General features: G+C 30.3%; 6 protein-coding genes across 9 annotated transcripts; 4 read left to right on the top strand and 2 right to left on the bottom strand.

Moving 5' to 3' along the window:
- Positions 1–1,447: 1,447 nt before the first annotated feature.
- Positions 1,448–7,682, bottom strand: LOC124846925 (carotenoid 9,10(9',10')-cleavage dioxygenase 1-like). Its single transcript, XM_047324300.2, has 13 exons — positions 7,567–7,682; positions 7,352–7,489; positions 7,092–7,194; positions 3,738–3,997; positions 3,281–3,460; positions 3,076–3,154; positions 2,922–3,003; positions 2,769–2,831; positions 2,542–2,680; positions 2,183–2,432; positions 2,007–2,071; positions 1,758–1,919; positions 1,448–1,654 (listed from the first exon to the last, which is right to left on the bottom strand). Exons 1-13 carry the CDS (start codon positions 7,669–7,671, stop codon positions 1,544–1,546), a joined length of 1,737 nt encoding a protein of 578 aa, XP_047180256.1. The 5' UTR covers positions 7,672–7,682; the 3' UTR covers positions 1,448–1,543.
- A 4,974-nt stretch (positions 7,683–12,656) lies between these two features.
- On the bottom strand, positions 12,657–16,291 carry LOC124846924 (carotenoid 9,10(9',10')-cleavage dioxygenase 1-like). The gene is made up of 13 exons (XM_047324298.2): positions 16,152–16,291; positions 15,940–16,077; positions 15,723–15,825; positions 14,943–15,202; positions 14,615–14,794; positions 14,445–14,523; positions 14,244–14,325; positions 14,088–14,150; positions 13,847–13,985; positions 13,454–13,706; positions 13,290–13,342; positions 13,059–13,223; positions 12,657–12,970 (listed from the first exon to the last, which is right to left on the bottom strand). Exons 1-13 carry the CDS (start codon positions 16,260–16,262, stop codon positions 12,818–12,820), a joined length of 1,779 nt encoding a protein of 592 aa, XP_047180254.1. The 5' UTR covers positions 16,263–16,291; the 3' UTR covers positions 12,657–12,817.
- Positions 16,292–18,538: 2,247 nt separating this feature from the next.
- LOC124846921 (putative glycosyltransferase At5g03795) lies at positions 18,539–22,459 on the top strand. 2 transcript variants are annotated; one of them, XM_088107016.1, is made up of 6 exons: positions 18,544–18,697; positions 18,826–19,014; positions 19,681–20,473; positions 20,571–20,701; positions 21,087–21,435; positions 21,565–22,459. In XM_088107016.1, exons 3-6 carry the CDS (start codon positions 19,688–19,690, stop codon positions 22,228–22,230), a joined length of 1,932 nt encoding a protein of 643 aa, XP_087963142.1. In that variant the 5' UTR covers positions 18,544–18,697; positions 18,826–19,014; positions 19,681–19,687; the 3' UTR covers positions 22,231–22,459. The 2 variants fall into 2 exon arrangements, with proteins under 2 accessions (XP_047180250.2, XP_087963142.1); XM_047324294.2 differs by lacking the exon at positions 18,826–19,014 and having other exon boundaries at positions 18,539–18,697.
- Positions 22,460–29,445: 6,986 nt separating this feature from the next.
- Positions 29,446–33,070, top strand: LOC124846917 (putative glycosyltransferase At5g03795). 2 transcript variants are annotated; one of them, XM_047324287.2, is made up of 5 exons: positions 29,446–30,456; positions 30,548–30,678; positions 31,435–31,783; positions 32,141–32,736; positions 32,831–33,070. In XM_047324287.2, the coding sequence occupies exons 1-5, from the start codon at positions 29,740–29,742 to the stop codon at positions 32,889–32,891; spliced, it is 1,854 nt and encodes a 617-aa protein (XP_047180243.2). In that variant the 5' UTR covers positions 29,446–29,739; the 3' UTR covers positions 32,892–33,070. The 2 variants fall into 2 exon arrangements, with proteins under 2 accessions (XP_047180243.2, XP_047180242.2); XM_047324286.2 differs by having other exon boundaries at positions 29,449–30,456; positions 32,141–33,070.
- Positions 33,071–35,969: 2,899 nt separating this feature from the next.
- LOC124846919 (uncharacterized) lies at positions 35,970–39,417 on the top strand. 2 transcript variants are annotated; one of them, XM_047324289.2, is made up of 5 exons: positions 35,970–36,159; positions 36,323–36,510; positions 36,897–37,064; positions 37,175–37,245; positions 38,969–39,417. In XM_047324289.2, exons 2-5 carry the CDS (start codon positions 36,343–36,345, stop codon positions 39,219–39,221), a joined length of 660 nt encoding a protein of 219 aa, XP_047180245.2. In that variant the 5' UTR covers positions 35,970–36,159; positions 36,323–36,342; the 3' UTR covers positions 39,222–39,417. The 2 variants fall into 2 exon arrangements, with proteins under 2 accessions (XP_047180245.2, XP_047180244.2); XM_047324288.2 differs by having other exon boundaries at positions 35,971–36,238.
- Positions 39,418–43,770: 4,353 nt separating this feature from the next.
- LOC124846927 (Integrase-type DNA-binding superfamily protein) lies at positions 43,771–44,999 on the top strand. Its single transcript, XM_047324301.2, has one exon. It carries the CDS (start codon positions 44,190–44,192, stop codon positions 44,772–44,774), a length of 585 nt encoding a protein of 194 aa, XP_047180257.1. The 5' UTR covers positions 43,771–44,189; the 3' UTR covers positions 44,775–44,999.
- The last annotated feature ends 27,090 nt before the right edge of the window (positions 45,000–72,089 follow it).

The following is a 72,089-nucleotide window of genomic DNA, read 5'->3' as shown; positions in this document are numbered from 1 at the left end:
TCTAATCCTTTTTCCAATCGTCCAATTATTGGTAGAAATCCAATATTAATTCTTAGAGGCAGCTTTTAAAATTATTAAAGCTAGAGAAAAAGTAATCAATTTAAAAGAAATAAACTTTAATTATAACGAGAGTTTATATACAAGTGATGTTATGATTCTCCTAACTAAAACTTTAGCTACACATGTTAAAAGAGATAAAGATTACTAGGGATAAGAAGATTGGAAGAGACCATGCAGACACATCGGTTGGAAACATGAGTGGCTCAAAATATTTGTATCTATAATGACTTGTGCTATGATTACATAAATAATTAATTACAATAACTTGTGTGATAATTATATAAATAAATTACCATAACTGTGTGATAATTATATAAATAAAATACTATTTCTAAATTATGAAGATCAAAACAACAAGATAACTAAATATGTATCAATTGCATGAATAATTAAAAATTGAACGAATTAAATCATTGGAGTTTAACTAAACTCCCTAACATTCAATAATTATTTATTTTTATTCAATTAAAATTATGTTATTCTACTGTTACGAAATTATTTAAATCTTAATCATCTAAATTAGTGTAACTAAGGAGTTTATATTAAAAAATTTAATGATGACCAATTCTTTTAATTGTCTTTTGTCGTATCTATAATTTAGAAGAATTTTTTAATTATAACATAACTAATAAAATCATATAATTAATCTAACTTTTATCTAGAACAACACAAATATATCAACCTTCAATCATAAAAAAAACAATAATATATTTATTAATTAAATAAAAAAATAATAGCGATAATTAATAAGGATGGAGACCAACGATCGTGTTTCCCATTACGAAAATTGTTTGCATTTGAGCAAAGAACTCTAATTTTTAATTTCTCCATATAGTGTTGGCACTATAATCAAAACTGTGGGTAGACCACATGACAGATACCATTCAGACTACCCATGGAAACTCATTTTATAAGCCTTGGATACTTTCTAAATTTTATTATTATACAAAATGGGTAAGAATTGACATGTAAGAAACATTATGAATTCTTTTTCTTTTAAGTTTGAATAAAATTTATATAATGTTGCTTATATATATTTTTTCTTAGATTATGTTATTTATCTCTTTTTTAGTAATTGATATATATTTTGCTATTACATTTTTCGGAAAAAATTTAAATATAAGAAGTCTTGAATCTTATAATTATGAACATAACAAAACAGTCCCATTTGTAAAACACCTTTCAAAGATTTTAGAATTCTTAATGGTAGTGTTCTTGGGTTTGAAAAGTGACATAGCTAATTTGTTGAGTAGAATAACTTATATGAAGTCTCTTGTTGGTCAACCAATCAAAACTCATTGTATATATAAAAAAAAGGCAAAACAGGAAAAACTGCTAATTACGTTAGAGGAAAAAAAGAAAACAGTATAATCCTAATAATATTTTATTTTAAATAATGGTAGCCAAGTAGATAATAACACAAATTAATAAAAAATTAGTGACTAGAGTTACTAATTATACCAAAATAAACACAACTCCACAGCTAAAATGAGATTGGCATGAAAGCTCCGTGAAATCCATATGGAACTCTGCAAGGTATTGTAATTTTGGCAACTGCCTCTCCTGAAAACTTCTTTGTGTCAACTATATGAACCTAGAGAAAATAAATAAATAAAATTAAGCAGCTAATTTGAGTTTAGTAGGATCATTGGATGAATTAATTAATTATCTTGCCACTATATATATAATTGACCTACTTGAGATATGCCAATATCTTCATTGTAAACAAAAGTGATTATCCAACCATCATCTTCTTCAACGCCACCTTCCTTAGGGACAAACGCAGATCCAGTGCAAAATACATCTTTTTCAAACCTATGATATTCCACCCTTATAAGCTCATCTTGTCGTGCCTCTCCCTGATCACACATTTGAATTTGAATAATTTTAAGAAAACAAACAGTATAATGAAAGATAATAATACTTCATTTGAAGCCATCTTTTACCACAGGGAATTCTGAACAAGGTTCTTCAAAGTATAGCTTTGCTAAAGCTCCGTATTTGGGAATATCTAAACGGTCAAACATGAAACATATTATCAGTTATGAATAGGTTCATGGTAAGGGTCGTTGCAATGGTTAAATAGTTAAAGAAAAGTGAAGCTTTTTTGAATAATTATTACCTGCAGCAAAACTTGCAGTGGGATCAACCACTTGGGTGTATGCGTATCTGTTCTTAATTCCTGTAAAACTTGCATTGATCATTGGAAAATCCATATATTGTTCTGGTCCGGTTAGATATTTTTCCTTAACCTCTCCAGTTTTCATGTTTAATCTCCATTCATAACACCGAGAGAATAACTTAGATTCCTTCAAACCATCTTCAGGTCCTGGAATTATTGAATCTAGTGCTCTACAACCCCACAACACAACCTGCTATACAAGGTAGAAAAAGTCTCAGCATTGCAGCCAATTGCTAACTTCTTCGAGTATCTGAAGAAGTTCTTGGTAATAAGATTCAAATTTGTGGATAAGTTACGACCTCATGACCATCCTCAAAGGAATTGATGAGATGAAATGTGCAATTAGGTTCCACCTCAAACCACTTGATTGAGTTAGCATCACCATAGAGCGGCATTATCCCAATCCTCGCATATTTCTCCTTGTCGAATTTGATTAATCTACATGCAGTAACATGGAAATAATAAACCAACAAAGATTCTGTGTTGTCTTATCATCGTAGTCAATATATGAGCACTGGATACTCACTGGCCTCTTCTAAGTAGTCTGTTTGAATCAACTATCAGTGGAAAATCCAATATCGCTATATACCTGCTAACCAAAAACATAAATCAATGCATTAATGAATGTAATGAATGTTTGCAATGATTTCATTATTTGTTTGTAATGAATGTTATATACCTGCTTGTGATACCTATGTCATGGCATAAACTGCTTCTCTCTAGTTTTATATCTGCTTTGTGAACCAGCTCGTTTCCTTCAGCTGAAAATGGTTACTGATTGTATGTTATAGATATTATTATTAGGTTTTATTAAGAATTTAAAGATTACATACCCGATACTATTCCAATTTCAAGATAAGGTTTAGTTGCATCTACACCAAAAATAACTAGTTCTCCAGTACCCAGAACTTTCTGCATTGAACCAGGTTAACTTTTATCAAGCAGATAGAAATTTTCAACAGTTATTAAGTAAACTAACTTTATGTATAGTTTACTCATACAAGCTGTGACCATATATTCTTAACACATAGAAGAAACCTTGGGGTGACTTGCAAAGGGACGATTCCATGCGCCATTGAGATCCCAGTATTTTAAAGTATTTAGTGTGAAGATGTCAAACTCTTGTGGGATGTGATTCTCCGAAACCGAGTAAAACTTGTTTGAATGCTCAATCACATTGGTGTTGCTGTAATCTTTATTCAGTTTTCCGAATCTCAGCTGTGAAATCCACAAGGAGAAAATTCAAAACTCTTGTGAAATGACCTTCTTTCTGCTAATTAATTAACCATGAACTCTCACACCAGAACTTCAAGTATGTTATTATAGAAACTTCTAAAAACATATTTGAAAAATAAAGTAAATAATATTACATGCATGCATACCAAGTATAATCTAAGATTTAAACTGTTTTTGGTACATATGAATTACTAAAAAAATGTTTTTGATATCTTTGAAGCAAAGGTCACATTTTTGAAATATGGTAGAAAATGCTAACCCAGTTTAGAAGCATGGAACACATAACGGCCAATGAATCTCCTTTTACTGCAGGGAGAAACAAAGGGTTGGTACTTTGTTTCTCAAGGTTGTATGTTACAGTTTGAACGTATCTGTTGTTGTAGAATATGGTGTAGCAGCCGTCATTTTTCCTTTTGAAATACAAAGCATGAAGCATTCCTTCTCCTTCCACCCAAACACTCTTTGTCCTCCCCAACAGAGACTTGGATGATTTCAACCCTCCAAACAGTGGGTTTGGTCCTGCAAACCATGTGTTCTTATATATATACCAAGATATATACAAAGATGAACATAAATAAATAATCAAGTTTATATATTTACTTTTCATCACATTTTTTGACTTTTATTTTCTTTCTTTTTTCTATTTCTCTTCGTTCTTTTCATTTCACACCCTATGACCAGATGTGCGATTGCAATAAAAAATAACTTTTAAATGAATAATATTAAAAGTACAGTCTTTTTTTAGTGTACTTTTTAAATAAAAAAATGTAAATGTTATATTTTATTTAATGAAGTTTATTATTACTTACAATTTTAATTATCTTCAAAAACACTGTGTTAACTAACATGATTCTTGTTATAGACTCTAATGTCAAATGGAATATATAAGAACACTCAAATAGTCATGGGGTACATAATTAAATTAGGAATGGAAAACAACTGTGTATAATATAGATGAATCATGTTTAAGTCGATGAGAAATTATATACTTGATGAGTACATGAAGATATTAAGTAGCACTATACCATGCAACACTATAACGGTAATGAACTGAAATATGAAGCTGCATACCAGTTAGCAGGCTAAGGGTAAAATACAAATGAATGAAGTGCATATCTTGTGTTTTCCTTTTTCTTTTTTCTTCTTTCTCTTTTTTATTTGGCAGTAGCAGATCAAAGGGAAAGGACAAGAGGAAATGAACAGAACATGAGGAAACAATTATCAGAAACTAGGATCAAGCACTTAGACCATTTGGGTAGAAGAAAACATGATGTCCAATACAATACAGAAGTACAAAATGATTAAACAAATTGAAGCAAATTCAAATGATGCGGGTGTTCTCTTAGAAAATGCTTCTTGAATTATTATTTTGAAAAACTATGCACCATTATATTATAAATACGAAAGATTGATTTAACTACCATAACATAGATTTCAAAAAGAAAAGTATTAAACTTTATTATGAACTCTTCTATTATATATATATGTATATATATATATATATATATATATATATATATATATATATAATATTTGAAAGTTTGGTGGACCGAGTGACATGGATCCACTAAATAAGTACAAAAGCTTTCAAATTAATTAATTTTTTCCTGTGTAAATGCAATTCTGATTGGATAGGTAGACACTTGTGCTCATGATTTACGAGCAATTGCATGCAAACATTATAATATTATTTAGGGAACAATGCTAGAATCAACCGTACAATGATTACAGTTTCATAATCGAAAATGATGATTTGATGATAATAATAATAATAATAATCTATCTCGAAATACTTCACATGCAAAGAAACTTTATTGTGACATATAAACTTTCTCTGATTTCATTACTTTACCGATCTTTGAAAGAGAAAAGTTAGTTTGACACTTAAGTTAAAAACACTCTCTTTAATAATATAATAATATATAAAATATAAATTTAAATTAAAAAAATATAAATATAATTAGGGATATGTGTTTTGTGTCAAATTATTACCACTCTTTTTTAAAAGAGAGAAAAGAAGTAGGGATGACATAAAACCCGCGGGCCAGTCTCTCATGTTGGCTAAAGAAAAACGAAAATCGAAAGTGTATTTAATTTGAGAGCTTGAACCAATCCAATTAGTCAAGTTTGTCTGGTTTTATTAAAAAAAATTAAACCTGAGTGGTAATATTTTATATTAACTCAACCTGATTTTATTAATATATTTTAAGTAAGGTATGACATAGTTCGATCAATATAATTCTATGTAAAACAATTGAACGATAATTCTTTTTAATCCAAAATTAGTTTGAAAATTCAACATCAGCACATTTTCATGTACAAAATTTTCAATGAAAAAAAGAAGTGAATCAGCACTTAATCTGGCAAGACAAGTTGCAAAATTTAACTGATTTTCAATTGAGAAATCAATCGACTCAACTTATTTTTGACAAACCAATAATAAATGAAGGTTAAACAGATCGAGTTAACCCAATTTGTCATTTTTGAAAAGAATGTGATGTGATTTGAATGAAACAATCAAACCTAGGACGATATATATTTTCCCGTTTATAACAATAAAAATATTTTAATACTGTAAAATCTAAAATTTCCTTCCCATTAATCATTCATAATTAATTATATTACATAATATTAGTTGATATAAGTGTTACTTACCGTTGTATCAATTTTGTTAAAAAGAAAAGTCATACATTTTATTTAAAGGACAAAATTGTTATTGATCCTCTTTTTCAATTTTTTTCTCTAATATCATACTTTATTTGGTAACAGTATTAAAGTCTTTATAATAAACTATAGCGAAATCTGTGTATGTTTTAAAATTTTAACATCGTTAATTTTATAAGAAACGGCGTTTAACAAGAAAAAAAAAAGGATAATTACTATTAAATTATTTTTAAATTATTGAAAGCTGGAAGAATGATAAAAATTTGTGTACTCATAGAAGTATCTCTTAAAGAAAAATTTATAAAAATTTAATACAAGTTAATTAAAAAGATATGACGTAATATAGGTCTCATTTAAAGTAAAATAAAAAGACTAATGTGTTACTTTATGAGAACAAGCATGTAAGAAAACATAATATTAAATAATAATTTTTCCTATTAGTATTATTATTTTCAAATTTTTTTAAAAAAAAGATATAAATGTATTCATATGATTTATAAGAAAAAATTTGGTTTTTAAATAATATAAATCCGATCTCAGAAAGATTCTTTATTTATAATCTATATAAGATCTTCAACCTACTTTTTTTATAAGAGAATAGTAAAATTCGAGGAAGTTCTAATAATAGATAATGTAGATTTAAATTTGGGTTATGAAAAAAATATAACTATATATATACTACATTAAAATAGTGTAATTTAAGACTTAGTTGAACTTTAAAAGATTAGCTTAATAAAGAAAAGTTTGTTTTTATATACTATATTATAAATTAATTTTATTTCTGTTTACCTTTAAGATCTAAACGATTTTCTAATTTGCTGTATATTGGACACTCACAAGCAAAAAGTGTCATAAAAACAGTGAAAGAATTGTATGTTCAGTTCCCCGTGATCCTAGCACGTGCATAGAGATAGAGTTAAAGAATTCATATAGTTCCGAAGTTACGAACCATTTCTAATGTAGACACCTTCCGGAAAATTATCTGGTATGTGGCCTTCAATGTCACTGATATCCATGGCTTCCCCTAATTCTTCCACTGGAGCAAAGTTTGTCTGCAAAATATAATAATTAATAAATTGATTTTAAGACAGTTTAAATATTTTTTTTAATTTTCTGAAACTAAGAATAAAATCTTAATGGAACACAGTTTTTAAAACAAACATCTTAGAAAATATATTTGTATTAAGAAGATTAAAACAGTTTGATCACCTGAGATGGAAGCACAAGCTGGTCGACAAACTCAAAGGCTGAATCCACGACAGCATTAAGAAATTTGGTTTTAATGTCTGTGATGGCTTGGGAAGCATGATTTTGAAGCGAAATATGAGGTAGGGCTCTTAAGACGAGCTTCACATAAATCGAAGATGAACGTTTAATATGGAAATGACTTTAGGTTTTGAGAATTAAGAGGCAGAAATAATTACCTTAGTGTTTGAAGTAATGAGATGGTGTGGGAAGGTAAAGGGTGTCTTCTGAATGGAGCAATAAGGAGGGAGAGTGGCGAAGGAAGCTGCCATATGCGTTTCCATTAATTACCAACTGTGTTTGGATACAACACTTCCTCTCTACCACCTCAATATATAAATATACTAAAACCTAAGTCAATATTCTCCATTAACAGACAAATATAATCTTACCATCCATTGAATCCATTGAATCATGGTGGTATGAATCTTAAATTTTAAGATCCCAGGTCTCGAAAGTAAGAAAAACTAAGTTAGGATTTTTAAGATAATGTTTTTAGCGTAGCAATATTTTGAAGTGTAAACGAAGTATTATATAAATATACGTACTTCCGTTGAATTGATTCGAGAGTCGATCGTTCTTCTTTATTCTGCTCTCTATTAATCTTCAATCCTCTTCGAGAATACAATCCACTTTGATGAGTTGTTGACCTGCACAAAACACTCCGACACTCAAGTCAGATATGTTTCATAAAGAGGTCAATATTTTATTCGGATAAGAAAGAATGTCTTTACCTGAGCCTTAACCTTATATTTATAGGGCTTATGGCAATCAAGCTCATTAATTCATATTTGATATGACAATAAGTCCAACAATACTTGCTACTAATTGTCCATTAATACCATATAATTGTCCATTAATACCATATTCTTGTGCAATATGACCTGTCAATCACTCATAAATAATGTATATTTACATTTAATATGGTCATTAAATATATTAATTGGTCATTAATGATATTTACCTGATTAGTTTCTCTAACCGTCGGTGGGTTGCCGGATAGTACAATACAAAACTCTACCATTCAATTAAAACTAGTAATATAATATGATGAACGGATATCGGGGTGTTAACGGAGGTTCATTTATGTTGTATTTTTTGTACCTTTCCAAATGCATATGGAGCTTTCACTGGGATCGGAATATTCCTGTTCAAGTTGCATTTTTCAATTTTGATGAGTGAACACCCAAACCGGTGTCAACTACGAGTCTACAACTTTATCAAAACTCCATTTCCCGTTTCTGTCCATATCTGTTATAAAACTTAAAAGAATTATGAATTCTCAATGGTTAAATTTAGACCATTCTCTTGAATCAAGAGTGAATATAGTTAATGAATATTTTGAATCTTTTATTTTATTTTAAATTAAGTTTAATTAAATTTTAATGATAAATTTGATATTTTTAATTAATTTTTTATTAATTTGTTAAATTTTAAAAAAATTTACTTTTTTAATTAAGTAATAAAATATATCATAATTAAGGTAAAATATTAAATAGCTTTTGTTGTTTTAATTAAGTTTCTAGTTAATATAAATTAATGTAAAGAGATAAATAACTTTTGTTGAATATTTGACAACGCGGTCCTTTATATTACATTAATCATAAAATATTACAATCTCATATTTATTAACATTCATATAAAGTAAGTAATAAGATAATAATTATGTTATCAATTAATTAAAAGTTAAACTACATAATCAATTAAAAATATATGAATTTAAGTAATTAATAAAGTACAAAAAATGTAATAAAAATAATTGAAAATATATAAATTTTAAGAAATTAATAAACTAGAAAAAAACAATAAAAAATAAAATTTAAAATAATTAAATTTATTGAAGGCTTAAAATTTAAATACAACTTTAAATTAATATTACTTGAAAAATAAGTATTTAACCTTCTACGTTTATTTTAGATTAATAGATAAAATTAATAGCATGATGTTGACACGAGTGCACGTTATTTATAATAAAAATATTAAATCTAAATTGAGATAAACAAAGCCTAATATATATATAAGTCTTTAGTGTATGAATTTTTTAAAACTCACATATAATAAAATTTAATTTTTGAATTTATTCCCTTTTCCTCTTTATTTAACCCAATTTCTCTTTCTTCAAAACTTCTCCAAACAAGTCATTACATATGATATAATTAACGGCCTTAGTTACAACATGCAGAAGTTAAATGTGTGTAAAGATAATAACATAGGAAAAAAAAATCTTATCATAGTTAATAACTAACTTTTGTTGGGTATGATAGATATATTTTTACCTTTCGAAATGAACGACAAAAAGAAATACTTATCAAGATGTCACCGAGGGACAGAGACTTGTCTCGTTATAAAATGATGAATTTTTTATATACTAATATACTTAATTTCGGGCTTTAGTTATCTTCAGAAATCATGAAAAAAAAAACAATATTGATTATATATATATATATAAATTAATGTCATTAACTGATTTTCTCGTAACGATTAAGAATCTTCTCAAAAATGTTTTATTTAGAAGTTTCTTCTATTCAACATTTTTAAAGATATCGTCAACTGTTGATCATACTAGAGTTCATATTTAATTGAAAAGATTTGAATCTAATAAGTCATAACCTATATAAAATAATTTATACCAATTTTAATAAATTTTTTTAAATAATTAAGTTTATGGGTATTTTTTTATATTTTTTGTTTTCTACTCAATCCAAACTTATTATTGGGCAGAGTAAAATGATTCATTGATGAGGAAAAATGCATGTGGTTCTTTCTCTCTTTCTCATGTGACAATGATGCATGTGCCTTTGGCTTATATATTTATCATATGTGTTTGTTCTCTCTATCTAGTTAATAGTGTGATGCTTCCCATGTGGGAAGGGAACTCTTGGAGTTTGTTGGCTTCTTTAGATATGAGCTGTGTTTTGTTTTATGTTATTTTACATCCAAAAAGACATGTCTTTTATTGCATTAGTTCGAAAGTATAATTCATTGTTTCTGATATGGAATCAAATTACAAAGTTAAAAACCAAGTTATTGAATGTAAATTATTGGGTTGTATATAGATTAGGTTAAAGTTTATTTGGTTCTTGTATAATAGTAATTAACAAAACTTCTTTGGCTTGTAATGGTGATATATCCTAATAACATTAAGTTATATTAAAATTATATGCTATTCTCCAAGCATCATGTTGAAGAAGACAACTGCTAAAATTTTAAAACTCATTCAACTTATCTAAATTTAGAATTATTATACTACTTTATAGGACAATGTAAACTAATTATTCTACAACAAGCAGTGGTTGTTCCAAAACAAAATTGCTTTTTTGTCATGGTGCTCTTGATTTTAGTTAGTTGATGATATTATTAAAGTATATCATGACAAAAATATCTTTACCCTTTCGTAGATAAAACAGATAATTGGTATTTGCAGACAATGAATAATGAGTATTTTAATATTTATTTATAAATGAATTAGGTGTGGATATCATATTGTTCCAGCCTAGGAGTATTCAAATTAGAATAAAAATTAATTTAAATTTAATTAAAATTAAAATTAATTTATATTTTATTAAGTTAGATTTAATTAAAATTAAATTTTAATTTATATTATATTTTATATACTTTTATAATTTAATTTTAAAAATTTATAAAATATATTTTTTAAAATATTTGCATATATTTATTACTATTGATAAATAATAGATGAATTTTTTTTAAATCGAATATTGGATATTTAATGCTATTCATAGGTAACAGATGATTTTTTTTTGTTGAGCAGTAAATAGATACTATGTATAAACTATTCTATCCTTTATTATTTGAAAATATGTTTTCGTCAGAAAGAAAAAAAAAATGTTTGTCTTTTTCATATTATCTTTTGGCTTGTATTTCTTCTTTCAGTCCTACTTTTTCGACAACTTGAAGTTGGAGTGCCCGCTACATCTATAAAGAGGAAAAACAAAGAAGCCATTGTTTGGCTCTGAAGTTGTTTTCCATCAACGTCAACGTAGTTGAGTTAACATACAACACAATGTCACCTTCTATATTTTACTACTCTTTCGTACAATCATATATTCCACTTGTTTCTTGATGCTAAAATAGCAATTAAATAAATAAATGTTAATAACACTTGGTTATCAAAGTGATATTATATTTTTTAAAATTAATTAAATGCGCTAAGTCCCTCTTATAATTAATATGGCATAATGCATTCATTTTTTGATTTTTTATGTAGTTGATTACTAGAATGAAATAGCTGTGATAAAAAAATTATTGAAACATTTTGTTTAAACATTTATATAAATTTATATGGCATGGGTTGAAATATAATAATTACCCTCGATTTAAAAATAATTGAACGGTTAATTTAATATTCAGATATCTGTAATTCCAGAAAAAAAAAGTTACACATAATGTTCTTTTATGTTTATAAGTTATTCTATTTTATGTTTTATTAAACAGTTAATATATATATTTTAAAATTCACCAACTTGACTTCACATGTGTAATTACATATATTTTAAAGTATGTAGCCGCTATAAGAATATAGATTCATTTGGGAAGAATAGTAATTACATATAAACCATTACTCTCTAATAGTATTTAAACTTTTGATGTATATTCTGTCCTTAATTTTGGGTTGGGGCAGTATTATATAATATTGCAGATGGAAAGCATATTTCCAAAAAGGCATTACATAAATTAGGTAGAATATATTTAGCCTATATAAATCAATAAGATCATGATACTGCAGCAAGATACAACTACTTTAAAAATCCCAGTAACATATATAAACTTTGGTAAATTTTAGTTTATTTTAGCGAATAATCTGACATTATGATTTTGAGAGTACATTAACCGGCACTCATTAATTACTTTTTGGATAATTTAAGTTATTTTGAAATTGGATGCTGTAAGTATAGCAAAGTGATTATTTGGAAGGTTCAAGAATCTGAGTCATTCAGATCCAAAAGAATCACTGATGCTTTAAAAAAACATATCACAAATGAATCTGTGCAAAAGCATATCAGTGTTTAAAGGATAACTATACTGTAGCAATATATGTCGTTAAGGCATATCAACCTTAAATATCACTAAACTTAATGCTTTCAAATATCGGTTGGTGAAAGGCTTATAAAGTGGATGTAGCCTAGAAAGATTGTGATGGAAAAGAAAGATTAAAAGCTTCATAAAATTCGTTTTTTTTTTCAGGTTAAGAAACATCAACAGAAGGTAGTCATTCACCAAGAACATGATAAGGTTGTCACGGTCTACAAATGCTTCTTCGAAAAAGCAAAATTCATATTTTGACACCCTCTGTAGTATAAACAATCATTCGATAATTTGATTTTAACAATTAATATGCACACATCATTTCTGCACAATACGTATAGACACATCTACTAGCACTTGTATGTACCCAGCCATACAAGTTTTTTAAGGCGTTTGTTGGTGATAAACACTGTTGTGCTCCTGTGCCTGAAAAGCAATTTGCATGAAAGCTCCATGAAACCCATATGGTACTCTGCGAGGCATTGTAATTTTAGTAACCACTTCACCAGAAAACTTCTTTGCGTCGATTATATGAACCTGAAAGAAAAGTGGATAACAGGAGATTAGTGTATGTGTAATACTGAGCAAGATATCCATCATAGGCAAGTGAGTAATATCAACCCACTTCAGATATGTTAGTATCTTCATTGTGAACAAAAGCTATGATCCAACCGTCATCTTCTTCAAGACCCCCTTCTATGGGGACAAAGGCAGCCCCACTGCAAAATGTCTTCTTCTCAAACATATGGTACTCCACTCTTACAGCCTCTTCTGCTTTCTCTTTGTCTCCCTGATTCACAAAGTCCAAGCTATGAAATTGCTATCAGTAAAACTTACTGTGCAAGCATTCTCTTACCTTGCATGATTCTTCAAAGTAGAGCTTTGCTAAACCTCCATATTTTGGCGCTCCTAAATAACCCAATGACATAGTCATGTTGTAGAACGTTTATGTAAAAAATATGGAAGGTATTTAAAATTCTCGAGGGGAAAAAAAGAAAAGAAAATCTTCAGCAATGTTACCTTGATTAGAGCTAGCAATTGGATCGACTACTTGGGTGTATGCATATCTATTCCTCATTCCTATGAAGTTTCCATTGATCACAGGAAAATCCATATAAACTACTTTGCCTCCACAGATATCTTTCTCCTTAACTTCTCCCGAGTGCATATTCAATCGCCACTCGTGACAGCGTGATAACCCCTCGTATTCCTTCAAACTTAGGTTAGGTCCAGGAATTAGCGAATCCAGAGATGAGCAACCCCTCACTACAACCTGTTCATAGCCATTCATTTATATTTTCAAAATTTTTTCATGCCCCTTTTGATCATTTGTTTTAGTCCATGTTTTGTTACACATTATGTTATTAGAAATCTTATATAGTACTATAACGTTATTGCCACTACGCAACTTGCCTCGTGTCCCTCCTCATAAGAGTTGATAATGTGGAAAGTGCAATTAGGTTCCACCTCAAACCATTTGATTGAGTTGGCATCACCATAGCGTGGCAGTATCCCAATCCTTGCGTATTCCTCCTTATTATACTTTATTAATCTACACGCAGATAAGAGATATGAGTTAAGGATTTTGTTTTTGTATAACTTTGTCGTAGATAAATTGAAGGTATGATCTCTCATACAAAGGATATGCACTCACTGGCCTCCTCTTAGAAGTCTGTTTAGATCAATAGTTAGAGGAAAATCCATGATCACAATGTACCTGATGAAAAACACAAACCCACAGAAATACATATTTTATGATGCAGATTTTACATAAAAATTAGGTCCGAGTCAGCAAAATAGTTAGCAATACCTCTTTGTAACACCAATTTCATGACAAAGAGTGCACCTATTTAGTTGGAGGTCAACTTTTTGAACCAATTTCTCTCCATCAGCTGAGAAAGGAGAAGAAAAGAAACATGTACTTAAATCTCAGATACTATACTACTTACTCACTACTGCAAGCAAGTAATTAATACACTTTGTTTCTTTACTTTTACAGTTCAAAGCATACCAGAAATAATTCCAGCAACGGCAAAAGGTTTGGCTGGTGACACCCCTAACGTTACTAGCTCACCCGTACCTGGAGCCTTCTGTGATAGAACATCAAAGAATTTGAGAGAGAGAATACAATTTAAAGTGCTAAAACTATACTGATTTGGTGATATGCATACAAAGAAAAACCTTTGGATGACTGGTAAAAGGACGATCCCAGGCTTCATTGACATTCCAATTTCTTACAGTTTTTAGTGTGAAGATATCAATCTCTTGTGGAATGTGATTTTCGGCAACCGAGTAAAACTTCCCAGAATGCTCAAACACATTGGTGTTGCTGATATACTTGTTTACTTTGCCAAATCGCAACTGTTAAATCCATACATGGAATGCCAATTCATAAATGGGTCCAAAATTTCATCAAATTATTGCTTGACTCTTCACAAATGAGTTTGATAATTAGCCATATAAATGCATGAATCTTTAGAAGATACTATTATTGGTTGATTCATCATACCCAGTTTAGCAGATAAGCAGACAAAATGGCGAGTGAATCGCCTTCAATGGCCGGTAGAAACGATGGTTTGCTGAGTTGCTTTTCTATCTTGTATGTATCGGTTTCAACGTGCTTGTTGTTGTAAAGAACCTTCCAGCTCCCTTGACTTGACCTTTTAAAGTAAATTGCGTGGAGCATCCCCTCTCCTTCCACCCAAATGTGACTCGACCTCCCAAAGATAGAATTTGTTGATTTTAATCCTCCAAAAACTGGATTTGGTCCTGCACTATGCACCCATTAACATAAGTTAAAATAATTAGGTTGAATGTATGATTTAGTTTTTACCTCTGTAGCAAATCTCATATAGAATAAAGTTAAGAATGTAATGGGAACAGATCGATAATATTTATACGTGTAGATATCTTTTAAGGGGGTTTTACGTATAAAAGTTAAACTGTAATTCAGCAACAGAAGAAGTAAATTATAAGTTTAATGAATAAATTGCAAGCAGACTTATCCTAGATTAACAATTAATTAATCTAATCAAACAGCGACTTCCTACCTTACAGTGCAATATAATATGCCTTGACATTTTGAATATGTTGTACTGCAGCCTGCAACTGTAGCTTATGTCGTTTTCACTGTTTTCTCCGCAATATTATATTAAAAGTAGAATGCTAAGGACCGAAAGGAATGTAAAATTCGCATTTTTGTTAATGGAGTTTATAGAAGTTATTTACCTTATTAATAAAACTCGAAATGATGTTGAGTTAATAATAAAAAGTTGAAAGGAATCCCCACCATTTCTAATGTAAACACCCTCTGGAAAATCATCAGGAATTGATCCTTGGATGCTGGTAACAAGTATGGCTTCACCCAACTCCTCCACCGGAGCAAAGTTACTCTGCACAGTTAATGGAACAACGTTGATTAGAGGCTTAAAAGAACCTATATATGTATTACATGAATGCAGCAAGTCTGATTCTAGCAGAAACACTTCCTTATCGTGTATAGGTACCTGAGATGGAAGCAGTGGCTGATCAACAAATTCAAAGAATGAATCTACAAAAGCTTCAAGCAATTTAGCTGCAGCGTCTGTCATAGTCTTTTGAACATCAATTGGTAAAGGGAGTCCAGGCAGAATTTTCTTGAGTGGCTGCTCAATAAAATCACACATTCACTACTGTTAAAGTGGGAAAAGCAAACTAAAAGAAATATATCTGTCATTACCTTGAAGGCAGGGAAGGGTGGAAGGTTGAAGTGATGAGCTTTTTGTGAGACATGGGAGGGTCTTCTCTGAATGAAGCAATTCGATATGAATGGTTTATAAGAAGTGGCCATGTATGTAGGTGTGGGTTAAAGTGGCTTGGTGCTTCTATGTTCAGAATTTGGGTTAACCAAAATGGCTTCAGATCAGCGGCATATATATCGTGTACATCTAAATATGGTGTATTGAAATTGGAATGTAGTGGGAATTTATATTTCTCTACCTAACGTGGGTTATTTTAGTAATAATAATGGTAGTTATTATATTTGATGACTATATATATATATATGTGTGTGTGTGTGTAACGAGTTGTATTTTAAGTGATGTGATCAAATGAATAAGTTGGACTACTAAAGCATATGTAAATTAGCAATGAGCCTAGTGATAGAGCTATGAGTTATCTAGTCCAATTCATTATGGGATGATTACTTATTGAGTTAATCAAACTTAAGTGAGTTTAAAAATTCAAACACTAATCGTTGATGGGTTAAATGAGTTTATTTACTTAATTATAATTTTTTTAATTCCCAAAATATTATAATTTTTTCTAATTAAATTTTAAATAATTCAATCCAAATATAATTCACAATGATTGTTAAACTCCAAATATAATATAAAATCACAAAAATACAATACAATTTAAATACAACAGAAGAGAGTATTTAGGATTTTCATTTTTTTAATATAATTTAATATTTATAATTTATGGATTGGTCGGTGAGTCAATGATACTTTTTTTTCTTCATGTAAAATGTAAGAGTACTTTTCCTACACCCCATCACTTTCTTCTTGCACCAACTCTTTTATATTTACTAAAATATTCCTCTCACAATTTGCCCTAGGTAAAGGAGACTTGACCAAATATATTTTTTTTTACTTTTCTCCGTACATTCAAATTTGCATTTAAATTTGAAACCCTGCAATCCATTCCTTTATTCCTTTCCCTCTCCTTGTGTGCTCTCTTTACCTCTCGTGTCCTCTGCTGTGACGTTGTTTTGTCTCTCTCCTAGTTTGTGGTTGTGATATCTGCATATTACTTTTAACATTTAACTCTCTCCATCCATTAGAATAAGATTTGCTCCTCAATTTAAAGAGACATTCACACTTTTTTGTGTCGGATACACTGGACTCAACATCATTTATAATTTTTGTACTTTTCACTCCTTTAATAATCACAACAAATCTAAAATTAAATGCAATTTTTCAAACCCATTTAATTAACTCATCACGTGAGAAAAATATTTTATCAATTGCAAAATTATTTATATAATCATCCTCAATCACTTCATTTATAAAAAAAAAAAAAACTTCCGACACAAAGCTTAATTTTATTTGAGTCCATCAACTCACATCTTAAAATATTACACCTAAAAATAATAATTATCTACATGATAAACATGTTGGTTACTCCATAACTCTCTAAATACTAATAATAATAATAATAAAATGCTACAATATTATAAAAATTAAATAAAAACAAAAAAACAAAATCAAAATAGAAAAAAAAATTTAATCGAACTTGTTTTCGAAATTCATTAGTTCGTTAACTTGTTTTCGTCAAGGAATCGTTGACTTTTAAAATCCATTAAGCAATACGGTTTTCGAAATCCGCCAACTTTTAAAAATTGATGACATCTTAAACAGTTTTCGAAAATTATTGGAAAATTTTATTAAAAGTTTTACCTAAACCTCACACCTCATGCACAATGTCATATCTCACGCACAAACAACACTGCAACAGGGACCACCACGAGAATCTCATCACGAAGGAGGAGCAAGACTATCGCCAAATTAATAACCGGGATAACAACCAATGCGAAAAAAGGATCACAAACGCGAAGAAGAAGAATAAGAAGGCAAAGTGAAGGATGAAGAAGAAGAATAATGAATGTTTGATATGAGGTCATTTAATTTTGTTGATGAAGATTGGTGAAATTTTATTGTGTAACATTTAATTAGCACTATCTTTTTTTTTTATTTAATTCCAAAGACATAAAAGCCTTTTTGGAGTTGCAGGAAGAAAGTGGTGAGACAGAGGAAGAAGCACTTTAAAATAAAACATAATATTATATTAATAAATAATCGTCAAAATAAAATGTTATCAATTAAGTTGGTAGAAAATGGGATTTAAAAAAACAAAAACAAATAGAACTTGAACGATATTTTGGCTGTCATAAAAGAAGGAATTGTGATAGTGTTCAAGTTTGAATGACTGCGACACCTCGGATAACGGTACCACACAGTAGTAATTGCTAATTGTCGTTTGTTTTGAAAGTGAAGTTAATGTTTTTACTTTTTACAGTTACGGATGAAGAAAGATAGAGAAGAAACAGAGGAACTATAAAATATGGCTGCTGCCGAAACGTCGAAGTTGGTGGCGTTAGGCATCTTAAAGGGATCACGGTCCATCAAGTTCAAGTCCGTCCCTGTTTTGCTTCGTGGCTTCTACTTCCGACATCAATGACCAGAGTTCAGAAAAGAATCTTCCAGCGTCCTCTTTAGATGCCGGGTACAGTCTTTAACATTATTTTACTTGCGTTCTTTTAGGTTCAACGTGGAATATGGAAGATTTATAACATGTACTTTTAATTTCTTACATCCCAATTACAAATAAAATATTTGATAATATGGAAGCAGGGACCTTGTGTGTGTGTGGTTGATTTGAAATTTCCTGAAAAAGGGGAGAGGAATTAAAATAATCTTGGGATCGAATTTTACAACTGGGCCTTCTTCAAATCTACAAGTTAACTCAAACGTGAAGTAATTCCCAGGAATCTTTTCATCTCACGTCGTCTGTGTGACTGTACTAGAGCAACCTGAGGAGGAGTTGAGTGCTGTTTGTTCTGTTGTTAAAGTTATCTTGCTGTATTCTCAGTTCTCATTTTCTTTCATTTCTGTCTCAGTTATTTGATTTTCTTTATCATTTTATGCTTTCTGCAAAACGAATGAGAAGCAATTCATCTGATTTGGAACTCGACGTTTGCCATTTAGGTTCATTTTATCTCCAAAAATCTTTGTACCATTTTTGCTATTGCCAATTTTTTTTGAGACATCCTGCATTTAAATTGGGTGCATTTAAGAAGTTAAATAGTGTATTTCATTGCGCATGTACACTAACAACCATTTAGGTTCGTTTTATCTCCAAAAATCTTTTCGTAAACTGGGTTTGAAGTTTGTAACAGTGAACCCTTCAAAATGTGATGGGAATTCCCTGTATCTGTTTTACACACTTGAAGGTTTATCAACAATGGTGGTTTACACTACAATAACTTAATTTTCTTAAAGGGGAGAAAGGAAGCGACCTAGAGTACAGAAACTATTTAGTTTTTTGTATAAATCTGTAAGCAGAGTAGACCTTTTCTAATTAACCCACTCTTAGCTTTTCACAAGATGATACAACCATCCAAAGAAACAAACTATTTCATGCAACCTTTTATTAATTTTGAAAATCCCTCATGAATAACCCAAAATTGTACCATTTTCCTTCTGCAGAGTTGCTATGGCGATTGGACAGCGACAGTTGTTCAGTAATTTTAGCAGAATGGGTCAAGAGTTATTTTCAATATTTCAGCTGGAAAGAAAGAGATTGTTAGGGTTTATCAGCGTTACAATTGCAATAATATTAGCATTCCAGTATTTAGAACTTCCATATGGTGCTGTTCAACCCACTGTATTCTCTGGCAACAAGATTCCAACGTCTGATAGCACTGGATTCCAAGCTGCAGACCTACCATCCAACTCTGAAACGTTTAAAAATATGACTTATTTGAATCAAGAAAATTCTACCGGTGAAAATGCCCTTGAGATTGTTGATATAACCAAGAGTTCTGAGGTAAAAGACACTGATTCAAGCACTGGTTTAATCTCGGAACCAGCGAGTGAATCAAACAGATCTTTAGAATTTGGTGTAACTGATGAAAGTTCCACTGAAGAAAGTATTGAGATATCAAATAATGGTTATGCAACAGGTCAGACAGGGAATCTAGGACTGAGTATTCACAACAATACTGTTTCTCATTCCCCTTCTCATTTGGCTCCTCCAAGTCCAACAAAAGTGAGCCAAAATATTACGCCTCCAATGTTGTCAAATGATTATGATGAAGCTGAATTCACGGAGGATGAGAGGTTCAAGCCACCACAAGATGATGTTAAAATAGTAGAAAATAATTCTTCTGTCAGCACTATGCCCAAGGAGACTAAACGTTCTCAAATACCTGTAGAAGCAACAACAATCTCTAAAATGAATGAGTTATTGCTTCAGAACCGTGCCTCGTATCGTTCTATGGTAAATGATTTAATGCCTTGTTTTTCTCATTTTATGACTTATTCAGTTATTAATCATATTCTTGAGTTCTGTTCTAACATTGCCGACTGGTTTCTAGAGGCCAAGGTGGTCTGCGGCTGTTGATCAAGAGCTACTGCAGACCAGATCAGAGATTGAAAATGCACCAATTGTAAACGACGACATAAATCTTTATGCTCCCCTTTTTCGAAATGTTTCCAGGTTCAAGAGGTATCATTTGATCATTGTGGTTCTATATTTTGTTTCGGAACATGTTTCAGAAGCATCTCCGGGAAGAAAATTTCTTATGGATAACTTTGTGATGATAGTATGATGGACGGTGAGGGAGAGTTGTTATTTATCATTCTGTGAAGTCATAAAAGATAAATTCATCATACAAGATTTAGAATAATTCGTTGAAATTGCTCGATTTCTAGATGTTGAAACTTCTGCTGGGTATTCTGAGAAACGTAACTGTTCCAAAAACATGTCAGATATGTGCAATTGTATGTTTGTGCAGAAAGAAACAATGATATATGAAGCAAGATTCTTATAGAGATACACTTAGTTTTGCTTAACACTGGTATTAATTATATCTTCATTGTATAATTGCCAGGAGCTATGAATTAATGGAGAGAACACTCAAAGTATATGTGTATAGAGAAGGAGCTAAGCCCATAATGCATTCACCGTATCTTCTGGGAATTTATGCTTCCGAGGGATGGTTCATGAAGCAGATGGAAGCTAGTAAACAATTTGTGACTACAGACCCAAAGAAGGCCCACTTATTTTACTTACCATTCAGTTCTCGGATGCTAGAAGAAACATTATACGTACAGAATTCACATAGTTCTAGGAACCTGGTTCAATATCTGAAAAATTATGTAGACATGATTGCGGGGAAACATAATTTCTGGAACAGAACAGGAGGTGCTGATCATTTCCTAGTTGCTTGCCATGACTGGGTATATGTGCTTTTCCAACTTCAATGAATGTGTCTTTTCTTCTTTATCGGTTTCTTATTTGACAATCATTGATACTACTACCACTTTCATGGCATTCATTGTTAAATATTGTATCACCATGCATTGCAGGCCCCTACAGAAACAAAGAGAAACATGGCTAGGTGCTTGAGGGCTCTATGCAATGCCGATGTGAAAGGAGGTTTTGTCTTGGGGAAGGACGTGTCTCTTCCTGAAACTTATGTCCGAAGTGCTCAGAGGCCCACTAGAAACCTTGGTGGAAACCGTGTTTCAAAGAGGAAAACTCTGGCGTTTTTTGCAGGGGGGATGCATGGTTATCTTAGACCAATATTGCTTCAGCACTGGGAAAATAAGGACCCTGACATGAAAATCTTTGGGATACTGCCAAAGTCTAAGGGCAACAGGAACTACATCCAGTACATGAAGAACAGCAAGTACTGCATTTGTGCAAAGGGCTATGAAGTCAATAGTCCAAGAGTTGTGGAGGCCATTTTCTTTGAATGTGTGCCAGTAATTATATCAGATAACTTTGTGCCTCCATTTTTTGAGATGTTGAATTGGGAATCCTTTGCTGTTTTTGTGTTGGAGAAGGATATTCCAAATCTGAAGAGTATACTCCTTTCCATCCCACAAAAGAGGTATCTTCAAATGCAGATGATGGTGAAAAAGGTGCAGCAGCATTTCCTATGGCACAGAAGCCCTGTCAAGTATGATATATTCCACATGATTCTCCATTCCATTTGGTACAACAGAGTCTTCACAGCAAAAGCTAGATAGATCATCTTGAACACTTGGTCAAGGTAGATTGAAACTAGTTTTTCTTTAGGCAGCAGAACATTCTTTGGAGGACACATACAGAATAAGATCTACGTTGGCAATTAATCATGTTTTTAATTTTTTTTATGTAATTAAACTTGTATATATTTGTACCACGTTTTCTTGAATTATTCATACGTATGTTTGGTAGTCTATGATAGCTTAAATTCAGATTTTATTTTTAGCTTAATTATCTTCTTAGTGTTATTATTTATTTATTTTGTCCAACTCATTTAATCTATTAATAAAATATCCAATCAAGTTTTTAAATTTTAAGAATGTAAGGGTGTTTTAACTCTCAATTAAGTTCCTCCTTTTTATAAAAATAAATCAATGTGATCTTTCATATACTGTGTTTGATTCACATGGTGGGACAAACAAGTACTGGTTTTTGTTGTATTTATCTTCTGTTAGTTATGCTGTTTTGTGTCCAGTTTGATAATGTAAGTATGCAAGCACGTGTGCTCATAATAATAAGGCCAAATATACTATCACAAAACACCCTTTTTGTTCAATAATACCTATTTACATTGTAAAAAAGGCTTAGTGAATGCTTTTCATACATTTTTATAATTGTCCTCGTAATTAATTAATTAATTATATTATATATATATATATATATATATATATATATATATATATATATATATATATATAATTTTTATGCTATATTATAAAGTGATTTATGTTTCCTTCTCTGAGATATGCAGGAACCTTATAGTCCTTCTCTACTATATTTGTTAAAATGTATCATTTATTTCGTTAATTTAATATTAGACTTTTAAAAGAGTGATAAATAAACTTAACACCTCTAAAATAAATTACAGTTCCATTTCTTGATAATTGTATTATTATAGTTAATAATATTTTTATTATATATAATTTCATTAAAAAGGTTATATGTTTAATTCATATATTAGCATTTCATTTGTTAAAAGAAATAAATATATTATATTTGATGAGCATTATAAGATAAATATATATTTTTTAATATTTATAAAAATATTATAATAATATCAATTAATTTAAATATTAAGGCACAAACCCACTAAACTCAGTCGAGTGGAATAACATTTTTAAAATACTAGTTACATATTTTGTTTTATTTAAAAATGATTGTTTTAATATTTTATTATTTTAGTTCAAAGTTAAGATAATTTCACGTCAGAAAGTTCGAGTCAGATTTGTTTTAATATATATTAGTCATATGGTTGTTGTATAAACAACACTTATGTCTGTTTGACTATGTTATACTAAGTATTAAAAAACTGATTTTATATTTTATTTGTTAGTAAATATTAGTTTTTAACAATAAAATTATTTTTTTGAGTTTATATGGAATATGTTTATTTTATCTGTTATCATAAATATGTTTTAGATTGATTTTGAGAAGCCTAATACTCTATATTCTACTTTACCCAAATCTCGATAAAAGAGTTTTATCTTTAGTGTTTGGTTGTGATATGATAATATACTATATAGTTTTAAATCATCGTTATCAATAAATAAAATATTTTACAGGATTATTACGATATACAATTTTTCAATGTTATTTATGCATAAAGGTTGTGTTTCTCTTAGTTCGAAAATTAAGTGTTTTTTTTTTTCTCATTTTTCTGTCAGTATTCAATCTTCAAGTCTTGAATAGTTTGTGTCTTCTTTAAAATTCGTAACCAAGTGTCTTCCTTAATTATGATGATGATAGACAATCCTCTAACCTTGAATAGATTCAAGCGTAAAGGTTGAGCTAGATGTTCTAAAAACTTTCTTGAATTGTCATGTCATTTCAAAGGATATATATATTTATATATATATAAAAGAAAAAAATCTAAATATTGAACTACTTAATGATAAAAATTGTTTTAATGAAACAAGATTTTTTGAATAAAACAAAAATTAAGGATAAAGATAATAATAAAGTAGGTAAGTTTTCTTTTTATTTTTATATTATCTAATAAATGAATGAGTTATTTGATTGAACATTTGAAATTAAGAATAAAACATTTTTATGTGAAAAACAAAAACAAAAAGTAAAAATATTAAGAAAGAGTATAAATAATTTTAAAAACTATTTGATTTACGAAAATTTACAGATTACTTAAACATCACCACACACAAAAAATGTGTAATCAAGATAAAAAAATATGTAATCAAGTGATAAAAGAAAAACTATCTTGAATATATGAGTGAATTATTTGAATATAAACCAAACCAAACAATTAAAAGAGATGAAAAACAATTTGTTAAATGAGAATTTGAGTTTTAAAATTTTAAATTGTGGAATTAATTATGAAAAACCTGCCGAAAATATTGACATAATGAATTGCATGTTTTGTATAAGTATTAGTACTTCTAAATAGAGGTGTAATACTTGTTAATTTAATGTTATGTTTTGATTAGAGATATAAATTTTTGTGAACTCATTATAAATTCTACTAAACACAAATTACTTCGAAATTTAAGTGGTGAAAATTGAAGAAAATTTTTATGAAAAAACCATTTTTTAGTAAGTCCATAAGTGAGCTTACCTTATCATGATGGATCAAGACCTGTGAATTGATTTATCTTTTATGATCAGATAGAAGATACACGAGTTTTAGTATCCGAATTAATGTAGAGATCTGAAATTGAGTTTATGTGTGTAGTTAAAACTATTTTAATACATATAGTTTGTATGAGATGAATTTATATATATTTTGAATGTTTATAAATTATATAATTGTATGGTATGATTTTGATTTAAGAATATTTATAATTATCATTGGTTTATCCATTATCTCTTATGATTGTTATACTTCTCTTTTATTCTAGTTATTATTATAGTGTGAGGAGATGATGGAGTGAGATTAAATTAATTAAAATGTTTTTTTATAAATAAAAATATGTATTACAAACTATCAAAATGTATCCCCCTTAAATTTTATTTAACCAAAATAATTATAATAATTATAATGTAAAAAACATCCTTATGAGGAGAAGCATATAATAATAATAAACATAAAGAGAAGGTAAAGGAAAAATATATAATCTGTATTAAAAGTTTGGAAAATGAAAGTTACCTGTTATACCAGAGTTAAAATTTGGACGTAAGTGTCGGACTTATTCGCATCTTGGTACCTTAATTTACTCCGATCTTCCATTTCTCTGTTCCCTCCTTCCTTATAGATCTTTTTCCTGTTTTTTTAACTTACTACAGAGATAGTAACAGACACAGATCCCATCACCAACCTATGACCTTTGTTACTCCGTAGTCCAATCATCCTGTTACACCTTTCTCCTCTCTTTCTCTAACCTAATGAATCACCCAGTCTCTTCTAAGAAAAAGACTTTCTCTTTCACCTTCCCATTGAAAACCCTCGCAAAAGTTATTGACTTTCCTCGGTCAATCTCTATGGGTCTGCTTCATTTCTTCTTCTGATCTCTCTACAATGATGAATTAGCCAGTCTTGCTTCCTTTTCTGAGTTTTCTTTTCATGGATCGGGGGTTTAGATTTCTGTGTAAGGCTGAAACTACGAGATTAGTTTCATTTGTAGGAATGGCAGTGGCTATAGTTTTAATGTTTCAGTATTCTGAACTTCCAAGTGGTAAATTCTTATCTTCTGTTACTACCAAGATTGCTAGTTTTAGAATGGATACATCTTTGGTTGATTCTAAAGTGGAGGGTGACAACATGCACCTAAATGGTTCAAATTCAAACTCTAAAGATGCAGTGGAAGAGAATGCAGTTAGTCGTGCGGACTCCCTCTTTCACAATGGCAGAGATTCAATTACTGCCCCTGCACCAGAGAAAGCTAAAGGACTTACGGATAGTGTTGTTAATTTCTCAACCAGAAATGATGTTTCTCCAATTGGTAGTGCTCCGGAAAAGCAACTTAGTTTGACATCACAAGGGGCTGCATCACCACAACCTATGGTGCCATTGCCCAACAGAACATCCTTAGACTCGGAAACGGATTCAAGAAGTCCTGTGGTATCTGTCACTTCAACTGCAACTTCGGTGAAATCGAATGCATATACTGTGATCTTTCATATACTGTGTTTGATTCACATGGTGGGACAAACAAGTACTGGTTTTTGTTGTATTTATCTTCTGTTAGTTATGCTGTTTTGTGTCCTGTTTGATAATGTAAGTATGCAAGCACGTGTGCTCAAAATAATAAGGCCAAATATACTATCACAAAACACCCTTTTTGTTCAACAATACCTATTTACATTGTAAAAAAGGCTTAGTGAATGCTTTTCATACATTTTTATAATTGTCCTCGTAATTAATTAATTATATATATATATATATATATATATATATATATATATATATATATATATATATATATATATATATATAATTTTTATGTTATATTATAAAGTGAATTTTGTTTCCTTCTCTAAGATATGCAGGAATCATATAGTCCTTCTCTACTATATTTGTTAAAATGTATCATTTATTTCGTTAATTTAATATTAGACTTTTAAAAGAGTGATAAATAAACTTAACACCTCTAAAATAAATTACAGTTCCATTTCTTGATAATTGTATTATTATAGTTAATAATATTTTTATTATATATAATTTCATTAAAAAGGTTATATGTTTAATTCATATATTAGCATTTCATTTGTTAAAAGAAATAAATATATTATATTTGATGAGCATTATAAGATAAATATATATTTTTTTAATATTTATAAAAATATTATAATAATATCAATTAATTTAAATATTAAGGCACAAACCCACTAAACTCAATCGAGTGGAATAACATTTTTAAAACACTAGTTACATATTTTGTTTTATTTAAAAATGATTGTTTTAATATTTTATTATTTTAGTTCAAAGTTAAGATAATTTCACCTCAGAAAGTTCGAGTCAGATTTGTTTTAATATATATTAGTCATATGGTTGTTGTATAAACAACACTTATGTCTGTTTGACTATGTTATACTAAGTATTAAAAAACTGATTTTATATTTTATTTGTTAGTAAATATTAGTTTTTAACAATAAAATTATTTTTTTGAGTTTATATGGAATATGTTTATTTTATCTGTTATCATAAATATGTTTTAGATCGATTTTGAGAAGCCTAATACTCTATATTCTACTTCACCCAAATCTCGATAAAAGAGTTTTATCTTTAGTGTTTGGTTGTGATATGATAATATACTATATAGTTTTAAATCATCGTTATCAATAAATAAAATATTTTACAGGATTATTACGATATACAATTTTTCAATGTTATTTATGCATAAAGGTTGTGTTTCTCTTAGTTCGAAAATTAAGTGTTTTTTTTTTTTTTCATTTTTCTGTCAGTATTCAATCTTCAAGTCTTGAATAGTTTTTGTGTCTTCTTTAAAATTCGTAACCAAGTGTCTTCCTTAATTATGATGATGATAGACAATCCTCTAACCTTGAATAGATTCAAGCGTAAAGGTTGAGCTAGATGTTCTAAAAACTTTCTTGAATTGTCATGTCATTTCAAAGGATATATATATAAAAGAAAAAAAATCTAAATATTGAACTAGTTAATGATAAAAATTGTTTTAATGAAACAAGATTTTTTGAATAAAACAAAAATTAAGGATAAAGATAATAATAAAGTAGGTAAGTTTTCTTTTTGTTTTTATATTATCTAATAAATGAATGACTTATTTGATTGAACATTTGAAATTAAGAATAAAACATTTTTATGTGAAAAACAAAAACAAAAAATAAAAATATTAAGAAAGAGTATAAATAATCTTAAAAACTATTTGATTTACGAAAATTGATCGATTACTTAAATATAACCACACAAAAAATGTGTAATCAAGATTGTGATAAAAGAAAAACTATCTTGAATATATGAGTGAATTATTTGAATATAAACCAAACCAAACAATTAAAAGAGATGAAAAACAATTTGCTAAATGAGACTTTGAGTTTTAAATTTTTAAATTGTGGAATGAATTATGAAAAACCTGTCGAAAATATTGACATAATGAATTGTATGTTTTATATAAGTAGTAGTACTTCTGAAGAGAGGTGTAATACTTGTTAATTTAATGTTATGTTTTGATTAGGGATATAAATTTTTGTGAAGTCATCATAAATTCTACTAAACTCACAAATTACATCGAAGTTTAAGTGGTGAAAATTGAAGAAATTTTTTATGAAAAAATCAGTGTTTTTAGTAAGTTCATAAGTGAGCTTACCTTATCATGATGGATCAAGACTTGTGAATTGGTTTATCTTTTATGATCAGATAGAAGATACACAAGTTTTAGTATCCGAATTAATGTAGAGATCTGAAATTGAGTCTATAATGTGCGTAGTTAAAACTATTTTAATACATATAGTTTGTATGAGATGAATTTATATATATTTTGAATGTTTATAAATTATATAATGGTTTAATGTCTTAATAGGTCCCTATTTTTGTTCAGAATTTGAAATAGGTCCCTTTATTTTTTGGCGTCTCAATTGGGTCCTTATTTTTGTTAATTTGATGGAAATAAATCCTTTCCGTCAATTTCATCAAACGGCGTTAATGAATGTGTGACGTATTCATTAACGCTGTTTGATGAAATTGACGGAAAAGATTTATTTCCATCAAATTAACAAAAATAAGGACCCAATTGAGACGCCAAAAAATAAAGGGACCTATTTCAAATTCTGAACAAAAATAGGGACCTATTAAGACATTAAACCATTATATAATTGTATGGTATGATTTTGATTTAAGAATATTTATAATTATCATTGGCTTATCCTTTATTTCTTATGATTGTTATACTTCTCATTTATTCTAATTATTATTATAGTGTGAGGAGATGGTGGAGTGAAATTAAATTAATTAAAATGTTTTTTTTATAAATAAAAAATATGTATTACAAACTATCAAAATGTATCCCCTTAAATTTTATTTAACCAAAATAATTATAATAATTATAATGTAAAAAACATCCTTATGAGGAGAAGCATATAATAATAATAAACAAGGTAAAACTATCATAAAAAGAAGGTAAAGGAAAAATATATAATCTGTATTAAAAGTTTGGAAAATGAAAGTTACCTGTTATACCAGAGTTAAAATTTGTACGTAAGTGTCGGACTTATTCGCATCTTGGTACCTTAATTTACTCCGATCTTCCATTTCTCTGTTCCCTCCTTCCTTATAGATCTTTTTCCCTGTTTTTTTAACTTACTACAGAGATAGTAACAGACACAGATCCCATCACCAACCTATGACCTTTGTTACTCCGTAGTCCAATCATCCTGTTACACCTTTCTCCTCTCTTTCTCTAACCTAATGAATCACCCAGTCTCTTCTCAGAAAAAGACTTTCTCTTTCACCTTCCCATTGAAAACCCTCGCAAAAGTTATTGACTTTCCTCGGTCAATCTCTATGAGTCTGCTTCATTTCTTCTTCTGATCTCTCTACAATGATGAATTAGCCAGTCTTGCTTCCTTTTCTGAGTTTTCTTTTCATGGATCGGGGGTTTAGATTTCTGTGTAAGGCTGAAACTACGAGATTAGTTTCATTTGTAGGAATGGCAGTGGCTATAGTTTTAATGTTTCAGTATTCTGAACTTCCAAGTGGTAAATTCTTATCTTCTGTTACTACCAAGATTGCTAGTTTTAGAATGGATACATCTTTGGTTGATTCTAAAGTGGAGGGTAACAACATGCACCTAAATGGTTCAAATTCAAACTCTAAAGATGCAGTGGAAGAGAATGCAGTTAGTCGTGCGGACTCCCTCTTTCACAATGGCAGAGATTCAATTACTGCCCCTGCACCAGAGAAAGCTAAAGGACTTACGGATAGTGTTGTTAATTTCTCAACCAGAAATGATGTTTCTCCAATTGGTAGTGCTCCGGAAAAGCAACTTAGTTTGACATCACAAGGGGCTGCATCACCACAACCTATGGTGCCATTGCCCAACAGAACATCCTTAGACTCGGAAACGGATTCAAGAAGTCCTGTGGTATCTGTCACTTCAACTGCAACTTCGGTGAAATCGAATGCAACTGGTTCGGTTTCCAAGGATGGAAAGTCAGGTTCTTTGCAAGGTAGTAGTAACATGACAGTCAATAATGGTAAGCCTGTGAGTGCAAAGAATTCCAAAAGGAGACCATCTAAAGTTGTTTCAATATCTGAGATGAACTTGTTATTGCAGATTAATCATGCTTATTCCCAGCAAAAGGTATGTTTAGGATGGTTGGCCGTGTATGCAAGTGTAGATTGAATTATATAGTTAGATGAGTTTTTCTAATTTATTCAGTTGTTGTTTGTAGAAACCAGAAAGGAATTCAGGGGTTGATCTAGAAATATTCCGTGCAAAATCAGAGATTTTAAATGCACCCATCGATGTGAATGATTCAAGACTTTACCCACCATTGTACAGGGATGTCTCCATGTTCAGAAGGTATGATAAATAAATATCATTTTCAGTGCACGGATTCTACTATTGAGCCAAACCACTGCAATGTGATTGAATGGCCCAAATTCTAGTTGAATTATGTTATTGTCCTGATCTGACTTATCAAATAATTATTTCTGAAGAATGTACTGAATCTAATCAGCGATAAAAATAAGCAGCTTAGTATATCTTAGTGAAAGACTGCCATTTAAAATCTATGAAGCGCATACAGGGCTCTCCAATGGCGTATCTTCGTGTCCTACAACACTTTTTAAACACTCCAATGAAGTGTTGAATTTAAAAAAAAAAATCTTTTTTGCTATGAATCTCCTCCAAACTATTGTTAATGAGGGTAGACACAGTGTTTGTGTCCGTGCTTCATAGTTGAATCTGGTTTAAGCGCACCTTCTCCTGTAGATTTTTCACCTGCATATACCTGAGTTTGATAATTGAACATTTAAAGATTTCACTTGCTAATTTGGTTTCAATGAAACGAGTCATTCGTTACCAAAGCTAGCTTTTTCCGTGTCATATACAACAAAATTAAATTAGCAGAATATATGACATACACAGAGAAATGTAACTAGGCTACATCAAGTTATAATGTGGAAAGAGCATGAAGATCAAAACTTAAGAGAGAAAGATTCGGTTTACATATTGTTTTATTAATTTCTATGCGTTCCTCTGCCTCGTGTAAGTTGAGTACCACGCTGTGCATGTCTTCATACAAGAACTTCAACCAACAATATCTGCATTCTGCAGGAGTTATGAACTAATGGAAAAGAAGCTCAAAGTTTTCATCTACCCGGATGGAGACAGACCAATCTTTCACGAGCCCTTACTAGATGGAATATACGCATCCGAAGGCTGGTTCATGAAATTAATGGAAGCAAACAAACAGTTTGTCACCGGGGACCCTGAGAAAGCTCACTTGTTTTACATTCCTTTCAGTTCTAGATTGTTGCAGCAAACTCTGTATGTACGTAACTCACACAGACGTTCCAACTTAATTGAGTACATGAAAAATTTTGTGAACATGATTGCTGGAAAATATCCTTTCTGGAATAGAACTTCTGGAGCAGATCACTTTGTCGTTGCTTGCCACGATTGGGTACGATTCTGTGTTTATGCAAATTATGATCAATGCATTTTCTGCTTTTTGCTTCCCCTCTCATCTGAACAACAATTTTCTTCATACAATTTACAGTAATGAATTTGTTGTGTGCCTGTGTTCCCTTCTCCCTCTTAAATTGCAATCTGTAACATAGTCTCACTCATGTTGAGGAAAATTCTCCCCCAACTATAAGGTTGTGACAAATAGCATATGTTACAGTTCATATTATTAGTTGTGAACTAGTATTTCCCACATTGGCATGCCTACACCATTATGATTAAATGATTTAACTTGTGTTGAAGCAGTATGAGGAGTAATTGAGTGGAAGAGTATTTAACAAGCACCATTTGTCAGGCTCCTGCAGAAACAAGAGGGCGCATGCTTAGTTGCATCAGAGCCCTCTGCAATGCTGACATTGAAGTAGGATTCAAGATAGGCAAGGATGTTTCTCTTCCAGAAACATACATAAGGTCAAGTGAGAATCCTGCAAAAAACATTGGGGGCAACCCTCCTTCTCAAAAGCCTATATTGGCTTTTTTTGCAGGAGGTTTGCACGGTTATGTTCGGCCTATACTGTTGGAGCACTGGGAGAACAAAGAACCAGACATGATTATATCTCGAACCTTGCCACATGTGAGGGGCAACAAAAACTACATAGAGTTCATGAAGAGTAGCAAATTCTGCATTTGTGCAAGAGGTCACGAGGTTAATAGCCCGCGTGTGGTAGAGGCTATATTCCACGAGTGCATTCCAGTTATCATATCTGACAATTTTATTCCTCCTTTCTTTGAGATTTTGGACTGGGAATCTTTTGCTGTGTTTGTCACCGAGGAAGACATCCCGAATTTGAGGAACATTCTGCTATCGATTTCTGAAGAGAGATACTTAGAGATGCATAAGAGGGTGAAAAGGGTGCAAGAGCATTTTATCTGGCATGCTGAACCTGTAAAGTATGATTTATTTCATATGCTTCTTCATTCAATTTGGTACAATAGACTCTTTCAAATAAACCAGACATGATGATCATGCATCAATTTATTGTAGGATTGATAACTTATGTTTGGTAAAAGGCATGAGTTATACAAATGAAGCAAGAAGAAAATGATTTGAGAAAAAGTCCATTTTTTTTCTAGAGGGTCATATACAGAACAACACATGATAGAGTTTGTCCAGAACAATGTTAGTGTTTGAAGAGAAATGATGAAGATCTTTGTATTGTATACTTGGCCAAAGCATAAAACTGTTTATTATTGACATCAGAAGAGAAAACTCACTTACTATTGATGAACTGCTTGTAAATGGTCCCTCGTTACTTTGAATTTGATGTCATTGTTAAGCAAATTTTTACCAAAATATGTTGTATACAAAAGTAGTGTCATGAGTTTTAATTTAATGAATGCAATTTTTTCACTTATTAGAAAGTACTTTCTGCATCATAATATATCAATTAATATGTTTATTGATTATATATATATATATATATATATATATATATATATATGTGTAACTAAATAAAATGATTTGGTAATCATCCTGTAATTTTTAGAATTGATTAAAGAAATGCTGAATCATTGACTAGATATTAAACAATGTAAAAATCTATTAGATAAAAAATTAATTAAAGAAAAACACTTATTTGGTTTGACACAAAAATTAGGAAAAGGCGTTAAAAGAATTAATATATTAGAAAGAGTAAATACAGGAAAAAAAAACTCTATTTTCAATAATTTAGCACTAAAATTCATCATATGTTGATAAATTTTCAGAATGAAAGTTTGCTAAATTTATTAAAGCTTTGACTGGCATGACCTTCATCTTGATTGAAAAACTTGGTGAAAATATTAAAATAAAAATATATCAGATCTTCATTTTTACTTATAGAAAAAAAATCTCATTTATATTTAATGTAACAGATTAGCTCTCTTGATCAAAATGCTGATTATAAATTTCTTTCCTTTAGTTTTCTTGGACATTGTTTTCCTTTTCATATAATAATATAAATAGTTGAAATAACACAATAAAATAACGGAATTTAATATTAACAAATAATAATATACGTTTTTAAATTAAATAATTTTAATGAACTAACCTTTGTATTATTTATTCTTTTGATTAATTTCAATTAAATATCCTTATTTTCACTTTATTTTTTAATAGTTTTTCGGTTAAATAACTTTTATTTTCAATCTACCAAACAACCTTATTTTCAAACTTTTATTTTTATTTTATTTAGATAAAATAAAATACAATAAATTATTAAAGATGAGAGATAAAAGATATGAAAAGAAATAAAATAAAGAGAAAAAATATAGATACAAGAGATAAATAGGGAAAAGAAAAGATAAGGAGATAAAGAAAAACTTTGAAGAGTAAGTATACAACAAAGATTCTGATAGATAGTGATATATAATAAATTATGGTTGTTTATCTTAGTAAAATTTAATTATATCATAAATTAGATTATCATAATAAATCAGCCAACATTATAAATCAAGATTTTAAATAAATCTAATTATAACTATCTTATTTATACGGTTAATTAGTTAATTGTTCTTTTTAATATCATAGGTTTAAAATATTTTTTAATATGAATCAAATATCAATTGATTAAACAAAATGTGATCAAATTGATATATTACAAAAATTAGACGAATAAAAAGAAAGTATTTAAGGATTTAGTTATATTGAACTGTAATATAGATGAAAATCATGTACTCACTATATTGTTTAACATAAAGTAATTTTTCATAAATGAAAACTCTGATTTTCTTTTTATTTTCTCCATGCTTAAATGATTGTAATAAATCAACCATTCAATAATCATTGTTAAAAGTACAATTATCAAGTATCTACCAACACAACTGAATATATATATATATATAGAGAGAGAGAGAGAGAGAGGGTAATGGATAATCTTATGCAAGATTCTCGATTGAAATAATATCTAATATTTGTTATCTCTTTTAGCATTTATTCATTATCAGATTTTCAAAAAAATATTCTATCAATATCTTGGCCTTTTAAAAGATAGATTTTCTCAACTATTTAAAGGGATACTTTACATTCACATTCACACTCTTTACCTACACATCTTCATAACTTCCGGTTAAAGTTCTCACTGCAACTTTTCCACCAACAACACAGAAACTAGTTACTTACATTTATTTTCTGGTAAGTAAAATTTTATTGATAACTAAATAAGGAATGAACTTTTTAAATATGTAAATGTTTACGAGCAAATTCTGTGAAATTGAATTATTTTTAAAGTTTATTTTTTAATAGGCTTAATAGCTTCTTTTTTTCTATTTTAGATATGCTTATTTTTTCAAAAAGATTTTTAGTTTGAAAAAAATATCAACTTAATCTTTAATTAATAAATATTATGTTAACGTCGTTTATTCTTTTAAATAGAATCAAACGAAGTTAACATAATGATAGAAGAGGACATTGACACAATATTTACCAACTGTTAAATAGAATCAAACGAAGTTGACATAATGATAGAAGAGGACATTGATACAATATTTACCAATTCAAAATCAAGTTGACACATTTTTCAAACCAGAAATCTTTTTGAGAAAAATAAACAAATTTGAGGACAAAAAATATTACTAAGCCTTTTAATATAATACATAATCATACATTATGAATTATTTTAAAAAATTTCTTGTTTAGTTACTTCGTAATCCTTTATAAAAATATTTATTATATATTAAACATATTATTTCATCTATACAGTGTCTATTAATGTTTAGTATCAGTTTAAAGTTTTAATGTTTAGTATCAGTTTAAAGTTTTAATGTTTAGATTAGTTTATGCTTAAAGTTTATTTATTGACGTATACCAACCCAACGTAAACAAATATTTTTGTTTAACAATTTAAAATTTACATGATTATCTCAATAATTCTTCCAATAAATTACATTTTTAGTTTCTAAAATTTTAGGGAAACTCAAAATCTTAGGAAAATTATACCAGTCTCTCAAATTTAACATTTATATATATATATATGTTTTTTTCAATTTTAGAAGACCAAAACACCTTAAATTGTCAAGATTAAAATCAAAGTTACCTTAAATTTGAAGAATTAAAAATATTATTATCTGTTTATGAAAGAAAGGGACATGGATGGAGGCGTATGTGTATTTAAGCTGTTACACGTGTTCTGACATCCATACGTTAAAATGAGTGAAAAAAACAATGTTTGAAAAAGTTAATAAAGAGTGGTCCCCACCTTGAAGTTCTCTCTGTTCGCTGAAAATCTTCACGGTCTTTCAAGATCCAACGCTGTTCTGAATCCACCTCTGTTTACTCTGTTTCTACTTCTTATCAAATCTCATTCGCACTCTTATGATCTGTTTTTACTTTTGAAGGTAACCCTCTTTTTTCTCTTTGTGTTGTGAATCTTCACAAAGCAGAGCTAATATATCACCGAGAAAGCCAAAGGCAAAGGTAATGATGGAATGAATAAGAACAAATCTGAGATGAACAGGCAATGAATTTTGTGAATTGGATCTAATCTATGGACTATTGTAGGTAATTGGCAAAGGTGTGTTATGGCTACAGAGATCAAAAGCACTATGATGAGGGTCAAATCAACTACCCCAGATGTTTCTTCCAAGCCAAAGATTGATTCTTTAGCTCTCAAGAAGAAGGTCATCAGCTCAATCAAACACCCTCCTGTTTCTAAGACGAAATCTGTCACCACTGTCACAAAATCTGAGGTATCATCATTCTCAACAAAAATTAAAAACTATAAACACCCCCAAAATTTTCAATTGTTGAATTGAATTTGCTTGGTTTGAAGTTAGGACTTTGAATTTATGGGTTCTGAATTCGGCGGCTGATCTTCGTTGACTGTTTGAAATTGCATTGACTGTTAATTTTAGATGTTGCTCTGCTTATTGCTTAGGGTTTAGAATTCATGGATGTTCCAATAAATACACAACATGATCTAGGAGAACTTGGATTTGATCTGTGTTGCATATGAATTTACTTATTTTTTTCCTTAAAAACGTGGTACCATAAAGCATTTATTGTTCTCATAGTTAATTTCAATTAAGAAGAGTTGTATTCTAACAAGTATTTTTTGTCCTGCATAAACTTGAAGGTTAAATCAAAACCGATAACACCATCATCGAAAACAATAACAACATCATCGAAAACAGTAACAACATCATCAGCATCATCGAAAAAAATAACAAAGACAAGTACTTCCAAAGTAAGAGAAAAGAAAGTCTACAGTCTGCCTGGCCAGAAACATGATCCTCCAGAACAGGTATTGAATCTACCTTTTTTTGGTTCGTAGAATTCACAAACCAAAGTCTACATATGAAATCGGCTCACACTCATTCTTGTGTTTTTTTTTTTCATGATTTATGTTGACAGAAAGAACCCCTGAGAATCTTTTATGAATCATTGTCAAAACAGATACCAACAAGTGAAATGGCGGAATTTTGGTGAGTTTTCTTTCAAACATAGAATTATTAGCCACCCATTTTCACTCGTGTTATTAGATGTGAGCTTTTTTTTGTCAAGATATGTGCCTAGGCCAACTTATACCCAGGATAACCATTGCAAATGTTCTGTTTTAGTAAATCAAATTAATGTTTCATCCATTGCATCAAATTTCCTTAATTGTTTGCAAAAATCCTGTACTGTCTACTGATAAGTGACTTTGGTTAAGAACATGCTACATTCTCCATTTGTATCACTAACATTATCTTTATCTAAACAACATTCTAAAGATTTGGAACTGAACATTTTAATTGTTTTCCCAACAACACCATGATGAAGTATGCTAGCCCATTTTCCTCTACTTTGTTTCTCTTCATTTCATAAAGAGTGGCATTTGTTGTAGAAAAACAACCAGAAGTATCAGTTCATCTGACAAACTCGTTTCCTCAAACGTGTATCTTGATTGGTATACAACTTCATTAGATACTTATTCGACGAGCTTTCTTTCAGAGAAGATAGCTTATTCATAAGTTTAAATGCTGAAATAAACTCCCTTCTTTAAGTTCGAGTACGATCTTCCAAATTCTTAATTATAGCTTAAGCTTCTGGGCTTTTCAGTTCATTCTTCTAATAAAATGTAAAATTTTGGCACACGTAACTTCTACATTATCCAGTGTCCTGGACCACCCTTCAAGCATATAGGACTCTTGCATAATGGAATTTGTTTGAGATGCATTATAGAATTATTCATAAATCTTTACCTCATAACTTAAGCTTTTAGGATTGATGGTTCATGACAGCAGTAAAACTCTTTGTTGGCCGATTCCAATTTGCCATATTGACAATGAAATACCCCTAAGAATTAGGAGTGTTACTTACTTATATGATTGAACTCGTCAGATATTGTAAAAAAGTTACATTTTTCTTCTTCCTGTGACTTGTCCGTTATTATATATTCTGTTTATTCTTTTTTAGGAAAAAATACTTTATTTTGTTTGTTTGACCTAGTCTTATGAGTTTTTGCTTATTTCTGTAACTGGCATTCTCTTGTCATGTCTGTAAAGTCTGCAGACTGGTTCATCATCATTCTGTTTCTGTCATAATACATTCTCTAAGGTAGAAAACCTCTTTGTTATACTACAGAACAGTTTGTGTCCAAGAAAAACACTGCTAGCACACTTTCATTATGGCACCTCCCTATGCTTTCCTGAAGCAAATTTTTATATGTTAATTTTAAATGAACTAGCAACTTGATTCTCAGATGGATATGTGGTGACTAGAAAGGTAGTCAGCATACAGAATAATTGACAAATAAAAAATTACTAGGAGCTTGAAAGATCAGCAACCTTTGTTAGGAAGCTATCCTTACTTGGAGAAGCATTGTTTTAGCAAATAATATCCTTAAGAATATATGAACAAAAATCAAATGTATAATTTGTTACTATATTCATTCTTCTGAGAGCCAAATTTGGATTGAAATAATGACCTCATAAATTCAATGTTTCTTTCATTATATTATCATATTATTGTGTATAGTAATGGTTCAATCAGTATGAATACTTCAGCATTACAGAGAATTTTTAAGCAGTAGAATCATTATACAAATCTTGAACGATGGTGTTTTGTGTTGTATAAGGAATCTTATAGCTTGATTTTTTGAATTCTGGTGGATTAAATCTTGCTCAAGAATGACAAATATTAAGGTATATATCCCTCAATTTGCAGGTTAATGGAACACGGGTTGCTGTCTCCTGAAAAAGCCAAGAAAGCATTTGAGAGAAAACAGAGGAAGCAAAAGGAGCTCCGAACAGGAACTCCTGTGAAGATATCGAAGCCACCAACCAAGACTGCAACGTCACAAAAACAACAACAACAGATATCAAAGAACGGAGACATAAAAGCCAAGAAAAGAATTGTGAATGAGAGTGATGACGACGACGACGATTTCATTTTAAGTCATAAAAGAAGAAAATGGTAAGAGGAAGGGAAGACTCATAATGTTTATTCAAAAAAATAAAAATAAAGGAAGAACTTTTGTACCTTGTAAGACAACCTAAAAATTCTCAGATAAAAACATTCTTCATGTTTTTAACATACTCATACAATAATGTACATGCAATTTACATGTCTCTCAGAATCTGCGTTATGACAATGGAAATTGCTTCTCTATGTTACCTCTGTGCCTTGAGATTTCACCAACATCTACTTCCCGTTTTGACTACTTTCTCTTCTTTCTTCTTGTTTTGGTTTCATCCAATCGATATTATAATTCTTCACACGAATTAGTTACAACATGTTAACCAGAGAACATGCGTTTACATAAATAAACATCCTTTATACATAAACATAGACATCAATTGAAACTAACTATCTATTCCTAAAAAAGCAGAATTAGAATTAATGAATTATCTTTTCGTGTGAGGAAACAAGTGCAATGTTTTAACTTTCCATAAAACACATCAAATTTAGTTAATATAACTCTTCTTGAATACATATGAAGTATTTACAAACAATTTCTTTTCCATACCTAAGCTACCCTTCGTCCACAATATTTCAGTAAAATAATTATCATTTGATAAACCCCATTATCATACTCACAGTTTTACATATGCAAGTGAATATCCACAGGTTTAAGACACACTCTTCTTATTTTTCTTCATTTACCCTTCACAGATCCTTTCCCATTAGCTTAAGTTTGCCGTCAATATAACTTCAAAATCAAATTTAAAATGAATACAAAATTTTAAACAATAACTAAACAAAATATATAGAATGCAGACAATGGATATGATTTAAAGTGAAATTTTAGATTAAATCGTGATAGTGTTTAAAAATAATTTCATTCCACAGACGAGGATTCAAATTTATAAAAGAAGTAAATCTGAATTATTTTTTCAATATTACCTAATATACAATTTGAGAAGGAATCAAATTTGTAATGAGAATAATTTGGAGAGTTTTTCTTATCTTAACAATTTTTTCTCTTTTAATGCAATACTGATACATGAATTACCTTTGAAATCGTCGATTGAAAGAAAATAAAATACTATAGTGAAAAAAAAAAAAATATATATATATATATATATATATATATATATATATATATATATATATATATATAATTACTAGTTAGTATGTGTTTGATAATTAATTTATAATATTTTCAAAAATTTAAAGAATTTTAAAGGAATTTCTCTATATATATTCTTTTAAAGAGAGAAAAATTAAAGTTGACTCTTTCACTTGCTAAAATAAACTTCTATATAAGTTAATAATAAAAATTTAGAGAAATTATATATAAAAACAAACTTTTACATATTAATTCATATATAAATTAATTTTAACTTATTGATAAATTAGTCTTAAATTTTTTTCTCGTACTTTACAAATATATCCTCAATTATTTTATTGTACTTTACATAATGCTTAAAAATCACAGACAAAAATTAGGCATTTCCCCCCTAACCTTGTCTCACCATAAAGATGGAGGTCTCATGTCATATGGTTAAGCAAAAGTTAAATCATTGTACTTAGTTAAGATGACATCTAATCCCTAAAAGTTGTTAGGTTAGGTCTTCAATCCATCCTTAACCTCATGGATTTATACCTTAGCCTGAAACCTTACTGTTTGAGTTCACTTGGTCAGAGATTTGAATAAACATCAATAAAGAACATTTTGGCGTTTAGTGACTTCATTCTCTGTACTCATATTTAACTCGAAATTTTTTAATTGAATTTATGGAACAGATCTCATAATTTGGATTCTTTCAAACAGTGATGGACTCACTATAAGTTAAACTGGAAGTTGAGGGAGAAAAACAATGTGTATGTATTACTACATTCAGAAAATAAAAAACACCTATATAATTTAAGTTAGCTCAGCATGTCTAAACCTTCTACACTGTAGTCACTTCTTACTTCATATAACAATCACGTAGATAATTGTTATTTTAGTTGTTATTAATTATCAATTATGATATACAAATTAAGATTATAGAATGATAAATACGTTAAGTTTAAACCCAAAACGACAAGCCATGTATCATTGAGTAGACATCTTTCCATGTCTCGAACAGTATATTTTGTTTGCACTTGTTTTGGTTCTGTTACCTTGTTTTACATATAGTTTCAGTTAAATTTATAATTCCTGCAGTTTAGATAGGATTCCGATTTTGGTCAGCAGTCTTTATACATACTAATCTGTTAATTAACCTTGGTTCGACCATGTTCACAGTAAAGGCAAGTCATGATCAAGTTCCTGGTGTTAAGCAGCACCCTAAGACTCACTCTCAGAAACTCTCCATCTTGGCCACGTGGTGGTCGTGGCTTGAGTGATGGAGATTGAGTAAGAAATTATAGACTAATCAGAATCCTGAATCTTCTCAAAAACTTTGCAAATTATCACTCTTAAGTCAGATCACAGATTGAATACCTAGGTTTTGAATAAAATGTGTCCTCTGTTAATCAACCACATTAGTATAGTGAACTCAAAAGTCAAAACAATAATGTGTATACTATTCGTTTCAAAAACATAAAAATTATGAGTTCACTGTTGCTGTTCACCTCTCAACACAACCACAGGAATCCTGGAACAGAAGCCAAATGCATTCACCAACTCAAAGATCTTATCTGGGGTGACCTTTGTCGACCTTAGGCCATGCCTTAACGTGGCCCAGATGTCTGATTTAAGGTTCTGTGATAGTTTTTCTTATTTGATGAGAAAGAAAAAAAAAAGTCATGTGTGGCAGCGGTTCGGTTCCGAGAGCTCTTGTTTGTACTTGTGCACTGTCCAGAGGAAAAAGTTTTATGCGTTACCACCAAAAGAACTATGTAATAAATAAATAAATAAATAAATAATCATGTCATGGGTCCAAGTCCAAACAAGTTAACAGGTACACCACAAAAGGTAACAGCTCATTTTGGAGGTACAATATCATCGTCTGGTACTGGATAATTGGAAAAATATGGAAACCCACGTATAAAACAATAACACCATGGACGGATTATCTTCGTGGTTAGCAAAGCATAAAATGTAGAGAGGCCCTAGCAGTGGCAGAAGCTATAAAGGTAAGTTATTTATCAGCTTGGGCGTAGATAGATAGATAGAGTGACTTTGAGGGTTATTTCACTTTACCAATAATACAATTGTGGTGCTGTAAATTGCAAGGATTTGTTACGTGTCTAATCCGAGTGATAGGAAAATGGGCCTTTAACATGTTTGACAAAGCGATGTCACTTTGAAGTGTGGGGTTGGTCCATTTATTAGAGTTAAATCACTGTTGACGAACTGCACGTGGCAAGATGGAAACACCTATAACGCACCACCAGTGCACAGGGACGCACACGGAACAAAACAGTCCATAGGACAATATCAGTACAATGAAATTTAGTTTTCTTTCTTATTATCTTTTCAAACCATAGCCTAGGTATCACTGCTTAGTATTTTCACTACTTATGAGAAAAAAAAGTACCACAAGATTACCGTCTCTGGTGTCTGAAATGTGAGTGATGATGAGATGGAGACAATTACAGACCATGAATTGGACAACGTCACCCAAGGAATACTGGCAGGGCCCATCAATTTAAGAGGGACTAATCGCAGAGTAATAATAAACCGAAAAGAAGTAGGAATAATAAGGGGAAGAAATAATTGCATCTTCTTCTACGAGGAGAGGCAAATAAATATATTGTAAATGAAGGGGAAGAAATATTGAAAGAAGGGTCCAAAAACCTAAATCATTGCCGGCCCTGACTATATAGTTTTAAAAGCACTCACATGCAATGGTTGGAACCCCATATCTGTGGTGATATTCATGGGAGTTATACAGATACCCAATTACATCTACAAATACACCAATCCCTCTAATCAGCTAATGATTAAACTGTTAATCGTCAACCAAACTTGAATTAATGAATCGTAAACGGAACAACTGATTCATCGGCTTCAAGTTGAGAGTTGGAGGTACATCAAGAATGGAGAAAGTTGTCCGTACAATGAAAATTGTTGTTTTGACATCTCCCTTGGCCGGGACACCATATGCTTTCTGCACTGTTTTTGGCTTTAGAAATGATATGGAGAGAGAAATATAAATATTGAATGCTTGACAAAATATAAAAATACGGTATGAACTGACATTGAACAAGTTGTTCAAATAATAAAAAAAACTGGTCGTATCGGATACCTACGTCTACATGCAAAGACAAAGCAACAAAATTTAACCCATCCCAAAAGAAGAGTGAAAATCAGCAGGGATACTCATCATAGAAATACCCCAACTAGATTGAGAAAATAAAAAGTACACAAGTGGTGGTGGAGCCTGGCAGCTCTCGTGTCAACCTTATTAAATTTGACTAACCAAACCTGTTGCACCCAGCAGTGCTTTTTACAGTGGAAAATACAAAATAGCAAATTATTGGCGATAGCGAGTTTAGGGAAAAGATGATAAAGAACAACAGAAGAGCCTTGATATGCATTGCATTGATGAAACTTTCTAAGAAAAAGATAAGGGTAGATGAACAGCGAGAGTGAAAAAAAAAAGAAAAAACAGAAGGTGGTTAAAAAAGGTAAGCATGAGTAAATACAAAGACAATAGATATATAAAAGGAAGGAGCAAAGTTAACAGGAGGTTGCGTGGCAATGGCGAGTGAAGAAGGTATTAGCATTAACTATGCGATTGCAGGGTGAGTGTCGCGTTTTTCTCTCATGTGGGTCCATTCTTTTCTCCTCTATGAACCTTTATAAGTGTTATATGAGTCACTGAGAAGAAGTGACAAAGAAAACAAAAGAGGAAAAAGTCGTAGCTAATGAATTTCACTTGCATGCCAAATGAGAATAGTCTCCTCTTCCACCTCCTTCTCCTCCAAAAATAAGCAACTGAACTCCATCATCGCCGTAGAAAGAACCACATCCACATAGTGATAATTTAGTTCTCTTTAACAATAAAGAATGAGAGTTTCAGCCGAGAAGACGATGTCGTTGGAGACCGAGGCGGGGCGAGAGAGCAAGAAGATAAAGCGCATTCGCGACTCGAGCAAGCACCCAGTGTACCGTGGCGTGCGGATGCGGAACTGGGGGAAGTGGGTGTCGGAAATCCGCGAGCCGCGGAAGAAGTCGCGGATATGGCTAGGCACATTCCCGACGCCGGAGATGGCGGCGAGAGCGCACGACGTGGCCGCCCTCAGCATCAAGGGCTCCGCCGCCATTCTGAACTTCCCCCACCTGGCGAACTCCCTCCCACGCCCGGCCTCCCTGGCTGCGCGCGACGTCCAGGCAGCGGCGGCGAAGGCGGCCCACATGGAGCCATCCTCCCTCTCGTCCTTGGTGTCGGCAATGGACCTATCCTCTGCCTCAGACGAGTTGACTCAGATAGTTGAACTCCCGTCCCTGGAAAGCACCGATGATGGGTGCGTGGAGTTGGAAAAGGAGTTCGTTTTCGTGGACTCGGTGGACACGTGGATGTATCAGCCACCACCCTTTGATTTTGACGCGGAACGAGACATTGCCTTGGAGGGTCTGGTGTGGAATTACTAGGTTCTTCTTCTCTGTCTCCTGGTGTTGTAAAAATATTCAAAATCATCTCCTTTCTATGTTTTGGTTGGTTGGTGTGTGTTGTCTTAGCGGTGAGAGCAGCACTTGTGGTTTTTCTTTCAGGGGCTGTTATTCTTCATCGTCTGTGTGTCTTTCCTTAACTCCTCTCATTTTAATTGTAAATGGCTAGAACAAATAAAGTAAGAGGACAACATTAATTTGTGTTTCTATCCGGCGTCTGGTTTGGTTTACTCTTGTTAAGATTGCGCAATCCATTGAATTGTTAGTGATATACGATACGCGATGCGAGTGTTTCGGTGGAATGAGGCGTACGGAAATAGATAGAAAGGGGAAATGGGAATATTGACCACGAAGACGACGACGATGATTATGTTATTTGGCCACACGTTTTACTTTGTGTATCTTTCTTTGCTTGTTTCGATGATCTTGGTTTGGGTGGTGGTTGGCAGAGATTTTTGCCTTTAATACTAAAGGATGTGAGTGTGCAGCTTGGTTTGGTTTTGCTATGCCAAATTAGAGAGGGTGGTGGGTGTGACCCATAAAGATTTGTGATTACCCTTGGGTAGATGGAAGAGTGTGATTGGCGCAAGAGATGGATGTGACAGTGACAAATTCATTTTCGTGTTCATTAAAAAGGACACCCACTCTTTGTAATCTACACACTAACTATTTCCTTCTGAACTAGAAGGGGTTTTTTGCTAACTCATTTATATAATTTTTGAGCATTCAATGGGATAGAAGATAGTAACAAAATCAAATGAAATAGGTTAAGAGAAGATTCCCCGGGAATTGCGTAACTGAAACAGAAAATGGTACAAAAATAAGATAGTTTTGTTGAAAGGGTGTTGTCGAATGCAATGTGTAGTGAGTATCAAGAAGATTCAGAAATCTATTATGTTTAGACTTAACATGCCTTTGAGACCACAGACAGCACGTCCAAAATGTCTATGGTTTGAAAGGAAAGATTTTGCTGTTAAAAGGTTTCGACGACTGTAATGATTAACCATTTCTCTTAACCAAATAGAAAGTCAGAACACCAACGTCACTTCTTTTTTCACCACCAAATTATATATAGTTCGCTGCTTTCAGAAAAATCTTTATACATATGGTTTTTTATTTTTTAAATAAATTATGCATGACTTTTCTTTCACCATCATAACTAGAACTGCTACATTCTTCAGTCCGTCCCTCTAAATATGTACTCATAATTATGCACATTAAATTAAAGTTCGTTTGCATGTTCGAGGATTGCAACTTTTTAGAATTCAAATATGAGAAAAAGAAAAAAAAAAACAATTGTGTTTTAAAGTTTTGTATGCAAGGATATGTGATTCGATTTTGATGGTTTTTTTAAATGGGAGATTAATTTAAGAAACACAATAAATGAGATAATAATTAAATTTATAATTTTAAATTCAAAATCTTAATACAATGAGTTTGTGAGTTATATTTATTGTATGTTATTTAATTTTTCTAATTTTCATGGAACCTGTTATAGTTATGACATATCGCCTTAGAATGCAGACAACTTGTAACTCATTGAAAGAAATCTTCTTAAACATACTTTTGGTATACATAAATTATAAACCATAAATCTTGATTATCAATTAAATGGTTATCACTCATATCTATCAAACTCACTTAAATTCAAGTTTTCACGACATAATTATCACAATGGTGGCCGAGTTTTATAAAAATATTATAATCATATACTTCAATCCCTATGATACTATGAATCAAATCATATAATAAAAGTAACTACATAATATTTAAAACATATTCATTACATTACTAAAATCAATTAGCACCATATATAACATATTCATCTAATTAATTGAGCAAGTACATATAATTAGCACCATATATATATTACTAATAATATTCATTATGTGCTTTGCAAATAATTAAAATTTTATTAAATAATTTTGAAATAAAGTATTTTGTTTTTATTTGTAGATAAGTGAAAATCTCAAAAGATCAAAGAAGATTTTCAAGATTATATAATTTAATTGCAATTCGTTAAAGTATATTTTCTATATTGCTGATAACATCAATAAAACTTGAAATCAACCAAATAATGGATTGACATCACTCTCAATCCAACCACATAAAGGATTGAAATCACTCTCAACCCAAAATTTTAAGGCAATAGATTAATGTATATGGTGCTTCACTTTCTCATTTTTATCCAATTTAGGACTTAGACTCGCACTTGAATTCTCAATATCAAGAACTAAAAATGTATCTTTTTGGGGATAAGAAACTAACCCTAAAGGAGAGACACCAAAGACACATTATGAAGACTACATACACTCGTCATCTTCATTACATTCATCATCTTTTCCATTTATAGTGCTCAGAGTAGCTAGGATTAACTAAATCTCTTATTTATTCAAATTTGATATAATATGTCATCATTCTTTGTGGATTATGTTTGTCATATATTTTTTTTCCAATACTCTTGTGTTATGTTTTCGTTCTTAATTGTATGATTATTGATGACTTATTTGATGGTATCTAATTATTGGAAAATAATTTAGAACCTTAATTATGATAGAACAATTAATAAATTTTGCCTATAGACATATAGTGTTGTATCAATTAATTAGTTTAAACATCTTAATTCATTTAATTCATTGCAAACTTTTAATGAAAACATTTAAGGAATTAGAGTTTTTATTACTAATGTTTAGACTTGATTTTTAGGAAATCGTGTTTGTTAGCATGCAGTATAAATGTTAAAATAAGAATTGGAAGGATATTTGTTTAGTATTTTGAGGTTGAATGAAACATGAAATTTTATTTTCACATTGGAGACATGAAATTCAACCACAGTGAAATATTTACCCCACCGTTAATTTCATAAATTTTAGTTTTTTAGAATATATAATTATTTTATTAAAATTTATTATTTCAAAGTGTTTAATCTAAAAAAAAACGTGAGTCTACTAAAAAAATATACTTATTATTTGCACCATTTGATATACTTGATAATATCTTAATAATAATAAAGTATTGTTGATTACTTAAAGAGTTTAATTTTATAGTTTTTTAAGTGAAATACTATTATATTTTTTGTTAGCACAAAAAGTATAATTAAATATAAAATTTGAGAATTGGTAAAATTAATTGAGTGATTGAGCATGACTAAATCAATTAATTTAGTAAACAAGTAATTTTTTTAAATATAATTTAATAAAAACATGATTTATTACTAAAACAATATACTTGAAGAACAAACAGATAAGGTGGATGGTTCCTATCGGATAGAAAAAAATAAAGGTTTAATATCTCTTTTGGTCCTCGAGAGGGGACAAATGTTCAATTGAGTCCTACCTTTTTTTAGAAGTTCAATGTGGTCCCAAATTTTGTAAAAAGTGTGCAATCAAGTCCTTTTTGAAAACGGCGTTGATTTTTTAACGAGCAACTGACAGGGTGGACTGAAGTTAGCTATGTGGCTGTGAGAGGGTAATACGTGGTTTTCCTAATTCGAAAAATCCTAAATTTGAAAATTAGGAACCTAATTAAAATTAGAATTAAGAGGGAAAACTCCCAATCTGAAAGGATTATGAAACCTAAATTGGAAATCCTAATTTCTTTCTACCCTCTTCTTCTTATGTCTAATTCGTCACGCTCATGTGAGGGAAAGATATAGTTTTCCCTTCTCTTCTTCTCCTTCGGCGCTGCTCTGCAACCATATGGCAGCTTCCTTTCTCTCACGTTGGGACAACTCGCGACAGCTTTGGGGTGGTCCGCGGCGGCGGAGCTTGTGAGCGACACAGCGGCAGAGGCGGGACCCTTGGGGTTTCGATGGTGGTTCGCGCGGTGGGTCTCGAGCGACAGGTTTGCGGAGATCAACGAAACTTCGCCGAGGTTGGCTGCTGGATCTCTGGGTTTTGGTTTTTGTTTTTGGTTCTGGTTTTCTGCAGGTGGAGGGCTGGCCTCGCGGTATGGTTCGACTTCTTCGACCTGGTTCGTCGGCGGCGAAGGACGGAGCTTCTGGTTTATTCCTTCAGCGGCGGTCTTTGGTCTTGGAATGAGGGGAACTCAAGCAAAAAAAAATTCAAGTATACTATGTTTGCTAACAATAGATTCATCTCTGTATGTTTGCATATGGAATTCGGCTAGCAGATTCTATTCCTTCTAAATAACATGATTCCTGAATGTCGTGATCATTTTGGGTGACAAGAACAAGATGAATGCCACGTATCACCCTCACACAACCACGTATCACCCTCACATAGCCACGTATCACCCTCACCCAGCCACGTAGCTAACTTCAGTCCACCCTGTCAACTGCTCCGTTAAAAAATAAACGCCATTTCCAAAAAGGACTTGATTGCACACTTTTTACAAAATTTGGGACCACGTTGAACTTCTAAAAAAAGGTAAGACCCAATTGAACATTTGCCCCCTTTCGAGGGACCAAAAGAGGTATTAAACAAAAAATAAAATATTAAAATATTTTAAAATTATATACCCAACCTTTTATATATATATATATATATATATATCTTGTTAAGTTATAATAAAATTCGGGGTTCTATGGATCAAACGTTGACACAACAGGATCATTCTCTCAAATTTCACAAAACTTAAAAACGAACTTGCGTGCGTGAATTTCTTAAGAAGGGAAAAAAAAGAGAGCACACATCCACTCTTTTTTAATCTCATTTCTACTCTCTCTTTTTTCCTGTAGTTTTACTATTTTTGAGTTTTTAATTTCAACAACTCAAAACCCATTTTTACCACTCATAAAATAAAACTGCACTTACAAATAATAGAAAATTCTAAGCCGTTGCAAATGTTGAAGTTCATTACTTACTAATTGTGCTAATTCAGATGGTACAATAATAAACATGGCAAGTTCAAACAGAAAATATGTATCTTTTTATTAACTAGTTTATAGGTTTTTTAAAGAGGAAAAAAAATTCTGTAACGTAAAATTAGTTTATATATATACATTAATTTATAAAAGTTCTCTTGTATCAAATCTTAAAATGATATGCTTTTAATTTATATAAATTAGTTGAAATTTACATAAAAAATTGTGATATTTATTTCCTTCTAATCTTCTTATAAGTGTTAAAGGAAACACTTTAAAAATAAATCCAACATTATTATCATTTTGTTTAGTAAATAAAAAATAAATAAATTGAATGGAAATACAATTAAAGAATAAAAATAAGTAAAAAAATACAATAAAACTTAAAGAATAATTAGATAAAGATATATGAACATAATAACTGAAAGTAAGAAAGTAGATGGCACAACTTTAAAACAAAACATCTCTAATCCTTTTTCATTAAATAACTACGTTAATTTCATTTTCTCTCATCGTTGATTTTTTCTTCGAAAACTAAACACACTATAAGCAGTCTATTGTCAAAAGTTGAGTCTTAAACGTAAGAAAGAATAACTTTATTAGCCATACTGATTATAATAAAATTATATATAAGACTAAAACCTAAAACTGTAAGAATTACAAATGAAACATTTGAATATGGGGGAAATCAGAATTAAACTAATCTTACGGGTAAACTTAAATAGTATAGCTAAAATATTTTAAAATGATAAATTGAGTAAATGCAAATTTAATTGCCTCTTAATAAGAAAATGCATTTCATATTAATTTTGTCTGTGATTCTTATGAAAGGAGAAATAAAAAATAGAGTTTAAGTGCATAATAATTAGGAGAAAAAGATAAAAATAATATTATAAATATTTGTGTTAATATGAGGAGTAGGGTAAGAGTGGTAGATGCATGCAATATGTGGACTTCATATAGGCATCGTCGTTATCGGACACTATTACTTAATATTTGTGGTTAAAAGATAACAAGCCAAGGCAGTGCTTTAGTTTTTGAGTGACAATGAATATGGTGGGAACCATCATCTCTACAAATGGAAACAAAAATCACAGCTCATTGTGATAAAGATCGGTCATTTTTAGGAAAAATTATTTACCATCTATCTATTTGACTAGTTTTTTTCTTGTTTTCTCAACTACATTCTTTTTATTTATCACATATATAAAATTATTCACAAACTTTCATAAGTTTTCTTTTCAAAAACTCTTTATTTTCACCTTTTCATCCTTTAAATCCATCTATTCATCGTCTTTCAATTCATCTTTATATCTTATAGGTAAGATATAAATTTATGTATACGTTGAGTAAACGTCAAACGTAAATTTACATTTTGAATTATAAGAGTTATACGTAAAACCCTTATTTATGTCTGTCCTTTACAGTCTAGCATAATTTGTTTAAAAAACACTTTCACTTTTCCTTTCTATCAGTACCGATAATGTTACTTTATTAAGGCTTACATTGATGATAAAAAAATAATGTTTTTTGTCATTCTCATGCTTGGTTCATTGAAAAATATATTTTTCTCTAATTATTTTTGTATTAAGATTAATTTTCTATTCTCCTATGCATTAATGTTAACCCAAAGAGAATCTTTATATTAAAGATAGTTGATATTGTAAAAAAAAAAAGTGTAAATTCTAAACTTTTAAAATGTAAATTCTAAATTAGGAAGACACTTTTTGCTTGTCTATTAAACACTAACATCATCATACTTTGCAATAAAAATAACAAAATCCCTTGATCGACTAATGGATGCTCAAGCATGGTATGCAAGGCTATAAATAGGAGGCTTAATAATATATATATATATATATATATATATATATATATATATATATATATATATATTATCTTTTATCTCCTTCCATTTGTAAAAGTAGTATTTAGGATTGTTCGTGACTACCAAGGAAATCAGAGCAATCAACAGACAACTTGAGAAGTAACTTTGTTATTATACAATAATAATTTTATCTGTGTATATGTTACCACGTGTTAGAGTTTTGGAATTGAATGGTTTTACTTTTCTCGGTTATAAATGAGTATAAGATGTTCTTATCTTTTGTTTGATATTGGTGATTTAATATATTCTTGATGAATGTATAATTAATTGTTGATATACTATAAAGAGAAATTTGGGAGGTGATCTATAATTTGTTTTGTATATAATAATTTCAATATTTTAAGTTCTTAAAAATAAATCTCATCATATTCATTGTTAAGTTCTTAAAGCTTGAATTGTGAAATAGTCTATAGAATATTTTTTTAGAATCTTAAGAAAATTTGTGAAAAGTTGTTAAAATTACTTAATATGTTAATTATATAGGAAAAATATTTTTTTAGTTCATTATATAAATCTTGATATACTAATTTCTTAAAATACAATTATTAATATGGAAATTTTTGCTAATTAATATATAAAGTAGTATTTAGTAATATTCATTGACAAATTATAAAGTAATATTAAAATTAACTTGCAAAAATGTTTAATATGTGTTTTAAATAAAATCATGAATAATTAAGATTAAAATATTTATAATTTCATTTATTTATATTGTTTAATTTATTTAAGTTATTACATCATTGCTTCATATATTTTTTTACAATAAAAAAAATATATCAAACCTTAACTAGAAATATTGAATTCGAAAAAATTCGTCAATAGTTCTATTTTGAATATGATATAGTTTTATTTACTCTCTGTTTGAAAACTACAACAAAATCTTAATATACTTATCAAATAAAAGTACTATTAATATCAAAATATCCTAACTAATTTTTTGTCCTTATAGTAACAAGCATGACTATCTCTAGTTTGATCTATTGTTTACTAGTATTCTTTTATCGATCAGCATCACATTTTATCAAATAGAATATAAAACATACCGAATGAATTGGAATACAAACAAAAAAAACTTTACTCATTGACAAATTTAATATAAATATAGATAATATAATTATAAATCTGGTAGGAGAAATTAATGATAAACAGTTATATAAAAAAGTATTTAATGAAAAAAAGAATATGATATGAAGAATGCAGTGAGATGAGTGTAAGAAGTTGGGTGTGGTGCATATGTTACATTTTATGCAGTTTGGTGTTTGTTTATTTAATCCAGGTGGTTAGTTATTAATATTAATTGTCAGGTATGCCAACCATCATTGTTTTCCACCTTTATTATATTAAACATTATGAACAACACCATACTTATTTCTTTTCTTTCTTTAATCAAAAGCCTAAAAAATTTATTGACCAAATTGCTATCAATGAATCAATAATAATATATGTTTATACTATAAAGGGCAATAATTTCAGTCGCCCTACCTATGCTATCATGTGCTTTCCCTTCTTTCTTTAACTGCCTATTTAAATTAATTCTCAGCTATACGTACCAATAATAATAAACATTATGAACAAATCATGTACATTTCTTTTATTGTCTTCATTGCCCAGAGAAATTAATAAGGAATCATAACACTATCATCCATAATCAATGAATCGATCAATTGCTACACCATTATTGTCTTTTCATCCACCACCCCTTTACACTCTTCCGTATATACGCTTTACGTACGTTATACGTAACGTACACTGTCCTTCGTAATCATACCCCATATACACACTGGGTTCTGTTTGTTTCTGTGTCTTTCATCGGCCATTTAAAGGATTTTTACGGTTTAGTTGTTCACATCACAGCTTTTAAATTATAGTTAAGGAAAGAAAACATCCTTTAGATTATTTTATTTCTTTCTCAAAACTATGAGATTTAAAAAAAAGAAATTAAATAAAATACAAACCATGTGACTCAAAGTGTAAATAGTTTTATAACGTTAAATACTAATATTTTTATTGATAAAAATTTAACATGTTTTTTTGTTAATCTATTTATAGTGCAACCTTTTACAATAATCATAAAAGATTACACACATAAATACTTATTTGTGTAGCTGGCTTTGTTTTATCTGTCTGCCCGTTAACAGATGTTTATATATTATAAGATTTTAATGTTTTGTACTTTGTCTGGTTAAAAATATTATTCAACTTTGTACGGGATAAGGTTTCAGAAAAAAGAAGCCACAATTCTATAAGTTTTTAATTGTTCAATTTAAATTATTTCAAAATAATATACCTTCTTTATACATTTGTTTTTTTTAATTGTTTTATTAATAGGGTGGAATCACAATTATTAGAAATTGCAACAAAAATAAAAATAAAAGTAGAACAAATAGTGTATAATTAAAAAAAAGAGAGTCTCAAAGGGTATAGATGAATTTTAACTTACTATTAACATAATTAAAATCACAACTTATATTTATGACCTTGAAATTAAAATTAATTATTGTAATTATATAAAGGGTGGAAGTTATGTCTAAATTTTATTATGACATAATTTAAGCATGACACTTTGTGAATCTTGTATTTTAATTTGGAAAATAGAAGGTTTTTTTTCTTTTTTGGCCAATAAATCTTGCAGTTTAATTTGGAAAACACACACACACACATATATATATATATATATATATATATATATATATATATATATTGCTAACGCGTGTATGCCTGTTTTTCAGTTGGTATATTTTTTAGCAATGTGTACCGGGTTTTAATAGACAAAAATATCCTTATATATCATAGATTTTAAGTTTTAAGGTTAAGGGTATTTTAATAATTTTCATTCTCAAAACTAAAAAAAAAAAAAACCCCAAACCCTTACTCACCTCTCTCATTCCTCCCAACCCTTTCTCTTTCATCTTTCTCACTCCAATCTTTTCTCTGTCATGCCTACTGTAGCCCAATTGAAAAAATCAAAAACAGTTGTCGTTAAACAATCTTACAAAAAAATGATTTTATAATGAGTTTTCATCTTACAATTTTTGTCTTATCTAATTTTATCCAATTTTAACAAGCATAAAGGAATTGATAATTGACTTGGAAAAAATCAGAAATACTCGCTGTTAACCAATTTCTTACAAAAAATGATTTTATAATAAGTTTTTATTTTATAATTTTTGTCTTATCTAATTTTTCAGAAACATAATGACATCAAAGGAATTGGTAATTGGCTTGGAAAAAATCAGAAACACTCGTTGTTAAACAATTTCTTACAAAAAATGACTTTATAATGAGTTTCCATTTTATAATTTTTGTCGTATATAATTTTATCTAATTTTCACAAGCATAATGACATCCAAAAGAATTGGTAATTGGTTTGGAGGGTTTTTTTAGAGATGATGATTCAACATATGCAGATGATGAAATTAGAGAGGTTAGTGAAGATGATGAAATTGAAGAGATCTTGAATGAACCTTTGCCTGAAGGTGAATATGTCAATGACTCAATTCTTTACAAAGGCAAATTGTTTAAAGGCAAGTGTTTCTGATTTTTTCAATTGGAGTTACAGTAGGGATGACAGAGAAAAGGTTAGAGTGAGAGTGATGAAAGAGAAAGGATTGAGAGGAATGAGAGAAGTGGGTAAGGGGTTGGGTTGGGGGTTTCTTTTTTTTTTTAAGTTTTGAGAATGAAAATTATTAAAATACCCTTAACCTTAAAACTTAGAATCCATGATATATAAGGGTATTTTTGTCTACTAAAATCCGGTACACATTGCTAAAATATACCAACTGAAAAACAGGCGTACATTCGTTAGCAAACCCCATATATATATATATATATATATATATATATATATATATATATATATATATATATATATATATATATATATATATATATATATATATATATATGTTATTACATCTTGGTAATCCTGAACCTTTTCTCTAAAAAATACTATTATCGATATATTTTAAAACATACCGGATTAATTATGACGTGAGACCTAATTTTTAATTTGCAACATTTGAATTGGGACATTAATATTCCTAAATTTCTTTAACAAATCATTATTATCATATTTGAAAAGTATACAGGTAAGATGTATTATAAATCACATGCTTTAACTAGGAGACTTTTAAATTGTGATAGATAGGTGATGTCAACTTTAGTTAAAACCCACCAACACACAAATAAGTTTTTAAAATAGAATTGCGTATTTCTTTTCTTTAGTTTCTCAGTCTACTATATACAATACATAAAAGTGAGAATCAGCTTGGCAAATTGATTTTAACAATTTCCGTAATTCAAATATATTTCACGTTCCTATAAATTTATTTAAATAGAATCTTGCATAAATTAAAAGTATTCGTTAAAAACAATTCTTGTGTAAAAGAAGTATTTCAGACCAATAAATAAGAATGAATTATTCACAATAATCAATAATAAAAACAAAATTAAAAAAAGGTTTTAGTTAAAGTATAAATAACATGTTATTAAACTTTTTTTTGTATAATCCTTAAAGAAAAATTAGGCACAAAGATCTTAAATATGAGATAACATAAAAGAATTAACAAAAAGTAAACCAAGAACTTATACTATAAACACATTAACGGAGATGATCTTATATTGAAACTTAATTGAAACTTGAGACTCGAAGGAGTGGCTAACCCTAGTGGATACATACTTCATCTTTGATGATTGGTTTCAAGTTTTGGTTACTCTCTTAGATTTTTCTTTTCTTGTAACATGTTAACACATGCATAAAACCCTTTTCCTCTCTTCTTTTTCTTCTTCAAAACACCATATTTTAAGCTTTGCCATGAAGAATTAATTTGTTTGTCAATAGATTTAACAGAGAGAAAATATCATTGACAATTTCTTCTGTGAGAAATTTTTACATTTTACCCATCCCGTGGCAGAAAATTTTTCTGGCAAAGTTGTACCTGTGACAAGTAGTATCAGTCTTTCAGAATTGGTTCGCTGAGCTTCCAACCGCGGTGCAGAGAGGTCAAAATATATCACAATCAGTGTCTGCCACATATTAGTCATTCAATTTTATCATTGAATATATAAAGGTCTTGTATACGGTCCCCCAACATTAATAAATTTATTGAAGGGGTACCCTACCCCCTTTCATATATACTATTATTTAAACATATATCTTGATTTTCCTTATGCATGTTGTTCTTCGTTTACGTTCACCGGTCAACATTTTTCACTTGTTGTCTCGACAAACTTGCACAAGCACACACTAAACCATGTCAGAAACAATACTATATATTATATAAGGGCTTAAGAAAGAAGAGGCAGAAGCTCAATAATTGAAAGCGAAATCGCTTTGTGAGATGAGCCATTCCATTTTTGTTTGCTTTGTGGACATCACTGTTCCTTCAACAGGAATGGTTGTTCCTCCTATTCACGTTGACATATCTGCTACATGCATGACCGACCAACGACAAACAAAACATGAATAATGATGTTATACGTAACGTAGTCTATGATCATTGAACGTATGTTCCAGAGTGCAACACTTGTGTTCTTCTTCTTCTGCCTTCCATCTAATTGCACGCTGTCTACCAATATCCTCAAATAGACACCCATTCCCCCCATCACATACGCAAAATTACAAAATTCAGTTTTTGAATGTTATTATAATTAACAAACTAAACCTGGTTGTCCCAGTGATTAAGAAAGTTTGCTTTTAGAAGATGCATAAAGCATTTGATTATTTCATTTTCCTGTTCTCCTTCCTTGTCTTCTTTTCTGTCCCCCACTTCATAACTTGGATAACCAGGTTCACGTCAATTCCCAATTTAAACTTGTACGGTCTGAATAACTATTTTCCATTAATACAGATCCTGAATATTCAGCACAACAATCCCCCCCTTTCAGCAATGCAGCAGAAAAAGGAGATATCGAGATGGATTTAAATCTGCAGAATCTCAATTAATTTGAAATGACAAACAAAAAAAATAAACTTCATGATGATCATGCTAAGAGCACTTGGTAGTGGTTTTGAAAAAAATATTGAAAGAAATCATTACAATGATCAAGCTTTTAGATTGCGACAGGATGAGGGATCCTATTGTTTAAGAACTGGTGGATCTTTGTCCTTATTATAAATATCAATTACTGTGAACACGATGACGTATTCACTGCATTATACCTGCGTAATTTTTATAACCACGACTTTAACCCTTTAATTAATCAGAGATAATCTTGTAGGGTCATCCTTATTTTATCTGTGACATTAAGTCATTGGTGAAGATATTTCTTCAATTTTATTTTCTTCTTAGTTTTTTGTTTTATTGTACTCTTTATACAAATTGAAATATTAAAACTTCATAAATGTTTTTTAATCTATTTCATTTGTTTATGATAGTAAACTTAATTATAATAATATTTCTGATAATAATAAAAACTTATTAATTAATTAATATATCAAAAATAAAATCATACCCATAAGTAAAATTCTAATCAAACTAATGTTATGTTTATTGATGCAAATTTAGTTAATTCTAAAAATAGTTGTCTGCAACATGATTTTTACAAAATGAAATTTTCTTTCCAAAATTTATATTTTTTAAATTAATTATTTTGATAGACCTATATATATATATATATATATATATATATATATATATATATATATATATCCGGTCTAATATATCACGCAATACGTCCAATAAGAATTTATTACTAAAATTTACCAATTTTATTGTATTATTTAAATAACCATTAAATTTTTTTTAATGATATGTCTTTAATAATTATATTTTCTATTTAAAAATGACTTAAAATTAGGAAAGACATATAAAAAATCATACTTGTTCTTTTACATGTTCTCTTACTTATTATACTTACTTGAGCATTAAAAAGTATTTTTCTGGTAGATATTTCTCACTTTTCAACCTTTAGCAGTATATATTAAGATTCTTCAATCCAATCACATTTCTTCCTCCTATCTGAAAGCCATGTTCCAAATTTCGATAACAATGAGATTGATAATAGAACCATTGAACCCCAAACCCTCCATTGAAGATGACCAGTCATTCCTCTTGGATCTTGACTAGGGACTTATGTTCTTACCACGTCCAATAGTCTTATATCACTTAGGAGTTGAGACCTAAGGTAGTTTAGATATTTCTTCCTCCTTTCACCCTCTAAGATGCCTTTTAAACACAAAACCGTGACGAATTTTCAAGTTCTAAAACAAACAATACTTCAGATGAGGGTGAATGACTTTAACGATGTCACTCAACGAACTTGGGTCAATCAAACCTCATCTGAGAGCATACCTCAGATGTATTTCAACCTGATGTAAAGAGGGCCTTCTTGCATGGTAATCTTCAAGAAAAGGTGTATATGTTCAACAACCATTAGGCTTCATCCAAAAAGACCGAGAAACTCAAGTTTACTGATTCCATAAAGCTTTATATGGACTTAAACAGGCCCCACAAGCTTGGTATAACAAAAATTAAACCTACTTTACCAAAGAAAAGTTTAGTCGATGTTCTAGCGAACACACCTTGTTCACCAAAAATATTTAAGGTATTATTTTAATACTCTATCTTTATGTTGATGATATACACTTTACTAGAAACAGTAAACATATGTGCGAAGAGTTTAAAAGTTCAATGAAGCTAGAATTTGATATTATTGATCTTAGCAAAATGAAATATTTCCTTGGAACAATAGTCATACAAAGCAAGGTAGAAATTTTTATTTGTAAAAGAAAATATGCACGAGAGATATTGGTTCGGTTCAACATGATAGAAACCAACTTAGTAAGAAATCAAATTGTACCAGGAACAATGCTATATAAAGTTAAGGAAGGGGCCTTAGTAGATGTTACAAAGCTTAAGCCAACAATTGGTAATGTTATGCATCTCATAATCACTCGACCTGATTTGATTTATAAGTTAAGTATAATCAACAGGTACATGGAAAATCCAAAGGAATCACATTAGGTTACAATCAAAAGGATCTTAAGAGATCTTATAGGAACAATTGAGTATGAAATCTTTTATCAACGGGGTGGAAGAATTTGTCTTATTTATATTGAGAGTAATTATGCATGTGACTTAGATGATAGAAGGAGTACTTTTGGTTTAGTTTTTTTAATGGGTATTGAAAATGTCTTTTAGGCCTCAAAGAAACAATTTGTTGTGAGCTTATCTATAACTGAAGCTGAGAACATTAAAGCAGCATTTTTTGCATGTCAATGTATTTTTCTTGGGCAAAATTTTAGAACATCTCGGATCAAAAGAAGAAAGTGCGACAAGATTCTTATGTGATAACAACTATACTATTTAATTGTTCAAGAATATTGTGTTTCATGGAAAGAGTAAACGCATTGCAGTACTATTTTATTTTCTTAGAGATTTGGTTAAAGGCTAAGTTGTTTTTGTCTTAGTTATTATTGCTATGTTAGTGAAAAACAATTTGATGATATAATGACCAGAAACATTGAAACTTGAGCAATTTGAGAATCTATAGTATCACTAGTGCAATGAACGGAAATGGCATCGGTTAGTTTCGTTTATACGCACCGGTTTTACAACCGGTGCATATAGAGACGAGGTAAAAATGATACGTTTAATGCCTCAGTTCTAAACCGGGTCAAAAAGGGATCGATTTTCGCATCGGTTATCTTTTGAATCGAGTCAGTATCTTAGAAAATTAAATAAAAAAAATTTTAGAAAACTGCCGAACCATTTTCTGGGTCTTTTCCTCAATCCTTTAACACAGCAGCCATGTCTTAATGTAGAATTCGAACTCAAGCATTTTCAGTTATAATTCCAAAACACAATCCAACTCCAAAAATCAGAATAAGATACATCACAGAGCAGATAAAACCAAAAATCAGAGTAAGGATACATCAAAGAACAGATAAAACCAGCATAACAAATGGAAAAAAATGAAAGAAAATCCTCATTGACGCTGCCATCCTCGGCCCCCATTTCCCAGCATAATAGTTCAAGATAGCTCCTTCCTTCTCCCCCATTTCCCAGTACAAAGAAGTCACATTTTCAATTGGTAGAACCCAGCCTTCATCCTCATTGACGCTGCCATCCTCGGCCTTCGAAGGAGCCGGACGGTCCCGCAACAACTTCATCCACGGTGGTTGAGGGCTCGGAAGGGGGCTGGACCGGGTGCTAGGCCAGCGGCTCCACCACTGGCACGGGCCGCACCAGGCGATCCACGAACAACACTAGATCTGAGATCGCGTCCGCTGGTGGAGTGAGATCACGTCCGGTTGGGTGGCGATTGGTGGTGGGGTTGGGGTTGCAGGGTGGGAGGCGTGACGGGTTGGGGTTGCGGGGTGGGATGCAGCCATGGCTTTCGGAGGCGTTGAAGGAGATGTGGCGACGGCGGAGCAACGGAGTGGTGGCGACGGAGAGGCGAAGTGGTGGCAAAGCAACGGAGAGAAGAAGAAGAGGAACTGTGAGAAGGAGATTTGAGCGAGAGAGAAGAAAAGGAAGAGTGAGAAGGGTACCGCGAAAGGAGATCTGAGCGGCGGAGCGGCAGAGTGGTGGCTTTGAGATTTGAGCGTGAGCAAGAGAGAAGAAGAAGAAGAGTGAAGGAGATCGCATGAGCGAGAGAGAAGAGGAAGAGTGAAGGAGATCTGAGCGTGAGCGAGAGAGAAGAAGAGGAAGAGTGAGAAGGGTAATATGTATAAGTATACTGCCTCGGTTAATATTTACCTGAGGTAAGAGAGGCATACTGACTCGGTTTCAAGATACCCGGTGCCTAAAGTTTCGAAAAATAATTAAAATTTAAAAACATATACGGGTTATATGCCTCGGTTGGCGCGTAACAGATGTTGAAAATCTTTTTGGCTTCGGTTCTACTGATACCCGATGCATATAAGTTGTCTAAAACTACAAAAATGCCACCGCGCTTTTATACGCTTCGGTTTCAGTAAAACTGAGGCATATAGAACGCGTTAAAAAGCTTATTTTTTACTAGTGTATATTTGAAGTGTAGACATAAGTGAAGTAAGCTAAATACAACCACTGCATATAACATAAGAGAAGAAATGTTAATTAATTTTTAAAGCTTATAATGTTTTAAATAGATCTTATGTTTATTAGGAAGAATTGCTCATTAGTTTGTTGTAAAATTTACTCATTAGTCTAGTAACTGTGAATTATGTTTGATTACCCTTTTATATAAACCTTGTTTTGCTATTCAATAAAATTACATTTTCTTAAATTAATCTCTATAGCACATAATTGATTTATAATAAAATCAATCTATTATAAGATTGTAAAAATGTAGGAAGAATCTAATTTATTTTTAAAAAAATCAATTAAGTTTATAGAGGACTGATTACAAATGAAATGTATAAAAAACAAAGTCTCCATAAATTAAAAGTAATATTTAAATATTATTCTCAGTATGAAATTTTAAACGTAACTTTCAGGCTCATAAAAAAAGCTCATAATTATACGATACTAACAACAAGCTCAAAGATTGAACGTTTCTTTAAGCATCAGTCTATATAACCTATGTCTAATTTTAGAATAATATAAAAGGCATATTGTTATGGTAATTAATCCTAGGGTAATGATAAGTATATTTTATTTTGGTTAATATGAAGATGCTTAATGTGTATGAGTGCAATAAAAAAATATTACTTTGGTAGCGCAATATATCGAAGCAAATCTTGAAAAGTCAAAACAAAAGGGTGAAAGAAACAAAAGAGAATATTTTGGATAAGAATAAGGCACTATTGTTGAAGGTGAAGCAAATTGCAAAGGAAGATTAAGGGGAAATTAGTTACAGAGTCATTATCAAAGAAAATGGTTCATCATCATGATGCTTTGCATTTCTTAAATCTCTTTTCATCAAGTTTTGATCATGTATACATCAATCGATGTTATATTTCAATTCTCACTTTCTTTCCCTTAACACACATCCTTCTTTCATTATAGTCCATACACTCATCACCCATGGACCCATTTCTTATTATTTTAACTACATTATTCCAACCTATATATACATCACTGCACCTCTAAATTGCACTACCTATGCTCAAAATATCCTAATCAAAACTAAGCTTATTTAGTCTTATTTTCAAACGTAATATTTATTATCTTTCTAATATATTATTCATTTAATTTTTATTTAAATAAAAGGACACTTTTCAATTTCAGATTCAACTTGTTATTAGAAAACCATATTTTTCTTTCAATCATCCATAGGACAGACGCCAGAGGAATAGTCGAAATTGTCGGCTAATCATTGGAGCTGAAAAATGGCTCATATACGGAATAAAGAAAATGAAAAGAGAACAAATCAAAATTTAGGCAATAATTTCTTAAAAAATCATAATTTAGGTTTTCGTGAAACATAAACTTGTTTAGTCCTAAGTTTGAAAAAAATAATAATTTATTTAAGATTTAACTTGTGATATAGAAATAAATACTTGTCATCATTCTCACCTTGATTCGACATCACTTTTACCCTTTTATTTGATAAGCATTTTTGCACTCACCACTCTTAAGTCATTGTTACTGTATAATTACCCTATATATTTGTCACTGTGTGTGTTTTACAGGAACTTAAGAGAAATTTCTGAGTTACTCTCCTCACCGTGAATTTATCCTATTATACTAATGTATCTTTTGATTTGTAGTTCTTTTTCATAATTGGAACGACATTAATCACTAGTGCAGTCAAGAAAAATAACAGAGGTTATTTTCGTTCATAGATAGCGATTCTTAAACCGAAGCATATACAAGCGAGATAAAAAGTCTACCTCTTTTTGCCTCGATTGTGACCCGAGGCAGTATCTCAGACTCTACTGACTCAGTTAGGACTTCAATCGAGACAGTAGAGTGTTTTCCAAAAGCACTGCAATACCGATTATGGTGGCGTATTCCGATAGCGTAGTGGTAGAAGTTCCAGTAGATTTTGATTTTGTGATCCACACCAACAAGCTTCAATATTTCGGCATCACAATTCCACACAGTATGTTATCACTTCATCACATTCTTCTCCAACAAAAGCCCCAAAATCTAAAATTATTATCCAACTTTCTTAGCACCAAGCCTAAAATTTACAAACCAAAAGCAGGACAACGAAGCCTAAATTTTCCAAACCCCAAAATCCTAACCCTAAGAATTCCTAGGTCCGCCGGACAATGAAGCAGCATATTCAGATGTCCCGGAAGGTGATTCCCCACCCTAGCCGCCGACGCTTCTCCAATGGCCTACTGCTGCTGACGTTGGTGATGAGCAAAGAGCGACGCCTACTATTGCGACACCGACATGGCGGCAGGCTGCACGACCAAATCTGGAGCGGTGGCGAAGCTCCAAATTTGTCCGAAATCGGGGCGAGCAGGGAGGGCCCACAGTCCGGACGAGGCAGAGGGGCCCACGGAAACAATGTCGTCCTTGGAAGTGTCATCGTCGGTGCGTATGCGCTTGTCGAGGATGAAGGGCGTGGGAGCAAGGAGTTGCAGCTTGTGGTCGGAGGCCGAGGAAGGCGAGGTGAGAGACGCAAAGTTGGCCAGAAAAATAGGTACTTACATTTCTTCCTCTTCGAAATGAACCCCCGCTTGATCCTGCTTGACTGGCACCAGAAAGAAGATCCCGCTTGATCCTGCTTGAGTTGGTCAGAAAAACACCAGAAAGAATGCGATTGAGGGGTAGAATCAGAGAGAGGAAAGGTTCTGCGTGAAATGGGCGAGGAAGAAGAAAACTAAAGGTTAAATTTGTTAACCCCCTGTAACGATACTACCTCGGTTAGCAGTTAAACAGAGGCCTAAACACGTTTTCACACCGATTCTGGGTGAACCGAAGCAGTAGCTCAGGTTCGAAAAGCTGAAAAGTCTGTTGTGCAAAGGGGTAGGTAGAATTGCAGGTTGTTAGGCATCGGTTGTATGCTTTAACCGAGGTAATAAAGCTTATATGATTCGGTTCCCTTTGAATCGAGACGTATAAGTTCGACTAAACTACAAAAATGTCTTTACGTTTTGATAGGTTTCGATTTTGCCTAAATCAAAGCCTATTGTACGAGTTTAAATAGTTTTTTTTACCGGTGGATATTCCATTTTCACACTCTCGTATTTATCAAAAAATCTACGTAGTATATAATGCTTTACGTACAATTCTTCTATACACAAAAACGAAAATTAGAACATTGAAGAAAACGGAAAATGGTAATTGAAAATTATTTATATTATAAATTTATGTGTTATTATTTCTTATATATATATATATATATATATATATATATATATATATTAAGATTTTTATTAAAGTGTTGTTGTTTGATTAATAATGAGACATTGTTTGAATGACTATTTTCAAATTAATTTTAACAATATACTTTTTAAATCTTTTGAACTATTTCATTGTAGAAATGTTATTTAATATTTGATATCAGCTAGAATTTTCTCGACCAATGTTTACTTTTGATAGATATGAATTAAATTTTTTATTGATGTTTGTAATGTTATTTTGTATTATTGTCATTAATGTTATTTTTTTATTAGTAGTGTATTAGAATCATTTTGTAATGCAAATTATGAAAATTTTTGGTGAACATAGGTAATATACCTTCTTCTGTTAAAATGCAGAAAAAAAAAATCGACCAACAATTTCGTAAAAATAATTTCAATTGATGTTAGCATACATAATTATTATTGACATAATAGAAAAAATTGACTAAGAGAAATAATAGCATCAAGTTGACTAAAAAATTATAAATATTAGTATTTTTTTTAATTATTAACAACGATTTAATGTTTAAATATTTTTTCATATTTGATGATAATTAAAATATTTTATTTAAACAAAAAGTATATTCATATGTAATAAATTTAAATTATTTTATGATATAAAATATTTAAAAAGATAAAATAATTTGAATTTAACGTATTGAAATGTATAAAAATTGTAAAATTTTGAGTTGAAAAGTTTAGCTAGTGGGTTGCTTTTGACAATGTTGTGCTATATGATAGCTTAGATTAATTTTTTTTCCCTATGACTTGTTTTGTTGCATTAACTATTTTAATACAACTGGTATAAGGAAGGAACTAAGTGTGATAATATATAAAAGAATTTAAATGATTACGTTGAATTTTTGTTTAGTATTCAATTTTAAAAATTAAGACATTGAAAAATATAATTTACAGATAATGAACAAGTTTAACAAATCATCAAAAAAATTGAACAAAAAAGATAAAGAACTGAACAGTAAAAGAGAGAAGAGAAAAAGTATAGTCTTATCACCATAAACTTAATGTCGTTGTTATCAATTTAACGCACAAAACCTTTTATTTTTAAAATCAGGTATTAAAAAATACACCTCTGATTCTGAAGACGAAATAAACATTTAAGATTATAAAAAAGATTGAAAGAAAAAAAAAAATAGAATAGAACAGGTAGTCTTGTCTGCATGATGGAACCTAAAAGCCTATAAGAAGCATCAAGACATGCCCACCCTATCCATTTCCTTGGGTGAAAGAAAACCAAGTAAGGAATAGTGCTGCAACAATAAAATATCCCTTTAAATTATTATAAATATTAACTATTAATACATTAATACCACTGCCACCGGCCATAAACTTCGCATCGGTCACAGTCCTTCTCTCTGTGCCACCATTTCACTCTGATAGCGACTGTCGGCATTCTCCTACACTGACACGTGTCATGTGTCCACCCGCTAAGTCGGTTCCCTTACAATGTTACGTGACAAACGACACCTAACGTAAGACAATATGAAAAAAGATTAATCATAATTGAGCTTATTAGAGATCGATTAATTTTAGACACAAATTTAGAAATCAATTAATGGAGGTCATTTTCCCCTTTCTTTCTAATTATTATATTATTTCTAGAAAGGCTTAATCAATAAGTTGTCCAATCATCACTCAAGATATGCAAGTAAAACTGGTAAATTTGGTTGAATATTTTGATGTGTGTAAACCTTAGAAAAAAAAATTAAGAAGCAGACTTGTCTCCATAAAATAATTAATTGAAACATCACCCTTGGGATTCGTAATTTGAATATAATTAAGACAATTTAATCATTTTATATGCAATTGTTTTCATTCGATTTGCCTCCCTAAAGTTAATTACATTAACAATTCCTTTATTTTAGTTTACATAGAACACCGTACACGTGCGGAAATGTATGTTTCTAGGCTTGTTTGGGTTGCATAACATGCCTACACATAGGAGTAAATACATGATACAAAAATTTATCAATATATTATATAAAATAATGTTGTTTCCCATATAGAACAAAAATGTAAATGGTAAATTCTGTTTTTTTCTTCTAAAGTTCAACGGATTTCTCCCATTTTCTTATTATCAACAATAAACCACCTTTTTCTATATTAAAATTCTCTCCACTTTTTTCATTTTCATTAATAAATAAGTTTATTGAAGAATATACTTTAAACAAATTTATAATATATGTGTGTGTATATATATATTTACAATTTTGTAATCAGTTTATTACATAATATATTTTAAATAATTTTAGTGTTTAAGTTATAAAAGTGTACGGAAACAGAAAAATGGTTAAATGGTCTATTTTTATATTTGATGTTTTGGTGTGTAGATGAGAGCCAAGGATTTGCTTAGGATACTATAATGAAAAAGTGTCTGAAAAGTTGAATTTTTTTCTAGATGCTTATGTTGGTGCAGAAAGACTAGTGGATGGGAATATATACTATTTTGCGTTTCTTCACTTCAGTGCTCTTATTATTGAGCTAATTAATTAGGAGTTTGCATGCAATTAAAATAACATTACTTCTAAACACAATTACGTAAGCATGGTCTAATATTTGCAGTGATAAAAAACTACTACTTGTTAATTGTTATTATATTATATATAATAAGGGCTAAAAGTAGATATTTATGGGCATAAGTAGTTCAAATTACCTTCTTTGCAGACGAGATATGATTTATTTTAGCACCGTTCAAATTTCATTGGTAGACATATCACTATTTCATAAATTTTAGAATTATAAAAACGAATATAAATAATTATATTATTTTCAAAAAGTTAAAAGTTAAAAAAATTGAATATATGAAAACTTACAAATCTGTTAATTTTTTTCAAAATGATTAGTCTCATGAGTTAAAACATAGTAAGATACTATCCGTTTTTTAAAAAGTTTTCAGGGATTTAATTTTAGTATCAATCCAAAAAATCTTTTACTAATAAAAGTATCTTATGTATATAAATTTATGTTTATTTTTTATTTTATTCGATGTAAAACTCTGTTTGTACCCAAAAATAAAAAATAAGACTAATAAATTTATTAAATTAAGTTTTTTTAATAAAAATGATATCATTTCTTATTTCTTATAATACTTCTGAAAAAACAAACCTGTATATATAATTTTAAAAGTTTGGGAGTCAAGACATCCCAACCTCCTACAATCCTCCTTAGTATATATATAAAAGTAGTTTAGAGATGTTACATTGCATCTAATTTACTAAATGGTATTTCAATTAGTAATCTATATATTTTGTTGGTTTTAATTTGCGTGGATCTTTATTTTAATAAGAAGTAGTAATATCCTCAGTTTTAAAATTTTAAATAAATGTATTATTTTCATTATTTGGAATTGTTTTCTTAAGTTTGTATAATAAATTTCAATAACATACTATTTTTTGGATGTTAGATATTATAAGGATATTATTTATTTATATGCACAATTATCTCTTACCTCGAATGTTGACTTTATTTTTTATCTGAAAAATATTGAAAAGGCTATCATTTTCTTCAGAGAGAAATTTTGAACTATGTGATGACATACGACAGTGATATATATGCTATATCTTTCTATTTCTAAGGTATTTCTTTCTTGATCTTTAATTCCTACTCGTATGACTAGGAGAATATGAAGAAGGAGAATTGGACACATCTTTTGCAGAACATTAATAATTAAAATGTTACATTTTAATATTTTTATTTAACCGACACATTTAATGTTGGAAATACTGAAGAATGTGTAGGATCAAATAAAGCAAGTAACATAAAAATATGAATATTTATTTAAAAATGAAATACGAGTATTATTTTATTAAAGCCTATAAAAAAGTGTGTATATTTTAAAATTAGAAAAAAATGTCAATGTGATTTAATACCACTAAAGTAATTTAATTGTAATTTCCCTATTGTCAAATTGACATAGATTTATTGTTCCCTAACGTTGTACAAGAAAACAAGTGAAAAAATCACACTTTAATGAAGTTGCTTTAAACAAGAAACTTGTATAAATAGCAGATCCATGAATTGCAATTTAAAATGTTGTTGCTTGTTCACTGGGTTACCTTTTCTTTGTTTTCTCTCGTCGTAGAGTATGATTTGCTAGAAAAAGTAAAAACTAATAAGGCTACTGAATATAAAAATCAACACATATATTTAGCTTTATAAAATAACTCTTGTGTAAATTTTTAAACATTAAAATAAATAAAAGAGAAGTCGATTCCTTTTAACTTCTTTTATAACATGTTTTCTTACGTCATTACACTGTTATGGAGGAAGGAAGAGTTTCTTTTGTGCACTCACAATCTCTGCGTTCAAACCCTATTCCATTCTTATAATTTTTTATATTAATTTTCTCATGATTACTACGTAGAGTTGTCAAATGTAATAACTTATCATTAATATAGTTAAAAATTATTAAATAATAATTAATTTTAAAGATAAAAAATAACTAGTCATTGTATTATAAATTACAAATTTGTTATATCTTAAGTAGTTTTTGTTATGAATAAAGAATTATAATCAGTTTGTTGATTAGATTCTTAATTTTACCGTGTAACATTAATGATAATTATTATATAATTAGTGTTTAAATTAAAATCACAGGTATTCACTGACTCCATCTTTGGTGAATAGTTAGAAATGGAAGAAAAATGAAAATCCATGGTAGCATTACTTTGAGTGTAAGACACGAAGGAAAATTGAAGGAGGTAGACTTTACACTTAACTGTGAAGGAAAATCTATCAGAGTTTTGTATGCATTCACGTATTGATGAATTGCAGTTGCGACAATTAATTTTTCTCGTAATATAAGTTATGCAATGCTGAAGATGAATCAAAACGTGTTGTGTGAGGACTTGCATATATATTATATATGGTAGAAAAACTTACCCTGAGATAAATGCTTAATTAAAGCTGAAACATGAAACGTTATCAGTGATGAAATTTATAATGGATGGTCATGTTGTCTGGGTTTTATCAAAAAATCACGATCAAAAGCAGGCACCTGCATTTGTACCATAATGAGAGGGAAAGGACATATGTGGTAGATGGAAGGGAGAATATAGAGTAGGTGTGTGAGGAAAACCTAGATTTCTTGTATTTTCTCCTTCCTGTGTCAATTTGCGTAGCCAAAACTCGCTCGCTTCTTCCGAACACAATTAATGAACGCCACTACGTGACATTTTGCGCAATCAATGCTCCGTAAAACTACTCCTTCCCCAACAATTATTGCTTATCCTTTCTCTCATTCCATGTGCAAATTTCTTCACTCTACCACTACACACCATCTCTGTCTTAACTTACTAACTGTGTAAATCTTCCTATAGTCAAACATCACTGTTTCTTTTCAACACTCTTGCCATTCTTTCAACATTATCCTCCTGACTTTTCATCACTGTTAGAATGCATTATTGTCTTACAAATCTCTTTTTTTTTTTTTTCTGAGAATAACTAATGGTATGATTCATAGAAGAGAAAATTCATTTCAAAGATCCAATAACAATAAAATATGAATCTAATTTATATAAAGAATTAACACTATTTTTAGCCCAAAACATTTTAAATAACAAATTTATGGATCTTTAATAATATGCAGTATTCAATTTTATCATTTTTACTTAAGTGAAACATGGATTCCGATTCCTAAGGATTAATAATCAACGGATCTTTAAAAACTATTTGATGAGCAGTAACAAGGAAGATATACAACCTTCTATCTTTAAGTGTGTATTATACAGTCTCTATCTGTGTATGGTATGGTTTTCCTTGGGACTGTCCACTCGTACCATTCTCCTAGGCCATTTTCCTAGGTCGTCCTCTTTAAAGAATGAGCTACTTTATATCGAGTTTTTCTAGGTTGTGTCTAGTATGACTTAACAATATGGTCAAATTATTAGTTGTAATGACTCTTAAGCTTCTAGTATATATTAAGGTGTGATTGGATCGTCATTAAACCAGTGAAAGATAAAGACTCATCACAACTATTATAAATAAAGGTCCCAAGCATGACTTGAGGGGCATCATGCACATTATATGCATTATTTGTTGTGCTAACAGATCAGTTATATTACTCACTTAAGTGTTAGAGTGTTTTTGATAGATATCCACCTACATGGCTTGGAAAAAAAAGGAAAGAACGAACAAACGTAACTCAAATAATAAAAGACCATTAGGAAACCCATCCAATCTTTAGACAATTTAAAATGCTTTGAGTAAGGATCTCGACTCTTTACCCAAAAACAAAGTATTTAATGAAATACAAAGGTTCTTGAAAATATTTAGTGCTTGATACCCAACCAAGGGGATATGATTACAAACACATTAGGATTATTATTTTAGTAAATTTTAGAGTAATCTTATAATAATTTTCACAAAGGAATTTATTCATTGATTTTTTAAACATGTTTATTTTCAAGGCTTTTGCAAAATAATAGTTTAAGTCTACAATAAACAAAACCTATGATGAATTTGTTGCTTTTCGTTTTCTGGAGATTCTCACTGAACATGATTAGTTTCCAGCATTAAGATAATGAAATAGAAAATTTGTGCCTGGAATAATAACTGCACTTGGAAATTAAAGGAAGAAGAAAGTTATTGAGATATGAGAAGAGAGAAAATAATTGAATTCTCTAATTGGGGGTAAGAACAATAATGGTGGTTGTAATCTGAAAGTTAGATAAGACGTGCCGATTAGAGGTAATGGTTGAACCACACAAGTACTTATCAACCCATTTTTAAGCTATATGAAAGTGACAGCTTATCCATTACGGTTTTTCTTGGGTCCAAATGTGTTGACTTCATAAATTGACCGTGTCTAAAATTATGGGCTTTGAAGCCCAATGGGCCCCAGTTTCAGACTGGGGTAAGGAATCTTGCTCCAGGAGTAAATGCACATGCCAGCCTGGCTCGTTGGATTACTCGCTTAGACAAACCTCTGGAGCCAAAAGACAAATTCATTTATGAATCTTATTAAGGAACAAATATTATTTCTTTTCCAAAACTTTGAAACATAGAGAACTTATATAAACCTTAAAAAATAAAACACTACTGGTATTGACAGAAAACCGATAATCACTGCAATCTAAATTTATTCTACTACTAATTATTTTTCTAAAAGAATAATGGGTTTTTAATTACGTAATATATATAATAGATTATTTTTATAAAATTTATGACAGGTGAGTATATTTAATAATTTAAAACTTTTTTGTGATGGAGATAGGGTAGGCAAGACACCATCTGGGTTCTTATATATGATGAGAATGCATGGTGGGTCATGCATCATGATTGTGATGGTGCATGTCGATAACCAGATGCTGCATCTTGAATAATCCAACAGTTCTCATC

This window comes from Vigna umbellata, chromosome 2, assembly GCF_029865625.1.
Source record: "Vigna umbellata cultivar VRB3 chromosome 2, Vumbellata_1.0, whole genome shotgun sequence".
NCBI classification, from domain to species: domain Eukaryota; kingdom Viridiplantae; phylum Streptophyta; class Magnoliopsida; order Fabales; family Fabaceae; genus Vigna; species Vigna umbellata.
This window is presented reverse-complemented; position numbering and strand designations above follow the sequence as displayed.

Bases quoted from the DNA above. Each gene is read 5' to 3' on its own strand.
- LOC124846919 (XM_047324289.2), top strand. From the start codon at position 36,343: ATGGCTACAGAGATCAAAAGCACTATGATGAGGGTCAAATCAACTACC. The intron at 37,065-37,174 runs GTATTGAATCTA...TTATGTTGACAG, and splicing joins AACATGATCCTCCAGAACAG to AAAGAACCCCTGAGAATCTT. The intron at 37,246-38,968 runs GTGAGTTTTCTT...CTCAATTTGCAG, and splicing joins AGTGAAATGGCGGAATTTTG to GTTAATGGAACACGGGTTGC.
- LOC124846924 (XM_047324298.2), bottom strand. From the start codon at position 16,262: ATGGCCACTTCTTATAAACCATTCATATCGAATTGCTTCATTCAGAGA. The intron at 13,343-13,453 runs GTAACATTGCTG...TGGGTTATTTAG, and splicing joins AATTGCTAGCTCTAATCAAG to GAGCGCCAAAATATGGAGGT. The intron at 13,224-13,289 runs GTAAGAGAATGC...TTTGTGAATCAG, and splicing joins ACTTTGAAGAATCATGCAAG to GGAGACAAAGAGAAAGCAGA.
- LOC124846917 (XM_047324286.2), top strand. From the start codon at position 29,740: ATGGATCGGGGGTTTAGATTTCTGTGTAAGGCTGAAACTACGAGATTA. The intron at 30,457-30,547 runs GTATGTTTAGGA...TGTTGTTTGTAG, and splicing joins ATGCTTATTCCCAGCAAAAG to AAACCAGAAAGGAATTCAGG. The intron at 31,784-32,140 runs GTACGATTCTGT...ACCATTTGTCAG, and splicing joins TCGTTGCTTGCCACGATTGG to GCTCCTGCAGAAACAAGAGG.
- LOC124846921 (XM_047324294.2), top strand. From the start codon at position 19,688: ATGGCGATTGGACAGCGACAGTTGTTCAGTAATTTTAGCAGAATGGGT. The intron at 20,474-20,570 runs GTAAATGATTTA...ACTGGTTTCTAG, and splicing joins GTGCCTCGTATCGTTCTATG to AGGCCAAGGTGGTCTGCGGC. The intron at 20,702-21,086 runs GTATCATTTGAT...TATAATTGCCAG, and splicing joins AATGTTTCCAGGTTCAAGAG to GAGCTATGAATTAATGGAGA.
- LOC124846927 (XM_047324301.2), top strand. From the start codon at position 44,190: ATGAGAGTTTCAGCCGAGAAGACGATGTCGTTGGAGACCGAGGCGGGG.
- LOC124846925 (XM_047324300.2), bottom strand. From the start codon at position 7,671: ATGGAAACGCATATGGCAGCTTCCTTCGCCACTCTCCCTCCTTATTGC. The intron at 2,072-2,182 runs GTAATAATTATT...TTGACCGTTTAG, and splicing joins CACTGCAAGTTTTGCTGCAG to ATATTCCCAAATACGGAGCT. The intron at 1,920-2,006 runs GTAAAAGATGGC...ATGTGTGATCAG, and splicing joins CTTGTTCAGAATTCCCTGTG to GGAGAGGCACGACAAGATGA.